Below are 72089 nucleotides of genomic sequence, written 5' to 3'. Positions count from 1 at the left end.
TAGCATCAAAAACAACTAAAGGAATAAAAAGGCTTAGAAATTAATTTCTAAGGCATCATTAATTATAATTAAAATAATAATAAAAGCTACAATTCTGTGATAACCCAGCATTTGCAATTAATTTGTATTTCGCCTTAAATGTATATTTTAAAACCAATTTTGAATTTGAGGCACTTAACAATGCACGTTTTTTTTGTACAACTCATCAAAGAATAGTATTGTACTAAACATTCCTCTGGTTAATTAACAACTGGAAGATTTGACTTGTGTGGGCTTTTAGTGCTCATAATAAGAAGCCTTTAGACTTCCGCACACGTCCAAGTTCAAGTTAAAACACTCATTATCCAGACGGGCGTTATTTAGGTCTCACCAGTTAGCCTCTGCACGCGGGCTAAATATTTTGAAATTAGATGTAAGCAGAACAACAAATAAAGGATAAAAAGTCTCGTTTTAATTGTGGAAAGTAAAAAATGTCACGAACCTCAGGATTAGTGTTTACTGACTACAACATTTTCACTATCATAAATACCCTCTTTGTAGTTGATAAAGGTACAAATATCTCTTAATTAAATCCTTGGAATAAATTATCGCATACGAGGGGAAAACGCTGCTATATAACGGAGACAAAACAAATAATATTCTAATTCCGTAACTTGCAGATTAAAAACATTTACTTTATTATTTTATTTTAAACATCCAGAGGTCAATTAGTTTAGTTCTAATTATTCAGTTAGTTAAAATAAAACATGAACATAAAGACGGGATTTATGGGTTCCAGATATTTCAAGCAACCGTGAGATTTTTGTATTTATTTATTGAGATCCACAATTTTACTAAAATAACACCTTAAGTATAGGCAAGAAGAAAAACAAGTATATTATAAAATCTTATAGTCTTTTTTAGATTGTAACTTTAGTTTCACGAAGCCTGACAGATAAAATTGCTATTGATTATTGGCCATTTGGTATCTATAAAGTATTGAACCAAAACAATAATAATATAATAGTGGTGTCGTTACAAAACACATCGTGAACTTAAACGCATTAAGCATTTCCTTTTGGGTTTTGTTTGGCTAAATGCTTCTGCAAGTTAATGATACAAGTTTTGTAAAAAAAAATATGTAAGTTACTTAAAATGTATTAAAATACATACAATGTTTGAAATGTGGAGTAGCAAAAACTTGTTGAACAATTAAATTAAGCTTATGTTTATTTCTTGAAAGAGGAAGCGATTTAAAGGTAACATCGATTTTGTAGATTGACTGTGTGGGAAAAAAGTTTGTGCCAAACAAACGCTTGCACTGTGTTAAGACTCGTGAATTGATTAAAAACAAAGAGAATGTCTACATATTAAAAACACAATTAATCGATTTCTTTTATTATTCTTTCTTGTTTTAGTAATACAACTAAATTATAATAAAATTGCAAACCTTTCTATCTATCTATCTATCTATCTATCTATCTATCTATCTATCTATCTATCTATCTATCTATCTATCTATCTATCTATCCATCCATCCATCCATCCATCCATCCATCTATCTATCTATCTATCTATCTATCTATCTATCTATCTATGATTTTTCCCCCTGAGAAGGGGAAAGATGTTTTTAGATATACAGTCAGCAAGTAATTTTTTGTGATTTACCTTGTTAATGAGTTCAGCTTTACTGATATTGTAGGAGATTCTAGTGCCTATTGCTCAGAACAATACAAAACATAATAAAAATACATTAAATGAAAAAAAAAAATTTAAATAATACATACTATAGAAACACACAATGACATATGTTTTCAAAGCTGTTTGAAAGATAGAGAAGAATTACCAACTTAACATTGTAAGTAAAATGAAATGTGTTATAGTGTAATATGTAAGCATTTTCACATGTATACCATTAATTAATATTTTTATAGACACAATTTAGTGATATACCATGAAATGTTTGTGTATTTACACTATTTAAAATAAGATTTTACAACAACATATTACTTGTGCATTCAAGTAACAAACCAAGAATTACATGAAAAGCTCTTAAAGCAGTCTTGTTTTAGCCCCGGTCTGGTTTAGCCCTTTTTGTCCCTCACAAGGAAGTGCAATGTTCTGTTATTCCATCTTTCCTTCCTCTTCCTTTGGGTCTTGAATGAGGGAGGAGTATGAGATTTTACAGCATTGCAGTACAGCATTGCACGGATACCTGTTCTCACTTAGGCTGTTCTTAGCTCTCCTACTGATTTGTGGAGGATTTAAACCTCATTTACCAAAATCTTGCTACTCTTTTCTGCTCAAACTTTTAGGGAGCTTATGGTGTAAGCAAATTGACCTGGAGAAAATTTACACTGTCAATCATTAACTGCACTGTGTTACAGTTAAAAATAATCCATAAAACAAGGAGTACTAAATGATACCATTTCAACATCAATCTAACACCAAGCCAATTGCATTGTGCATTTTATATTTTATAATTTTAAAGGTATCTTTCAGGTACGAAAGAGATAGGCCACCCCACCCAATAAGTAACAATGAAAGGTTTATTAAGGTCTAATAGCTTATTAGACCTATTCCACTTTGTCCCAGTAACAGTGAAACAATAACTGCACCTTCACTTTTGAGTACAGCATCTGTACTCATGCTGGAAGTTGGTTATTTAACTTGGGGAATTTTTGCATCAAGTGTCCCTACACTGTCATCAATAAAGAAATGTCACGTACCTTAGGATTAGTGTTTACTGACCACAACATTTTCACTATTATAAATACCCTTTTTGTAATTGATCCATGGAATAAAGTAGTAATTATTAAAAAAAAAAACACGGACAAATAAATAGATAGATAGATAGATAGATAGATAGATAGATAGATAGATAGATAGATAGAAGGGCATAGATATGCCTTTTTCATAAAGGTACAAATATCTGTTAATTAAACCGCTGGATTAAATTATTGCATACGGGGGGGAAACGCTGCTTTATAATGGAGACAAAACATATATTAATCTAATTGCATAACTTGCAGATTAAAAAACATTTACTTTAGCAATTTATTTTAATCAGTCAGAGGTCAATTAGTTTAATTATTCAGTTAGTTTAAATATAGCATGAACATATAGACGGGATTTATGGCTTCCAGATATTTTAAGCAAATGTGAGATATTTGTATTTATTTAGTGAGATCAGACACAACAAGCCAACAATATTAGCTACTCGCATTAATCAGATTATAAAAATAACACCTAAATTTACTAGGCAAAAAGGAAATTACAGGTACATTTGCTATCCATAAAGTATTGAACCAAATAAATTATACTTAATAGCGGTGTCGTTACAAAACACATCGTGAAATTAAACGCATTAAGCATTTCTTTTTGTAAATGTAAGTTACTTGAAATGTAGTAAAATACATAAAATGTTTGAAATGTGTAGTAGCAAAAACTTGTTAAACAATTAATGTAAGCTTACGTTTATTTCTGGAAAGATGAAAGTTAAACGTAAATTGCTCCATTCCTTGTTGATTGGCTGGTATCAAGTGTTCAAATCATTTAACTAGAAAGGGGTGCAAAGTGTAACTTTTAAAGCTTTTCTTGAAAAAATAATTACAGTTCAGTTTTGTAAATTTAATATCATTTAAAAGGATGCTATATCCACAATTATAATACAAGCACATAAAGGTTTCACCCCAGTGATAAATAAAAAGCGTTTTTCAGAAGTGGAGCCTGCAATACCTTCTCCCACGATTAATTTCCCCTATGACATAAATAGTGAATTATGATTGCAAAATACCTGCATCTTCATCTATAATTATTCTTTACTGGTGGATCCCAGAATCTCCAAATTTACAGATACGATTTTCCATCTAATGCATCTAAATACTGAAAAAAATAATTGTCATCTACTTTGTGAAAAGTTCCTGAAGACAGATAACTTAAAGCTAAAATATGTGCTGGTGGATGTAGAGCAACATTTCTGCGGGTATCTCCCGCCAAACACGTATGGCAATATTAAATTAGAGATATGATCCCAATCCCCGACGGGCAAATTTATCAGTTTAAATAAAACGATGTTGATCCGCAGAGAGACGTGTACCGTGAATTACGATATATAAGACGTGGCCAAACGTGTAAAGTGTATTTAAATATGCTATGATCTATTTAAAATGTGAAATTATATTCACTAGATCTACAATGGAAGGAAGAAGCACGACAATGCAAACACACACGTCACGTAAATATTTTTTTTTATTTTAACGCTAAAAATTAATAATTGAAAATATAATGTGAAAATAAAATTACGTGCCCCATGCATAAAATGTGTGAAGCATAAAAGTAGAGTCACAATTTTAAAAACATAAAAAAAAAAAAATAATAAAAATAATAATAATAATAATACCAATAAAATAAAGTAATACAAATGCAGTCTGATAAATCTAAAGGGATTGAGAATTATTCTAACCAACTTGTCAAAAAGTATGAAACTGTCGAAAGTTTGTGTACCAGGTCAAAGCCTAATTCTTTGATATGTTGATGGTGTTTCTAATGCTCGCATGTACACACACACACACACACACACACACACACACACACACACACACACACACACACAGACACACACACACACACACACAAACAATTTTTAATTTCTTTAAAAAAGTACAAAGATATAACGAGCGGCTGATGGAAAGTAAATCATATAGAAGGCTACATTGTGCTGCGTTTATTAGGCTATGGCCAAAATTTCATTGCATTTGGGTTGTAATTATTACAGTGCTCTTGCAAAACTTACTAAACCTTCACTGCTGTTCATATTCAAACCATGTTTGGGATCAAAGTTCAAGTTCAAGATTGCTTTTATGCACGTCAGTGCGCATGCGCGTACATTATTCACTGCTGAAAAAAGCAGGGGCGTTTGTTACACATTTAAATAAAATACATACATAATAACTATTGAAAAATAAATGTAAATGTTATTTTTAATGTAGTTTGAGTACAGACATTGTTTAGAATAAAATCCGATACGTCACTTTCACCACGTTTTAAAAAATTTTTTTATATAATATAATAATGATTTTAAAGTGCCCATATCTTAAATCTGAATTTAAAAATTCAACTGAGGTTTTGGTATGTTAGTAGTCCTTGTTATTTATTTTAGACATGCTTTTAATGCAATAATGGCGAATTTATTTAGGTTGATCCATTTAAAAGAAATTGTAATATTCCAGAAAAACAAACAAATAAAAAACTTTAGAAACTTTCTCTGAGTAAACACGCGGTGAGCAACTCATTGCCTTTATATAAAAGAAGACTGACAAATTTTTAAAAAGATTTGTTGAAATATTATAACTAACATTATAACCAATTGCTTAAATGAGTATATTGTAATAATAATAATAGTAATAACAACAGTAATAATAATAATAGTAATAACAACAGTAATAATAATAATAATAATAATAATAATAATAATAATAATATTCATTTTCCAAAAAGTATTTGGCGTGGATTCTCTCGCACTAGACATAACATTATCTGTGAAATATCAATAGAAATCTATTTTAGCACAAATCTGTGCAAGTAGGCCTATGTGAAAGTCACTTTTTCGTCACTGTTATTTTTCCAAAATATATTTGGTTCATTTAAATAAATAAATAAATAAATAATCGTTTTATCTTAAAAAACGTAATTTACTAATTAATACTACTACTACTAATTAATACATATGTAATATATTTAATATAACCAATACTATATATATATATATATATATATATATATATATATATATATATATATATATATATATATATATATATATGAATTAAAACTAAGCGCGTATTTGGGGAGCCTTTTACTACGGCACACACATACTTTTATAACTATATATTAACAAGGATTTTAGCATTCTCATTTTGTACTACTGAACTGACTAAAATACAAAAGCAAAATGACAGAAACCTGACAGGAAGGTATAAAAAAAAACCATATCTTAATCTTCTGAGTAAGTTTTAAATCGATTACAATTCAATGATACAACAGAGGTCAGCTGCTCTCATTTTTATTTAGTTTGCACTGTACTTCGTGTGAAACATTAACCAATACTTTACAGGAAAAACCTTCACAGTAAATATAACGATCCTAGGAGTGGCCAAGGAGTGGCCTGAGATCCTAAACCATGTCTTGAGAAATTCTTTACAATCCTGAAACAAAAGCGAGAAGCTGTCAGGAGTGAAAAGGCTGTGACTGTGTCATCTCTTTCTGCTTCATCCATTACTTTTCAATTTTGTAAGTAGGCTTGTGAAAATTCCTACACATTTTCATTTAACAGGCTGCAATGCTAGCTGCTGCAAACCATTCAATAAAGCTGACCTGGCTTAAGGAGAAAATGCTTTATCTCATTGCTATGCATAATTACATAATTATCGTGTTACGTAATTGAAAGTTCCACAGAAAGTGTTTAGCAAAAAAATCTACAATGACAATTTTAAAGTGGTCCTGATTCCTTCATTTTGAAAAACAAAACAATGTGATTTAAGTGGTTATTAGGCCCCCACACTTTTACTGATATTGATATCTAGTTAATATGCACTCTCTCGTCATCTATACCGCTTTATCCTGTATAGAGCATCATGAGGGGCCTGGAGCCTATCCAAGGAGACTTAGGATATGAGGCAGGCTACACCCTGAATGGGGTGCCAATCCATCTCAGGGCACACATACACATAAACACACTCACACGTTAAAGAAGACATTTGAGAAAGCCAGTTAGCCTAATCTGCATATCTTTGGACTGTGAGAGGAAACCAGAGTACCTGAAGGAAACCGACCAAACACAGGGAGAACATGCAAACTCCATGCGCACAGACCCGAGGCAAGAATCAAACATGGAACCTAGAGGTGCAAGGTGACAGTGCTAATCACTAAGCCACGATGCAGCCTTATATATGTTAATAATTATGCCCATTACAGCAATGAGAGTATGCATTAATTGCAAGAGCATGTCCTGTAATTGACTGGTGTCTTAAAGAGGGAGCATTCCTGCCCCAAGGCCATTATGCCCAGCATAGACTTCAGAGCAGGCGGGTGATTGTTTTATTCTTCTCTCTTGCATGCTGTGGGATTATGAGTAATCATCTCCCATGCTCAGTCTCAGTGTGCGTGCGCCACTCTTATAGGAAATCTCAGTGCGCGTGTACTGTTTATTATTACATTGTGACCACACGTGTGTGCACGTAAAGCAAAAGCAAATGTCACTAGAGAGGTTCCTTGTTAAAGATCTAGAGTCTCTCTCCCTATCAGAAAGCAGTAATTTCATTAGTGTGTGTGCGTGCGCGCGAGTGTCATTAAATAGGTTCCTTGTTAAAGAAGTTTTCCGACAGAGCAGTGTTTCCGTTTGTGAGTGTGTGTGTGTGTGTGCATGTATGAAAGTCATTCTATACTTTCTTATTTAAGAAGAGGGAGGGGCTACCTCCCGCTCCCTCCCCTCATCGTACTTCAGCTTCTCACACACACACACACACACACACACAAATCTTTTGCAGGTTAATTTGAAATGTGTGAAATGAATCAATGAATCACTGGAGTTTTCCTTATGGGGAAATTTACTTTGACGTATGATTTTTTTTTTTTTTTTTTTGATATTCAAGCATGCTTCTGGAATGAATTATGCTCGCAATCCAAGGTTTAACTGTACATTTTTCAGAGACATCTGACATTTATCTGTAAGAATAATAAACATAAGAATCATAAACTTGTTCATAATAGACGTTTTCATATAGTAAACCAAGCTGTTAATAGTGTAATCATTGCAAGATATTTTCTCTGTAATTTGTCTGTGTTATGGTAAACTTTAAAGACTAATTTTTACTCATTTTATTTTTATTTAGGTGTTAAAAGAATTTAGTAAAATTTTCTCACAACAAACCCTTCATGATTTGGTCATGGAGCAATCATTTAAAAAATGTATATGTTATACAGTGCCTTGCAAAAGTTATTATATCACTTGAACTTTTCCACATTTTGTCACATTACAATCACAAATGTAAATGTATTTTCTTGGGATTTTATATGATAGACCACCACAAAGTGGAACATAACTGTGAAGTTGAAGGATAATGATAAATTCTTTAAAAAAAAATTTACAAATGAAAATAAAGTGTGGTGTGCCTTTGTATTATGCCCTCTATACACTAAACTAAAATTTACTTTCAGCAGACACTTAGTAATTATATAACAGTAATTAATTAGTAATTATAGTCCATCTCCGTGTAATTCAATCTCACTATAAATACAGCTGTTCTGTAAAGCCCTCAGATGTTCATTTAAGAACATTAGTCAATAAAAAGCAACATGAAATCCAGGGAACACACCAGACAGGTCAGGGATAAAGTTGGGGAGAAGTTTAAAGCAGTGTTATATTACACAGCAGGCCTAAATAGAAATGCATGCCAAATTTTTCAGATACTTCATCCATCATCCATCTATAATCTATAGTTCAACTGGACCACTAGAGGCCAATGGTGACCATTGTATTTATTCCCATTTTTACAACCGTGGTAGGACTTCTGGACAACATTCACATAGGAAAACCACCAAGCACAAGGAGAACATTAAAACTCCATGCACACAGACAGGAATTGAACCCAGGACCTCAAGTGCAAGGTGACTGTGCTAACCACTAAACCACTATGCTGGCTTTCAGATATTGAGAGACAAAAAATAAAGAGTAGGCAATTTATTGAAAACTGCATTTAAACTTCAACAGGCTGGTCATCAGCTGATCAAAAGTTGAAGACCATAGCCTTTAAAAGATAAAATCTGTGCAAAAATATGGCTTTAATGTCATTGTCCTTCAGACAGTCACACTATCCATACAAACTTAAATAATTCTTTTGATTGTGTAAAGCTGCTTTGTGACAATGACAATTGTTAAAAGCACTATACAAATAAAATTTAATTGAATTGAACCATGATCTCCTGATGACAAAAGCAAAAAGGCTTTCTGTTTTTGAATGTGGCAGGATTGCTGAGCTGCACAAGTAAGGGCTCTTGCAACGCGGCATTACTGCCAAGGTTGGATGCAGTAAGACAGTTATTTTAAATTTCTTAAAAGATCTTGAGAGTTATGGGACAAAAAATCAAGTTGTAAACCCAAATAAAGTTCTCCTGCACTGAGCCGGATGATCCAACGGGTCCAAAGACCCAAATCCTTCACCCAAATTAAGGGTCATGTTTTTAATGCTGACTGCAGCCCAATAACCATAAGACAGCATCTGCGAGAGAAGGGCTTAAAAAACAAAAAACGTCTTTGAAAGCCAAGCCTCCTCCCACACCACAAACTTGACCATTTGGAATTTGCAAGGGAGAACCAAACATGGGATATTGAAAGATGGAATAAATTCTTTTTCTCAGACAAGAAAAAATTTAATCTGAATAGTCCTGACGGCTTCCAACGATTCTGGCATGACAAGCAACTCGCACTGGAGATGTTCAACGACGCAACGTGGAGGAAGCTCCATTGTGATGGGTGCATTTTCCTTCAATGGGAAAATGGAGGTTCAAGTTGTGCAGGGGCATCAAACGGTGGCTGATTATGTGGACATGTTGCAGCAGGCATCCCTCTTGACTGAGGACCCTCATCTGTGTGGTAATGACTGTGCCTTTCAAAAGGACAAGGCTGCAGTTCACAATGACATTTTTCAGGAGAATAACATTGCAGTTCTGGACCATATTATTTAAAGCTAAAGAGACAGATTTGTTACATGATTTGTGTCACAATGTGAGGATTATTATTATTATTATTATTATTATTATTATTTTAATGGGAAATGTATTGGGTAAGTGTACTTGAGTAAGTTTTAATAATCTTTAAGTAAAGTGCTAATTTTTACCAATCTTTTTCCTTGCAATAATGATGCCCTAAAGTAATTCACTTTAAAAAATAAAACTGTGCTGCACTAATTTTTTTTGGCGAAACACTTTTTTACACTTAAAAATATTAAGTAAATATAAAAGTTGGGAAATATATTTACCCTTTACTCAAGGGGTATTTTAATTCAGGTCAATGAATCTAATGACACCGAATTATAAACAAAGAAACAATACACACATTAACATTTTAATTAAACATTTATTTAAATTTGACAAGACATGAAGTCTAAACTTAATCTAGTTTACTTTGCAAATGACATGTAACAAGATCATAAACAATGAGCTGAATTGATCTTATTAATAAACAGTTTCACAAACAACACTTCTGCCACAAGTATTATACAGTTAACATGTGGAAAGTAGACGTTTGTATTAGAATCTAATGAGTCACATTTTACATCTAACAGATTGCACACCTTCACACTACAGTTTCCTGTAAACTGTGGGATCCATACAAATGTATGTGCAGACCTTCTCAGGTCTTAAAGAAGCAATGACAGTCTAAATGAAGACAGGACACTGAATATCCTTTTAATGATGCGATAAATGTGCAGGGCATACACTGCCATCCTATAAGCTGGAACCTAAAAAAGGAATTATACAGTAGTATACAAGGAAGTACAAGTGTGACTGTTACTGTAAAGTTCAGACTGGTAAAATAATATTTCCGTTCAAATACATACTTTTTGGACTAATTTACATACCAATATACTACGAGTGGTGTTCAAGTCAAATGAAGAACAATGCACAACCTAACATATAGAGAAAAAAATAGAGAGAAATAAAGGGAGCTTTTACTCCAATAAGTGTATTGTGTTATTCTGCACAATCAAAGGCCCCGCTCTGACTTGAATGTCCCTTGTACATGTATTTGTTCCTTGTATAAAAATGATACCCAACTTTATTACACTTTATTACACTTTATTACACTATGGACACATTCACGCACACCTACACTTACATATTTATGTTTTCATTCTGGACCATTGCACACAGACACTTTAATAAGTCATTTACTAAGACACTTTTTATTCATATTTGCACTCCCTCAGTCTTTTTTACACCAAATTTCAAAAATTTTTACAATTCATATTTTTCTGTATATTTTCTATATTGTAAATGTTCTATGTAAAGTATGATTTAATTTTTATTTCTTTTTTATATACAGTATATTTTTATTCCAATTTTTATCCTAGTTAAATTAATTTTTTTTATCGTATTTCTTTTATTCATATTTATTTCCTATCTATAAGCTTTAATTCTCTTTTTTAAGGTCACCCGCAGTCATATAAGCATTTCACTGCATATCATACTGTGTATGACTGTGTATGTGAGAAATAAAATTGGAATTTAAATTTTACGCATTACTATCAACTTTATAAATTTTTTACTTTAGTTAATGGAAAAGATAGTATAGTCTAGTGGAAAACTTGTATATTCTGGATTCATTACAGGTAAAGTGAAATATTTTAAGCCTTGACTTAATTTCTATCTTGGATTCAATGGTTACACATTTAATACTTCTGTAACATTTAAAAAGTTGATATTTACCTCCTGTTTTATCTCCATTTAACTTTTCTTTAGTGGTGTTGGTGCTGTGAAAAAGATATTGAAAAGATATAACATCATAAGATCCGTTTTTAGTTTCTTTTACTTACATATCACAACATACATAACATACTTCACTTTAATATTTTAATTTCATATTACTTTCTCCCAAATATAATTCTGAGAGAAATGTTGTACTTTTACTAAATCTTTATTTCATAACTTTAGTTACTAGTGCATTGGCACATTCAATAAACAAAAAAGTACACTGTTTTGTTTGAGAAGTACTTTTAGTACTTTTGCACTTGACTGTTTAGTTTAGAACGTCATGTACTTGTGACTTTAACTTGAGTAAAAAGTTCGAAGTTCTCTCTCTCTCTCTCTATGATATTTTTTTGGTTAAACAAAGTTATGAAGCATTATACTGCTAATCAAATTACTTGCCTCTAGTGCTGTAAAACACGACTGGAGCTGTGTTGACTCAGCTGATGCATTTACGTTTTTTAAACAGTTTCCTACTGCTGGGTGCAGTGTTTAATCATGTTAAAAATACTTACGGATAAAACACTGCCAGAACTAGGTGCCAAACACTGCCAGAGCCCGGACACTTTACCTCATTTCTGCTGTTTAAACCCGCTTTGTTCTGCGTTTCCTCCTCAAAGTGTCGGAGAAACGAGCAGACTCGCGTGTGTGAGGTGGACCGTTACAAATGCGTTAATTATTTCAACATGCTAGTTTTATATCCTCGCCACAGTGGCGGGAGGCTGCGCAAAATCACAGCATTTGGCGGGAGAAATTCAAACATTGCAGCAGAACCGCGGCCGGTTACACCGAGAAACCCGAACATGCACGCGCACGCTGCTCGGTGTTAAATCTCTCATTTTACACCAGATTTTAAGTGTCTGTATTAACGCCGCTTTAGCAGGCAAAATCACTATGAATACCAGGACCGGCCTATTGCTAGCTATCGTTAGCTCTGGAGCTCGGCTGTGACAGGATTCAGGAAAGTAACTTACACCCTATAAAGTTGTGTGTGCAGGCAGACAGAGTCATTATTACAGTAACTTGTGTTAGCTGCCAGGATTTGTAAGGAGTGTTCCAGAATGTTCCAGGTGCTTTATGTCCATTCTCACATCCTCACAGCCTTCTTGTCTCTGATGTCACATCAGACTTCCCATGAGCACTTGCGCAGGGCAATTTACTCAATTATTTAAGTATTTGTTGTTAAACATAAAGAATATTGAGTTGGAATGAGTGATAATTGTACTTCTTGAAACTAATCGGTATAATTACTTCGTTAAATATTTTGATGGAAATGTATCAAACATATTAAGTGCATGTTAAAAATATAATTCAGTTAATCAAATGCTAATTTCTATTTGTGAAATAAATTAAATTATTCTGTAAATTTAAAACAAAATGAACAGTTTTAGGCATTTATTTAGATTTCTCTAACCCAAACACTCATGTATGTAATTTTTAGAGATTTTATTAAGGTAACGTACCCTTTTTATTATTGTGAAACGTACAAGGCCAAATAATCATTTTTAGAGTGTAAACCAGTCAGTTAGAAAACTAAGAATGTACCTAAATACACCCACAAGAGAGTAGTGAGTTAAATTTAACTCCTATGATTAATAGAAGATTATACAGTACATAAATAACAACATAGAGGTACCAGTGCTGTTATTACATTGTTTCTGTTAGACTGTTGGATTATTTTCACTTCTTAAATCCCAAAATAACCCATAACTGTAGTGTGAGACAACATAGTTTATGGGGAACACACTATTTTTGTCAACATTTCTGAATATTTCATTACATTAGGGTGAATAATGTGTGATATTAATCAGTGTTGAACTGATTTGAATTGAAGTTGAATTAGTTTAAGTGTAAAAAGCATGATTAAACGTTTGCAGGAGTTATCATGGCAAATATGTGTTTAATGCTACCAGGTTGAAGCCCTCTGCTGGCAGAACCCACTTATGAAGGTGATAATCTATTATTGTAAGTGAGAAAAGATGTTTTCTGTTATCTCATGGGATTTTTGACAGACCTCCTCTTTAGTCCTGTTTTCAGATCTGAAATCTGTATCGGCAAATGGTATGCTGTTCAAGAAAAATCCACGGGCATGTTTAGGCAGTTTAAATAGTGTGATTCTGCCTGACACATTCCACTACTTTTTTTTGTGCTGGCAAAGGCCTACAAAAATTCTTATGGTTTTATTTAGATCAATATTTTGAGCACAACTTTGCATCTAAAAAGATGTTAAGTGCAGAGACATCCAGAGTTCAAAGTAAAAAAAAAAAAAAAGAGAGAATGCTTTCAAAATAATAAAATAACTTACTCTAACAGAACAAAGAAGACATGTGTTAATCTTTAGAATATTCTGTTCTGCTTAAAGATTTCCAATATTACACTCTCCAATTCTACAAAACAATTTTGAACTAATTTTGAATTTCAGGCAAAAGATAGAGACATCCTTTCTGCTGGGTCCTTATACATTAGCATCTTTAAATGATTCCATGGTGTAAATCTCACCAGTTATGTCTTTCCAGCAGACTGGAATTTTAAGCTTCCTTTGGAACCAACTTGCCAGACATGAATTTAGCTTTTTGGATTTTCTTGTGATTCACTCTTGTATCACTAACTCTTTAATGACAACAGTGAGTTGGTATAACTGTCCAAAACTGTTTTTCAAGGTCTAAAAAGTAACCAAAAATGAATCCTGGTCATAGACATGGCAAAACTAGAACTCATCCCGGGACCACTGGATGTAAGGTGAGATACATCCAAAATTAAATGCCTTAATAGGAAGAAACTTAAGAATCTGCACAAATTAAAGTTTTTTAACATTGTTACAATGCTTTACTACAAAATCTTTACTGAAATAAAATTAAAATATCCTGCTGAGCCACAATGCCACCATACCAGGTTTTTTAATAGACATAAAATACTTTGTCATAAAGCAGCTTTACATACAGTAAATCTACCAAGGGCAAAAATGGTAAGGGAAAATCCCCCTAAGACATCATGAGATCATTTGCATAGAAATGAGCTGTAAATATGTAAAGACAAACAGTGCTGTATTCGTTTTGAGGCTGGTTTGTATAAACAAAAAGGTCTCTGCTATTATTGCCGTAGCTCATGGAATTTAACCTCAGCACCACCAAGCTGCTACTGTTGACCCTTGAGCAAGGCTAACTTTATATAAAAACATACACACTGTTGATTATGTTAGGCTTGTGAGGTGTGATAAAATGAAAAGACAATTGGCAGACATTGAAACCTATATTCAGACAGCATACACTAACCTGTGAGCAAGATAAACTTATGTTTTATTTTGCTAGTTATGTTTTCATTTAGTGTACATGTGTCACATCCAACTTGCTTTGGCTGCCTTGCTTAGCTTATCTGGCTTCTGTTTACAATATTACATTTGACACAAAGCTAATTTCTGCTTTTATGAGCAAGTACATGCCTGGTCAAGAACTGGTCTTCTCTCTGACAGTTATTTCCTTGTTTCTAATGATCTCAATTAGTTTGCAATGTTGCTTGTCCAAGGAAGGCAGGAATCTTGCTTGAAGCTTGTTTCACATTTGCAATTCTCAGAAACTCAATATTGATATATATATAAAAAAAAAAAAGTAAAAACAATAATACAAATATAGTTGCAAGCAATGGTGACGGGCCCAAGCATGCTGCACCATTGCCACCCCGGGGGCACCCCACAACCTCTGTGCTATTTGAGTGCGTTAAGACCTCGAAAAAGCCATCGCCACCGGGTTGCACTGCAGAACTTGCACACATCACACACTATATAGGGCTAATGCCAGTTTGGGCTGACATTGAATATAATATGTAATATACTAAATATTTGTTGCGTGTGTGTATGTGTGTGTGACGTGTGGATGTGTCAGTCTGTGTATGACGTAAATGTGTTTGTGCATGTTTGTGTGTGTGGTGTGTAAGTCTGTGTTAATGTTTGTGATGTGTGTGTTAGTATGTGTGTGTGAGACATGTAACTTGTTAGTGTGTGTGTGTGTGTGTATGTATGCGTGTGCACGCGTGTGTGCGCGCGAATGTGTGTGTGTTTGTGATGTGTACGTGCATAAAATAGGCCACAGATGCTGGAAGAAAAGCAGCACACTATGATGTTACTCAATGTGATGTCACTAAATATATATTGTCACACAACATAATGTCACACAGAAAGTTATTAATAATTTTCCTCAATATCTTTAGATCACATCGGCCTGGTTTGGCGACGATCATATTAATGTCCTAGGAGGAGTATATCTAAATCTATTGGTGCGTTTTTGAGAACGACACAAAATACCGGCCTCCTGTTGAGTTGAGCCCATGACATGCAGTAAGAAAGTTGTTCAGCTCAATGAGCTCTAAACGTGTGCTGAGTTTCGTGTGCCTACGTGAAAGTGTGTATGAGCTATCCAGCAAAATCTCGTGTGAGGGCCACGCGACTCTCAGAGATCCTAATGGCAGCAGATTCCAACCTCTCGGCCAATTTTCATGAGTTTTTGAGCATGTTAAGACCCCCAAAAAGTCCAAAAGGGTGGAAAAAAAAGAATCCTTAGGTAATCAAGAGAGTCCTGCGCACCCTATAGTGCTTGGGCCCTAATAAAACCATGAATGTTATTCAGTTTGCCAGGATAACGGCAATTATTTTCCAATGTTATCAAATAATTCAACTACTAATTTTCAGTGCTTTCAGTTTTTTTTTGGGATATTTAGATCACACTGACATTTCACACAATATTCAAACACAAATATAATCAAAGTTCTCTAAAATGCGGTAATCTATTGTATCATTTCCATTTCAAAATTTATCATCATAATGTTTTTCTTGTAGTGGACTTCTGCAGTATGGGTAAAATAATACCCTTTCAAAAAAGCTAACAGATCTGTAAACACAAAAGTAAATAAAGATTTGTTTACTTTTGAGCTCCATTCATGACGTAGTAATGGCTAACCTCTGCTTCTTGTTGGTCTGTGTAAATGCTAGCTGAAAGTTATGGAATAAGATCACTGTCAAAAATATTTGTGCGAAAAAAAAAAAAGATTTGTGTGTAATTCTGTCTTTTGTCATAGTTGGATTCCAAAATGTACGGCCACGAGAGCTTACAAATATGTTATTTTGGGTGTTTGTTACAATACAACTCTGAAATATACGACTCTGACCGTTTACAGACACAAAACTCGTTTATACAACTCCTCTCTTACATGGACGAATTGCGAAATTGCCCACGAATGCTTTGTGTTAAACCACTGTCAAAAATATGTCATCAAGGCCACATGCAGAGGCATTACTATCCGCGGGAAGAGGAATCGATTTGGCACATGCTCCCCGCCACTGTTTTAAACCACTGGCGCCAAAATGCCAGAACAGCAGCCGAGCGCTCTCTCATCGTCTCAGGTAAGTTTTATTTCACAGATTCTGACATGTTAAAGAGAAGTAAAATCACAGAGATGTTTTAACAATAGTAGGTAAGATTTTAGGAGTTAAAACCAGTGGCGGGTCGCATGTGCCAAATCGATTCCTCTTCCCTCGGATAGTAATGCCTGTGCATGTGGCCTTGATGACGTATTTTTGACAGTGGTTTAACACACAGCATTCGTGGGTGTAATTTCGCAATTCGTCGGTGAAACAGAGGAGTTGTAAAAATGAGTTTTGTGTCTGTATATTTCAGATTTGTATTGTAACAAACACAAAATCTTGTACCTGTAAGCTGTCGTGGCCGTAGATTTTGAAATCCAACTCAGACAAAAGACAGAATTACACACAAATCTTTTTTTACGCATGAATATTTTTGACAGTGATCTTTTTCCATAAAAGTGGGACAGTGCTTTGCCCATTAATCCACGCTACTACTATCAAGCAAATTGGGTTTATGTTTAATAATGATTTTTAAAATAGTTTTTGTGTTTTATTTCACATTTTATTTAAATTACATGGTTAATTTAACAGTTAACTTGTGGACTGTTGTACTTTTACTTTTGTATTAAAGTTAAATCAACATGCCAAAAATTGCTGCCAGTGTAAGGTATTATATCCTGGTAACATTAAAAACGCGTTATAAAGTGTTACCAGTATGTCAGGAAAATTTGGTAATGCCCTGTTTTATATGAGGAAGTATAGTTTTAGCCATATTAACACTATATTGCTTACAAATTAGCAAGTCAAGAAGGTTTTAAGCATAACTATAAGTTCACTACAAACAGCACACACTCCAAATTGCCTTGTTTTATATTTAGGCCTTTTTTCAAATTTATTTTTTGTCGTTAACAAACGGTACTTAAATATAATTAATTTTATGTAATTTGGCACAGCCGTTTTAACTTACAAACTCTGGCGTATTTGAAAAAAATCACGTTAGTTAGCTGATGCTATACTGTAGGTCTAGTTAGCTAGCAAACACGGATGCAAAACTCAATCTACCACAAAAGTAGTTCGTCCTGACATAAATTAAATATTTGCACATGTAACATGCACATTTAACATATTAGTTTTAATTTCGTCAACAAAAATATATTTTTTTTCCTGTAACTAAGATGAACTTAGTCATGAACTTATCATGAACTTATTGATGCTTGTTTGATTCACAGGCTTTGAAAATGCCATTAATGAAAGGTAAAAGTGAGAATTAATATCTCCAGTGACAAAGTATGTGCACCATTTAATATTTAATAATATTGGTTACTACAGTCACAGTTTCAAAGTAAAATCCCAAAATTCAAAAAGTAAACATTTTGCTGGTCTGAAAGTCAGCAAAGTTGACACAGAAACTAGTCAACTAGTTAAAACAGCAGTAAAAATGCTGCATTTATTTTTCATTTGTCTTACATTTTTTACATAACCTGCATTTGTTCAGTATACTTTTAATCATACTTCTGGCTGCGGTTGTAGTATATACAATATTAGATGTGCCTGTGACTTCATCCATCCATCCATCCATCCATCCATCCATCCATCCATCTTCAACCGCTTATCCAAAGTCAGGTCGCGGGGATAGCAGTTCCAGGGAACCCCAAACTTCCCAGGCCAGTGTGGAGATATAATCTCTCCATCTAGTCCTTGGTCTGCCCCGTAGTCTTCTACCAGCTTGTTGTACCAAGAACACCTCCCTAGGGAGGCGTCCTGGTGACATCCTTACTAGATGCTCGAACCATCACAACTGAGTCTTTTTCACATAAAGAAGCAGCGACTCTATTCTGAGTTTTTGACGAATGACTGAGCTTCCCTACCCTTCCGAGAAAACCCATTTTGGCCGCTTGCATTCACAATCTTCTCCTTTTAGTCATGACCCAATGCTTATGACCATAGGTGAGGGTTGGAACGAAGATCGACCGGTGAATTAAGAGCTTTGCCTTTTGGCTCAACTCTCTTTTCGTCACAACAGTGCGGTAAGGCGACTGCAATAGTGCCCCTGCTGCCCATATTCTATCACTTGTAAACAAGACCCCAAGATACTTCAGCTCCTTCACTTGGAGTAACAACTCGCTCCGTACCTGGAGTAGACAATTCAATTCAATTCAATTTTATTTGTATAGCGCTTTTAGCAATTTTCATTGCCGCAAAGCAGCTTTACACAATCAAAATAATTATTTAGGTTTGTATGAAATGTGAATTTGTATGAATCAAAATGGTCAGTTTGTTCCCTGGTGAGCAAGCCGAGGGCGACAGTGGCAAGGAAAAACTCCCTGAGATGGTAATAGGAAGAAACCTTGAGAGGCACCAGACTCAACAGGGAACCCATCCTCATTTGGGTGAACAGAAAGCAGTAAATGATCTGCATTTATACAGTGTGTGGGGTGGGAGACAGTTTAGCTATAATAGCTGATGTTGATTGATGTTAATATGGAGTCCAGGTAGTTATTGAAGACCCAGGTAACTTGTAAGAAGTTCCAGTCCTGAACTATCGAACTGTCAAGTCCCCAGAGAAACAGTTGCCAACACCAGTCAAGGCCAGAACCATTTTCTAGGTAGAGAGAATCATCCCCAGACACCAGACGCATCCCAGAGAGACACACGGGGCATCCATGTGACGAGATCTTCAGCCAGAAGTGGGGCACCAGGCTCCTGAATCTGGATCACTGGCAGCTCGGGAACGACATGTGTAGCTCGACAGAGAGAGAGAAAGAGTGAAAGGGGGAGACAGGAGGAGAGAGAAAGAGGCGGGGAAAGAGAAGAAGAGGAGAGATGGCGGTTAGGTATGGTCACAGTCACACATTGTATAATGTGAATGTATAGTAACTGTAGAGTGCAAGCAGAGACTCCGGCAGGACTAACTATGACAGCATAACTAAAAGGGAGAGCCAGAAGGAAACACAAACATGAGGGCTTCCTGAGATGTAAAGCAAACAATCACCTCACCGTCAGCAAACCTGAGTGATCAATGAGAGTGAGGAAGACAGCATCCAAACATACCAGTTCACCATAATACTCTATGTCCATGAGTCCCCCAGATCTGCTCCTTTACCTAAGGCAAGTCTATTTATAAAAATGCTTGGCTAAATAAATAAGTTTTTAGCCTGGACTTAAACACTGAGACTGTGTCTGAGTCCCGAACACTATTTGGAAGACTATTCCATAATTTTGGAGCTTTGTAAGAAAAAGCTCTGCCTCCAGCTGTATTTTTCATAATACGCGGTACTGACAAGCAGCCTGCATCCTTTGATCGAAGTAGGCATGGCGGATCGTAAGACACTAGCAGTTCGCTCAGGTACTGAGGCACGAGACCATTTAATGCTTTATATGTCAAGAGTAGTATTTTAAAATCAATGCGAAATTTCACAGGGAGCCAATGCAGTGAAGATAAGATAGGGGTGATGTGCTCATATCTTCTGGTTCTAGTGAGGACTCTCGCTGCTGCATTCTGGACTAGCTGAAGCTTATTTATGCATCTAGCTGAACAACCAGACAGTAAGGCATTACAATAGTCCAACCTAGAGGTGATAAAAGCATGAACTAGTTTTTCTGCATCGTTTAGCGACAATAAATTTCTTATCCTGGCAATATTTCTGAGGTCAAAGAATGCTATCCTGGTAATATCATCTACATGAGCTTCAAATTAAAGGCTGGAATCAATAATCACACCAAGGTCTTTCACTGTTGCATTTGATGGAACCGAAAGGCCATCTAAAGTTACGGTGTGATCTAAAATTTTACTCCTAGCTGTATGCGGTCCTATGACTAGAACTTCTGTCTTATCCGGATTTAGCAGAAGAAGAAGTATCGTCAGCATAACAATAAATACTAATACCACGCTTACGGATTATGTTGCCCAGAGGAAGCATGTAAAGGGAAAAAAGCAGTGGACCTAAAACTGAACCCTGCAGAACGCCAAACTCCACTAGAGAACATGCAGAATAAGTCTACATACTGATAACGATGGGTCAGGTAGGATCTGAGCCAGGAGAGGGCTGTACCCTTAATTCCTACTACATTTTCTAATCTGAACAATCCATCGTTTTCCTACTGAGAACCATGGCCACAGATTTTGAGGTGCTGATCATCATCCCTGCCGTTTCACACTCAGGTGCAAAATGATCCAGCAAGTGCTGCAGGTTACAGGCTGATGATGACATCAGGACCACATCATCTGCAAAAAGCAGCGATGCAATCTTTCGCCCACCAAACTGGAAACCCTCTCCTCCATGGCTGCGCCTTAAAGGTCCTACACATCCCATTTTTCATTAAATGTTAATATGATCTTTAGGGTCCTAATGAAAAGTTTGTATTATACGTTAATTAAAAATTCAAAAGAATTGTGTAAAAAAAACACTACTTTTACCTGGTAAAAAATAGCTCTGTTCTCAGCAACCTGTTTCAGTACATGCTAATTTAAATGCTCATGACCTCTGCTGAGCCCGCCCCCCCCCAGTTCTGTGTGTCGTGTCTTCACAACACACGTGGGGTATAGCCACGGAAGTGTAGTCCAATGCGGGCAATGCTTTGGACTGCATTACCCACAAAGCATTGCCCACAATGCAGTGCTTTGTGGGTAATGCAGTCCAAACTGGAAAACGCTGAAATATAGAGCCTGAGCCTGTTTTCTTCAGTCGTTTTTGGTTTGATTTAAGTACGGAACCTATGCGGAAGTTTGTAATATCGCCTGGCAACGCAGAAATTAAAAGAATGGACATGCATCGACTCGATTTGTCTTTCTCATCACTGCATGGGCAGGAATTAACGGGCTGTTGCGCTGCTGCGAGCAACAACAACAAAAGCGGAGAAGCTTACTGAGAGGGATACGGACGCGATGTGTTTACTGATGTGTTTACATGACTTCTTAATCTTCGACAGACATCTTTATAAACCATCTAACGTAATAAAGGTAAGCATAATATAGTTTTCTGACTACCCACACAGTTTGCAACGAGACAATCACCTTAATGCATGGTTTATTATAAATGGGCGATTAGGGATTATATAGAGACGGATGTACATAGAGAAGAAGCCATAACCATGTTCTATGAGCGTATAAGTTAACTTACACTCCGCATTCATCGTGATTATTAGAAAAGGCGATCTGCAAAGAGTCATAGTAAAAGGAATTACACTCACCGAGCCTGGTGAAGATGAAGCAGAAACACGAAGTGTTAGTACAGATCCATTTTTAGGAGCAGCTTCCTAGTAAAACCTGCTTTATATTGACCCGCGTTTATAAAGCAGTCTGGTGAAAAATGATTATCGCAAACATGAACGCATTTAGGTAAATCGGCGGGGACGTTATCTTTAAAAACTAAATTCAGCCACTGCGTCCTCAGTGGCTCAGATACCTAACCCTAGGTAGGTACCCTAGGTCACTAACCCTAGGTAGTGAATGACGACTGCTGTGTTCGCTATTACACCCACTGTAAAACACAACACTCGCTTAGGCGCCATTTTGCTCCAGAGGCGAAAAACAATGGCCGACAGCTTCTTCTCACTCGGGGCGGGTCTTTGCTAAAACACCAGTGTCAATCAACTAGTGTAGGAGCGGCCTCTTGTGGTGTGGCGTCACATCGACAGGCATTTGCGATTGGCCTGATTTCAGAAGGGGCATGTTATTGTAATAAACGAAAAAAGAAAACCACTGGGCGGCTCTTTATCATCGTAGAGTGGTTGTGTACGCACTCTCCTAACACAAAGTTCAGTCCAAACAGCTTAAAAAAGTGCATGTAGGCCTGTATGACCCCTTTAATATTCTTTCCATGGAAATCACAAACAGGATTGGTGACAGGGCACAGCCCTTACATGGGCCAATACCCACTGGAAACAAGCCTGACTTCCTGCCGAGAATCCGAACCCAGCTCTCACTTTGGGCGTGAAGGGATTGGATGGCCCTTAGAAGTGACCCCCTCACCCCATACTCCTGCAGTACCTCCTACAGAAAATCTAGAGGAACTCGATCATATGCCTTCTCCAAATCTACAAAACACATGTAGACTGAATGGGTATATTCCCCTCCCCCTCCTCACCCAGGGAGGTCACTAAGGTAGTCAGTTAAAAAAAATCCCATAACAAAAAGAGGAGGGAGTAAAGTAACCCTGCCCGGAGGAAGTCTGGAGCCAGGCCTGGACAAAGGGCCCGTCAGCGAGCGCCTGGTGGCTGGGTCTGCCACGGGGCCCAGCCGGGCACTCTCACTGCGGTCTGTGAACAGAAGTTCAGAGTATTCTTCCTACTTGGAGACTCTGAATGGAGTACTGCAACGGGCTCCAGTGGGGGATTCCATCGTCTTGCTGGGGGACTTTAACGCACATGTGGGTAATGATGAAGATACTTGGAGGGGCATGATTGGGAGGAACAGCCTCCCTGGTCTAAACCCGAGTGGTGCTTTGTAATTGGATTTCTGTGCTAGTTATTTATTGTCCATAACAAATACCATGTTCGAACATAGGGATGCTCATAAGCGTTCTTGGTACCAGATCACCTTAGACCGAAAGGTCATTGACCGACTTCATGATCGTATCATCTGACCTGAGGCCATATGTCTTAAAGAGAGGGGTGGAGCTGGGTCAGGTGGCAGGGGAGGCCACTGGACAGACCTGGTAAGCCCAAACGTTTAGTGCGGGTGAATTGGCCTTCAACTCCCACCTCCAGCTGAACTTTTCCAGCATCCCTGTAGGAGCTGGGGATATTAATCATCAATGTTCAAAGCTTCTATTGCTGAAGCTGCAGCTGTGAGCTGTGGTCTTAAGGTTCTGGGTGCCTCTAGGGGCGGTAACCTTCAGCGTAGTGGACACCTGTGGTTTAGGAAGTTGTCCGACTGAAAAAGTGATCCTTCAGGGATATGTTATCCTGAAGGACTCTAAAAGCAGTTGCAAGGTACCGGTGGGCTCGAAGAACAGCAGCTGCAGCAATAGCAGCTCGGAGAATCCATGGTGAAGGACCTTCGACCGGCACCTCAGAAGGGGGAAATGGGGAACCACCCAAGCTGTGTACAGCAAGGATGGGACACTGCTGATCTCGACTGAGGAGGTAATTTGGCGGTGGAAAGAATGCTTTGAGGAACTCCTGAACCTGACTAATTCACCCTCTGTTGCAGAGACAAAGCTGGAGGATGATGGTTTTAAAAAATGTACAGCGCAATCTGTCGAAATTGGAGATGAACTTTTTTTTTTTTTTAAGGTAATTTTTAATAATATGAGGGTATTTTCATAGTAGAACAACTTCTCTTCCAGCCACCGATTGCAATAAATCAAAATCTATATGTTATCGACCAAATATAACTGTGAAAACCCCAGTAAACTTTGTTCAGTAGATTTTTTTACATGATGCATGAACAGAGAAACAGACAGAAAAAAATTCCAAATCTAACATCCTCCCAAACTATTTTTTTTACAAATACATCAATTTACGGACACACTGACTTTACAGTTTTAATACACACTTCTACAAAGACCCCATGTTGTGCTTTCAAAAACAAATGTCTGCTAAAACATATTTGCTTTTATTGCATGCTATTAAATACCTTTCCCAAGTCAACAAAAAAATGGTTACAGGTAATAAAATTGGACAACTGAATTAAGCATTGTTTTTGCAGTGTCTACTTCACCTCATTTAACAAGCTAATTATCAGTAAACTAAAAATTTAAATAAACATAGCTTGTTGGTTGCCCAACAGGCCTATTTTAATTGAACAAAGCCTGCATATCTCACCTCAATTTTAAATTGAGAAATTAGAAAGTTCTCATAATGAGGAGTTAAAATGTGTTTAAACATGGAGGGGAGGGGGTTCTTTCCTGTGTGTGGGCCCCAAGAAACGAGTGTGCCATAAACATGCATGGTTTGACATGTAGGTGTCCTTTTTACACAGCTGTTCAAAAATGGACATTTTTACAATCATGCACAAGAGGAGAGTGAGCAAGATTATATATACAGAGAGAGAGAAAGAAAGAGACAGAGTATGTGTCCAGACCAGACCGAGAGGTAAAGAAGGGATGAATAACAGTCTGACATCAGAAATGCCTGCTGCAGTCATTCTCGCTGCTCATCTCTGACACAAGGTTTGAACAGAAACAACACAAACCTTCAGATTATTTCTGTACACTGTTTAAATAATTTTCTAAGGAATATTTAAAAAGTCATAGTGCTAAAAACGCAGGACTAAAGATGCCAAGATCTTTTGTTCCTCCTCCCTGTAGTGATAGTATCCAGGGTTTGTGTTTTTCGGTTCCATTACTTACTGCATTAAAAAAAATACTATTTGGTACCTTTATCTTTGAGAATATATCTTAAATAGAAGCTTTTTGGTGAGGTAGAGCTAAAAATGAGCTATCTGTTTAATTGTTTGTTTATTAGTCTGTCTGTCTGTCTGTCTGTCTGTCTATCCACAGTTATACATTTTCTGGTGTATTTTCCACGATTGACCCTTTTTCTTTCTTTAACTAAATTTCTGTCTGCCTTTCTGTTGTCTGTTTAACTTTATTGTCTGTTTTTTGTATTTTTTATTTCTGTTTTGTTTCTTGTTGGTTTGTTTATCCATCTATATTTTTGTCTGTCTGTCTCTCTGTTTTGTTTGAATTTTTAATTCTCTCTCTCTCTCGCTCGCTGTGTGTGTGTGTGTGCCCCCTAGCTGTGACAAGATAAACTACAAGTATGTATTCCCCCCCTTATCAAATCTGCCTTCACCCCTGCCCCACTTTTTTAAAACTAGCTATTCATTCATAAAAGCGCAGCCCCTCAAACTTCCCCCAGACCCCTACACCTCCCTCTACAACGCCTTTTTTTATTTTTTTTTACATTTTCTGTGGGTGGAAACAGGATGAGAAGTAGGGGTGTGCCCCCTGGCAAGAGACGGGAAAATGTATATAACAAAAAAAGGAAAGTAATTTTATTAAGAGAGAGAGGAATCTTGAAAGAATCTTGAGAGAGGCCTATTACACACAGGTGATCGATTAGCTTGTGCAGAAAAACAGACGGAACTACTGAAGCTTGTTTTATCTCTAACTCATAAAATCTCTCTCACTCTCTCTTTCTCTCTCTCTCTCTCTCTTTCACACACACACACACACACACACACTTGATGATGACCTTCTATTGCTGCAGTCAGTCAGTCAATATTAATAATTAGCTCTGCTACAGAGGTTATTCTTGATTTTTTAAAAAGGAATGTACACATTAATAAACAAACAAATAAATTCCTTTGATCTTCCATTACCATTAAAACCATTACCATAAAAACCAAAAGCAACTTACGCATCATCGGTTTGTTTTGCATTTAGCCAGACCTTAAACATTGTACATTAGTTAGTTTGTCAGTTGGTCCTATGCTAGTAAAGATGTTTGGTTCCTATCAAGAAAACATTACACACCTCCCATGGCTCTCACTCTCTTTTTCTTACACACACACTAGAAAACCTAAGAAATGCGACTCAGTAAAACGCCTGAGCAACTGCCTCAGACACCAAATCACATAGTTTATGGTCCGGCTGTCGATGTGCACACTCCCTGTGTTTTTCCTTTTCCTTTTTTCAGCTGGCTTTACTGCTATTGCTGCACAGAATGCAGATAGAGCACACCGGTGCGGATGAGAGAAGCTGCACGACTCATCCACTTTTATTATTTTTTTATTAAGAACACCAGGTCTTCAGTTAACACCCAGTGTGATACTTTTACTTAGATCAGGCTGTACAGTCTGTGTGTGCACATGTTTACAGATGTTACATGTAGTACAAGACCAATGAAGTATTGCATATCCTTTTATATATCACTTATGTAATCCACTAACATCTATAACTGGAGTTACATTCATTTTATTATTTTATTAATAGTATTATGTTTTACAAAGTAACTCTTATATCAATTATTTTTTATATATTTGTAAATCTTTATATATATATTTCTATTTATATGGATCTGTCCATTCATCTTTGAAGATTCGGTTTTCAAAAGTAACATACCTTTTTTTGGAGTAAGCCATGCTATGACGGCATGGTGGCTTAGTGGTTAGCACTGTCAGCTTGAACCTCCAGGTCCTGGCTTCAATTCCCCCTCAGGTTGAGTTTGTGTGTTCTCCCTGTGCTTGGTGTGTTTCCTCTGGGTTCTCCAGTTTCCTCCCACAGTCCTAGAATATGTAGGTTAGGGTAACTGGTGTTTCCAAATGCCTCTAGTGTGTAAATGTTGACCAGAGGCCCATGGTTGTACAAATGGGAATAAATACAATGGGCACCACTGTATTTATTACACTATCATATTTATTGGCCTTCAGTGGTCACCATTCTCCTCCACTGTCCCTAGTAAGAAACCATGTTATGTTGCACATTTGTTTGTGTTTTGTAAGGGGCTCTTTGTAGGAGCATCAGGGTTCTGTGCCCTCGGCATACTCTGTGTATTTATGGTAAACTATTACGTTGATTGGCTCTGTTAAGTACCGTATACACCTAAAGGGGCAAAAGCTTTTGTGCTTGTTATTTACTTTCCACTCTTATAGGTGCTCAATTTAAATATAAAGGGTTAATTTCCATCTTCGTGTGCATGTAGTTTGCATGTTCTCCCCGTGCTTGGGGGTTTCCTCCGGGTACTCCGGTTTCCCCCCAGAGTCCAAAGACCTGCAGATTAGGCTAATTGGTATTCCCAAATTGCCCGTAGTGTGTGAATGAGTGTGAGTATGTGTTGTGCCCTGTGATAGATTGGCACCCTTTCCAGGATGTACCCCCGCCTTGTGCCCTTCTAGGATACGCTCCAGGTCCTCCGCGACTTTGAATACAGGATAAATCAGTAGATCATGAGTGAAAGTGAGTGATTGACATAATAACAGATTGCCTACTAAACACATCTTAAGTTTTTTTTTTTTCATTATTGTGTAAAGGTGAGTATCTTCCACATATGCTACATTTATCCTGACAACAAACAGGAGAACAAACTTAAAAAGTGATAACTGAAATTTTATTATGTCATGTCTAGCATTAAACATGGCTCAAATTAAAGACAGGGCTGGATACAAATACAGTTTCTTTTATCATTCCCAGAACAAACAAGACAGGAGGGCAAACACCAAATCAGCATTAAATAGCAAACCAAAAAGGTAATGCAATCACCAGCAGAGGAATGTCGACAAAACAGGAATCAAAGTACTGTAAGCAAACAAACAATGTATTGCTCCACCCTTCATTGGCACCTCAGTAGAGTTATTGGGCGTAACCTAATGCCTCTGCTGCTAACTGTTGCCTTTGGCAAGTGCATTAGGGAACTTAAATCTACATCTGGATTTCTGTAAAGCTGCTCTGTTATCTCTACAACAACTGGGAAATTTTTTTTTTTTTAAATGATTCTTCATCTTTTCATTATGGTTCTATCAACATGCAAAATTTACACCCAGGAGCAATGCCACGCTTCTGGTGACTCCTTACTAACACCTCCTTTATTTAGACAAACAATTATTAAAAGTACACTAACGTTTAAAATTTTGGGGTCACTTGCAAATTTTTTTGTTTAGTGATTTATTTTTTACATTCTACAACAATACTGGGGATTTCAAAACTATAAAATAACACATATGGAATTAGTTAATTACGTAACAACAACAAAGACACAGAGGTCAGCCTTTCTGTAACAGTTCTTGCAAGAACAGTATTGTCAAGTGCATTGTCATCATCCATAATGAAACTGGCTCTCATGAAGGCCGTCCCAGGAGGGCGAGACCAAAACCTACCTCTGCCGCAGATGAGAAGTTCATTTAGAGTTATCAGCCTGAAAAATGACCAATTAACAGCACCTCAGATTAGAGGCGTTATAAAGTCTTTACAGAGCAGAAGTAGCAGAAACATCTCAATATCAACTTTTCAAAGGAGATTAATGCATTTTTTGAACGCCTTCAGCATTCCTTTACAATGTAGAAAGAAAAAAAAAGGAATGATCATGGAGTTAGAAAGTGACCCCAAACTTTTGAACGTTAGTGTACGTCACTCTTTTTTTTCTTCTCTATTCTACTTTCCTTGAAAATGTAATTTAAAAAGAGTAGAAAAAAAACAGTAGAAAGCGAGGATTTTAGAATTCCTAGCTAATTGTCTCTTAGCAGGTTCACCCTCAGACTGACCAACGAGACAGGCTTAAAGATGTGTCTATTCCAGAACAAAAAAGAAAGCAAATATAGTCATATAGTTTTTGCATACATTTTATTATAAACCTAAGTGTAATTTTCTCCTTGTGTAGAATTATGATTGCAGAGATTCCATCATTCATCAAAGTCTTTTAGTTTAAAGATTTAGTTGTGTGCAAATGCAAGCTCAACTTTTAAAAACCTCGTCCTGAATAAGTGTTTAATAACTATACTGCAGGGGGCAGTACAGACCCTCCAAACTAATCAACTGATCAAAATGCTTAAAAGATCAGCTGATGAAGCTTTTAGAAAAAATACACTTGTAAAAAATCTGTTAATGTTTTTTTTTGCCTCTAACATTCTGGAATTTCTTGTTTAATAATAAAAATATAATAATAATAATAATTATAATAATAATGATAATAATAATTACGTTTGCACTAAGAGGCCAGATATATGGTATTTAATAATACATTTAAAGGTCTTTATTATGGTCTTGTAAAAATCTTTAATCAAATAAATATTTTAATATAAAAATATAAATACACACCCACACACACAGTAGATAAAATGGACAAAAACTCTGCATGACATCATTGTCCATGCGGTGTAATTTACACCAAATGGAGATGTGATTGAAATTAATTAAGAGACACAGCCTAGTTAAAAAGGAGGATTACTGATCAGACAATGTTACCTGACATCCACCCACCATACATTTTATCTATTCCTTCCTGATCGCGTTAACCATATCACATTCATACAAACTCAAAAAGAAAAGGAAACACGTACACATGGATGCACAGTGATGCTTTAAGATGATGTAATGTTTCACTTTCTTCCCTACACTTCTCCCGCTCTCTCTTTCTCTCGCTCACACACACACACACACCCATCCTGCACCAGTTCATCATTAATATTCAGTCTCCATTCCTCTGCAGCACTTTGCAAATGGAAGGCTGGGCATAATTTCCCTAAAATGCTGCTTTTTTATCGCCTATTTCTCCTTCATCAGAGCGGCAGAGGGCGATTGATGGCTGACAGCATGGCGTTTTTATGGTCAGATTTATGGCTTCACCTTCTTTACAGCTCACACTCACCAAAACTGCTTATTTCTGTGAGAAGATTTAGTCGCAATGGTGTGTGTGTGTGTGTACAGAGAGACATAATTCCATCGAGTCCAAACCCAATTTGACTGCCTGGCGCTATGCTTTCAGGGGTAAATGCAACAAACACCTTGATATGTTACATCCAAACAAACCTCGGAGTCATAACTTCACCTAATTATGAGACAGAGAGAGAAAGAGACAATAAACAGTGATAATACACAATTACTGATACTGTTCTTTGTTCTACTTTCATTGTAGATGGTACAGTTATCACTGCTTTAACTTACAAAGACTAGAAATGTATTAGTGAGAAGTTTGGATTGCCACTAAAAGGGTGTTGAAATGTTGGCTTAGTTATAGTTAATGTTGATGGTATTTGTTTGTTACGTTCTGCTCCATGGTCCAGGAAAATAAATGTCCTGAAATAAATGTAAGAAATAAACATTCACAAACAGGATGTAATGAGTGGTTGACTTAGAATGGACTTAAAATCACACTGTGCTATTTGTGTCAGATTTATAGTAGGAATTCAAATTCAAGTACAAGTAAAATTAAAAAAAAATGCAGAATGAACATTCATGTAGAATTTATCTTTCTGTCTGTCCACAATTTAAAAGCAAAATACAAACCAAACCAAATGTTATTTTAGTTACCTGAAGTACATTTCAATGCTATTGATAATATTAAACAAATAGTGAGCTTGTCACTTATATACACATACATGTGCTACTGTATTTAAGTTAGGCTATGTTAGCATTGGTGATTGTTTAGAATTGTTATTTTTGTTTTAAATGAGTGTAACTTAGAGATTGAGAACTGCCCTGTAGCACTTTATGTGCAGTAGAGTAAAAAAAACACTGAAACACACTGGTTTGAGTAAAACGTACTACTACTGTACTATTCAATCACATTTGGAAAACAACACTAGTTATAAAATAAGAGTAAAATAGTTATCAGACAAAAAACTGCCTAAGTAACAGTTTATGTACTGTATGTACTGTATATATTATTGTTTTAGAAGTTTTGAATTAGTGCCAACATTGTTTTGGTGCATTGATAATAATATTTACAAAAGAAAATTAAGCAGAGACATAACATTACAACACTCAATAGACATGCAATTGCTTTACAAGAGTCATGGAATACACACATTGTGTGCAGGAATCCATTGCGTTTGAAACGCTTGGTATGTTTCGCTACACCACATTCTGCAATCTTATTTAATGAACTCTTATAATTTTGTGCGTCCATGTTGTATACGCACTTGGTTGATGCCCAAACAGACCTTTTATGGTGCTGCCCTGTACTGTGATCAGGTGCTATCCTTAACTCTTATTGTGAAACTGAAACTAGCAGAGGAGGAGACTAATGATGCCGTAAACTGAAGCTGTTGTATAGTTTTTATTGTTTTTCATTATTAAGATAAGTGTAACAGGTTCGACCCCATGTGCACGGGTGGCACCATACAGCACAGACATGAGGCGAGGTCTTACGGCGGAAAAGGGAAAAGTCATTTATTTAGGAAGAAATGGGGTAGGAAAGGGTTAAAGGAGGAAGGATGAAAAGAAAAGGGGAAAAAAGAAAGTGCAGGTGCAGATCTGATTGGCAGTGCTCCGCTGGCATGCGGGCACAAGCTGGTGAGCGGTGGTGGTGGGCAGAGTGGCAGCGTAAGCCTGTGTCGACAGCATTTCCTGCACTGGGAACAGGGGCCGTGACGTGACTTGTGCCCCTAGCGGCCTTTCCTTCATCAGCGGCAGGGCTACGAAATCCGGCTGCATGTGAGAGTGATGGCTGCGAAAGCTCCACCAGTGAGCTCACGGCTGTCCTGCTTGCGGCTCCCTCTTTGAAGTCCATGGACGCGTTACATAGCCCTGCTTGCGTGCTACTCCTGAGCCTGTGACAGGCGACTCCTACGTCCCTCCCGTGCAGCTCGCACGGACTTGCATCTCCAGGCGGATCCTACGTCCCTACTGTGAGAACCAAGCGCACTACTAAGGGCCACCGCACCACATAGGCATCCCACCTAACAGACCTCGAGCTACACTCCCCACTGTGTTTTATAGCGCAGGGAGAAGCCCGGCATCATTGGCGGCAATAGCTCACCAGCCGTGCCTAATTCCGCGGCGCCGCTCCTTCGCATACCTGAGGAAAGGCCACCTAACTAGTGAGTGAGGAGCAATATTGATTTGGGCGCACGCCGTGACAATAAGATATACCTTTATTTCAGTGGCGGCTGCTAGCTTTTGAAACAGGGGAAGCTCATATTAGCCTTTCATCATAAAATTCATTATGTTATTTGTACGTAAATTCTGCCCTCCATTCCTTTTGCAGAAAATGGTCTGTGACCCTGTCGTACCAATTGGCCGTCTTTTCCAGGGACTTAACCAGTTTCCTCTCAATGGCCAGGAGAGCAATATTGCTCAAACGATCTTGGCCCATTGTGTTGCAGGTGTATGACTTGACCAGTTTTAAACAGGAGAAGCTTCTCTCTACACCTGCTGATGTAGCGCCGTTGCCACTAACGACAAAAGCTTGTATACTGTAGCTGAGACATTGCACTATCCAACTCCATGTCAAAAAAAAACACGAAATCACACAGCCTACCCCTGCTCCCCTGTAAGTCATGATCGGAATATAGTATATGAAGTTCAGATCTCAGTCTCCCTGAGTCGAAGAAATGGCCATAACTTTTCAGCACACTTTCAAATGCCTACTCTGGAAACACTTGTCTCATTTCATCAAATTTCCCTGGATTGACTGATTCTAAGAAGCTCGTGCTTACCAAATTTGAAAACGCTGAGAAATCTGCTCCATGAGATTGTCCAGGATGGCCATGTACAAATTTCTGTAGCGGTCCTGGGGATCCTGTAATTGATTGACAGACGGCGCTTTCTAATAGGCTCATCTCGAGGGTCTGATGTGAGATTTGCTGCTTTTGAATAAACAGCTTGATAAGCCTCCTCTGACCTCTTCTCCAAACTTCTCTTCTCTTCTGACAAAAGCAATGACAGACCCAATACTTTTTTTTGCAGTAAAGAACATCCATAGCCCTTTGCTGGACAATATCAAAGACACTATCTGTCTCAGAGAATATTTGTTCATATGTGGACACAAACTTAAAATCTTCCAGTTTCATTTTGAAGCCTTTCAGCATCTAATGTGTCATCATCCATTCCCTCATCCTGGGTTATCTTGTCAAAAGTCTGCAGGAGGCCATCATAATTGTTTGCCACAGTGCTCACTATCCGTGATGTGAAATTCCGTCGAGTAGGAGCGTTTCTGGGCTATCTTGAAGACCCTGCAGACTCAAGAAAAGACATCCTTTTTGTGGACTTTAAAAAAAATGTGGTGAACCCAGAGAGAGATGCAAAAAATATTCTTGACTCAGGCAAGCATTTAGCACCAGGTTCAGTCTGTGTGCATAGCAATGCACAAACACTGCACTTGGGGCTATAACTTTAACTATGGCCTGTAGGCCATTGAGAGATGAAGCAAAGACAGCAGCCCCATCGTAGGTTTGTGCCACAAGTTTTTCTCTAAAACTGTAGCCCTGCATGTCCTCGTTTAAAACTTCAAACACAGACTGAGCATCTCGACCCCCCTGACACATCCAATAATCCAAAGAAGCACTCTTGAATTTTACCTGCACTATCCACATGTCTAACAATGACAGACAGTTGGGCATGGCAAGATATGTCAGTTACTTCATCCACCTGCCATGCAAAAGAAGGAGGAGTCTGAATTTTACCTTTTATATGATCAGAAACAGTGGCTGCGAGAGCAGAGATCAAGTCATTTTAGATTAAGTGGGACATCCCAGAAAACACAGCTGATGACTGAAATTGTGTGGCCAAGACAGCGTCATATTAAGCTAATGTTTCTGTAAATTTTCAGTAATTCCCCTTATTATTATTATGGCCCCTGAATGCCAGCTCCTGACGGCCAAGCAAGGAAGTCACATCAATTAGACGGTTTAGAAAGGCCCAGTTTTTTTTTTTTTTACTGATTCATTATGTTTTGCCATCTGAATGCGAAGACCTTCATTGATTGCATGTTCAAACCTGACCCTGCCCAGACAACTTAACCTTGCACATGAACTCACATGTTCTTTGCACTTTTCATGCCATTGGTATGCCCTGTCAAAGTTACCCACATCCCCAAAACCCACGTTTGACCAAACACATCCCATTCCCTCAGAAGGTTTTGTCAAGAGGCATGGCCAACAGTACATTGTCTTTGTCACAGCACTTCCAGTCAGCCAGTTCACCTTCTCATACCATGAGAGCTGAAAAGACCTGTTATTTTTTTTCTGATTTTTGCACCAGATCAATCTTGGGCATTGGTCTGCCCTGCATTTAATTCTCCTCGTAAGGAAGACTACTAAATGGTTTTGCCAAAAGCAGATCAACAATATTAGCACCGTCTGCGTCTGCCATTATGCATAGCTTGCTAACTGGCTAGTTTCCCCTTCCACGAGCTACTTTAATTATATGAACGAACTAACTTTACAATGCTGAAACAAGGAGCAAAGTCAAGAACGCTATAATATGTTTTTTTTTTTTATTTAAAGAATGATTTGTACACAAACAAAAACAAAACTGGTTTATATCACCAGCAAACAATACAGAGTGCAGCGCTTCCGCATGGGACTGAACTCGAATCTCTGTAGCGCTGATGTATATTTAAAAGAAGCTGAGCTTCCCTGGAAGTGATGATTTTGGTGCATTTATCTAATTACTGTCCAGCTTTTCTGCAGTGAATAAGCTCCTCTGTGCTGCCCATAGAGCTCCAGTGAAGTTGGGCTTCAGGAGGGTTTAACGCGCTGTGCTGCACGGAAATGTATGACAAGAAAATCGCGTCAAACAATCTACAATAAATACCTGATTCTGAATGAGCTAGTCATGAAGTTGAACACGTTCTAGCGCACTTTTATTAGGACCAATATAAATACGACAGTGCATATATGAGCATTTATTTTCTGACATAGTAGAGGAAGCGGAGCTTCCCTTGTAGTCTTAGAGCAGCTGGGCCTGCTTTATTTGTCCCACGATGGGACATGCAATGTTACAGCAAGTAGGGACAGAACAGTGTATAAATACAAAAGAAAAAGAAAAAGAATACAATACAATAGTTACAGCTCCAAACAAATTGCACTATGTAATATTGCACAGTTTAAATGGGTGTTACACAGTTGCTATTGCACAAAATTCTAAGATATTGTATCTATATTGTAAGATATTGTAAGACCTGTATATAACAGTGTGCATTATGGAGACTGGTTCACTGGGAGCAGCTCTAGTTGTATAAGCTAATAGCAGCAGGGAGAAAGGACCTTCGATATTTCTCTTTCAAACACTGAAGGAGTTCCTCAGAGATAAAACTAGGGGTGAGAGTTATTCTCCAGCAATGATCATAGCTTAGCTACCATCCTCCTTTCTCCCACCTCATGTACAGGTTAAGGGGAATCCCCAGGACTGTCAACTTGTCCAGTCTCTTCCTGTCTGCAGTAGAGATGCTGCTGCATTAGTAGATCACTTCATAGCAGCTGGCTGAGGCCACCGCAGAGTCAAAAAAGGTCTTCAGCAGTGCTCCCTGCACTCCAAAAGACTGCAGGAGTCTGGTGTGTCCTTTCCTATAAACTGTGTCTGTGTCCAGTCCAAGTCGATTTTGCTGTTCATATGAACACCCAGGTATTTATTAGAGTCCACTTTTTCAATATCCCTGAATGTTCATTGGTGATAGAGAAGGGTGTTTGTGATAGAGACCAGTTCATTGGTCTTTCCTGCATTTATCTGGAGGCAGTTCTATTGGCAACAGTTCATAAAGTTCTGAATCAGTCTAATTGCAATAATCGTTGTAATTAGAACATTTTTCTGTGTTACAACATTCAAAATTCTTGTTCTAATTTGCTGCCATTGACTCACTAAAAACTGATTTATCCATTGGGACAAAACTGCAAGAGGGGGAATCATATACGTTTAGTAAAATCACCAAATTCACACTGAAATAACTAAAAGTTTAAAAGTGACAATTAAAAAACATTTTAATTATATTTGTCGTACTGTTCAGTTACTTTACACACAAATATACAAAAAAGCCTTTTCTACATGTCTACAATTAACATCACCTAATCTGAAAAAAAAAATGTCCAGTAATGCATTTTAAAAATGATCTCATCTAAGAAAGTACAGTAAGCTTTGCAGAAGTGAACATCAAGTAAATATCAAGCAGTCATAAAGACAGGCAATGTTAACTTGGCTAGTTCTATTTTATAAAACCCTGTTGGAGCTCTTTAGTTTGCTAATTACATTAGCTAGGTATTTTTTAGTTCAGGTTTTAGTTGGTAAATTCATACTGTACATTTCTATGTGCATAGTCATCAACCTAGCCTTTGAACACTGAACATTGCCTATAAGTTATTGTAGCACTGAGATGTGTTTATAACAACAGGCAATTCATTCCAAACTTTCACATGATATGTTGAGTTTAATACGGAGCCTTCATTCTGTAAAATATCAAAAGATCCTTCTCCAAGTTGATGGATTGATTCCCTAATATGGTGGATGGATTTAGTTTTTTTTTCCTTGTTGGGGAAAGTAAAGGAGATAGATCATAAATTATAAACCATACTTAAAAAAAAACAAAAGTAATCAGCACAGAAAGGTCATCTGGCTTTTTCACCATGGAAAGAAAAAAGATGAATGTGTCTACTTTAAACATGAAAAGAAAAGAAATGCCTCTCCGGAAAAAAGTTTTGCCACATCTTCAGTAAACTACAAACAATTCCAAGTAAATTTCCATTAAATCTTTAAATATATTTCAATGAAATGGTCACTGAAAACAAAAGAACATTTTAATCTTAAGCCTGAGTCACTTTAATGTCTAAAATGTAGCAGCACATAAATGCAAAAATACTCTCTATAATTAAGATATTTAAAGTGAAGGCTCACAGAGTTGGGAAATGTCAAACATTTATAACTGCAACCTCAAAAACCATCAATCAATCTGACATTGCCAAAGCCGTCTCAAAATCACAGGACGACTCCGTAAAACCGCCAATTACGGGCTCCTATCACGCTTTACAGCTCGTCTGTTGTGATTCTCGACTTGGACAACATCGATGTGGTTGCAGATTAAAACTCTAAAATCCTCTTTTTGTATCTAATGAGCAACAGATGCTGGTTTTAGTGGCCAATACATCATACAGTACATTTTCACTGCAATCCATGATATATATCATATAGAATGTGTCTACTGTGTGTTCTACTTCCTTATTTAGTATTAATTTAATTGCTGCTTTTGCATATGGACTTTATTTTCATTTCTTTTCATCCTTTTTATTCCACTTCAGTCAAGTATCTCCTGGAATATGGGCACAAATAATGATATATAAATTTTTAAAAGGTGTAAGAGGTATTAGGATATAAATGTCTCCCTGGTTTGATCCTCGAATGGAATGTTTCTGGCATGGAAACGTTGAGCCCTTCACCTTGAATTTACCCAAATAGATCTTTGCAAATCCAGTCTGTTTTGAGAGATCAGAGGAAACCCAAAAAACCCAGAGGAAACACACAATCAAAATGGGAACATCAGGGAGACAGAATAGATGTCAGGGAGATGGAATGAATGTCAAATCCATTTCCACCCTGACCAGAATAAAGTGGTTGCTGACAATAAATAAATCAAATCATTCGATTTTAGACATTTGTTAAGTACAAGGGGTGCAGTTTTAATACGTGGTTCCGTTTTGCTGCTCGTAATTTATTAAAGCATACTTTGTATTGTCAAGGCACAGCCACACCTTTTAAAATGGGGTAGCCTGATTAGACTGAGCAAATTAAACTGCCCTAATATACTTTAAACAGGAAGGAAAAACCATTACAAGCAAATTGTTTTGCTGTGATCTTAACCCCGTTTAGATGAATTCCAAAATCAGTTCATCTGCTAGGAACAAACACATTTTCATAAAAATCCTACAAAAATTCCACCACTTGGTCCTGAGATAACATGCTAGCTAAGGAGGATGTTGGACACATGCACGGGTGTTAGAACAACATCAAAACACAATGTGTCCCCCATATAGTGAACCCCTAATCTGTATACTACCTGAGAACAATTTTCATCCGAAAGAAACACTCACAGCTAAGGAACAGTTATTTGATGTCTAGCAAGCCACAAAAAACAAAATCCATAGCTTACAAACAAAAATTGGGTAATGTCTGCTCTTCTGATTGTTGGTTGTGGGCTATGATAATATTGTATTAATGGGGTGACCATGATTCACACTACAGTGCTGCTGGCCACCCATGGTCACCCCTTTGTTCCAACCATATGTAGAAAATTCAAATCAGACGTAATCAGTATTAAAATTAAATAATTAATCATTCATTAATCTCTTAAAAATACCCTAAAAAAAATTATAACAATGTTACCCAAAGCATCAGTGGGCATTAAAATAAACAAATATATAAAAGATAAATAGGAAGAACTTACCATTCAACCTGAAATATGGACACAAATACCCATGAACGTTAAAGGATCTGTTCATAATGGATTTGTTTTGTGTAGGATGATGAGATGTGTTCATCGATCATAATAATTCATGTTTCAACATTAAAACTCCAAACCAACAAATACCACCCAAACAGAAAGAATGAAACACACAAAAAAAGGGGTAAGGAAGTGAAAGATCTCTGTGCGCTGCAGATCTTGGACAGAGGCGTGTATCAGATGGGCGATCAAACACTAATCGTTCCCTTTTGGCCCTCAGAGTATAAATCTGTCATTAATTGTGTGGAATTACATCAAATCCAGAACATTCTTTATGCGGCGTGCGAGTCGGCGACAGTTATACGACGAGCAATGCAGTACTAAACAGATGGGGCAGTTCGGCTTTGCATGCTAACTATCCTTTTCACTGCCTCCCTCCATTTTTATCCCTCCACCCTGCTGCTGAGCGTGTGGGTGTGTGTGCGTGTGCTTTGTGTACAGCCTCTTGTGTATTCTCATTCCTCAAAAATCACCCTTTCAATGTTTTTCTTCTGTTTATTTCCTCTGCTGTCCATTTTCTTGTTTTTTTTTTCAATAAATCTCACTGCTTTTGTGTTAATCACATGCAATTCTTTTTCTTTTTTCTGCTCACTTACTTGATCTTACATTTGACATATATGCTTTATTTACTTTTCTTCTCATATAAATAAAGAAATAATTATATAAAAATCACACTGAATTTTAGAATAACATCTAACGTTCAACTTCCACCTGCTTTTCCTGTCAATTTCATCCCCCCTGTAATGACCTTGACCCTGAATCTTGCCTTCGATTATGATTTGCACTGACATCCTGGCACATAATCAGGCAGGAATACGCTAGCTGAGAGACCCATAAAGACCAAAGCAATCGCTCTAGGTTTTCCCCCAAAGGTTCATCATGCAAGTTATCTGAAGGATAAAAAGAAATAAAATCCAGGGATCATCAAGACTTATACAGTAAGCTTGGGAATGTTAGACCTTTTAGACTGCAGTGGAAAGTAAAATAAAACAGTAGCAGTCAAAAATACTCCCTAACACTAAAGGTGAAATGAGATGAAATGCTTTGAGTTGTGATTTTTAACCCACAGCAGTAATCATAACAGAGGGAAATGGGTTCAACAACTTAGATATCAAAACTAGGGTATATGTTTTAAACTTAAAGTTTTCTGGCATTGTCAGGACAGAGGTTTTTGTGCTACTTTGCGGTTTACTTGTAATTAGGAAGAAAAATAGGAGCTGGTGAGGGATCATATGTTTATAAGTGCTATAATGTAAGAGACAACAAGAAGGGAAAAATTGACAAAGCTAGAAATGGTTACCTTTTTAAATTTTTATAGTTATTGCTAGATTTTTATCTTTGAATTTTTATTTCTTTAAAAGCTGCTTTGTGACAATGTTCACTGAATTAAAAGTTCCACAATGTAACTATAAACTGATAAATAGTGTGACATGTCGTTCTTTAATAAAGAAAATAATGACAGTGGTTGATAAATAGCTGTAGTTTAAGAGCTATAGTGGCTTTAACAATAAAAATACATTTTATTGTTTAACATTAACATGTTACGCATACAGTACCTCATTTCTCGTGTGCCCATCTCACTCTGTTTCTCTTTCTCACACACACTTGTCTTGATTGATTTTTTCTAGTCATCTACTGGTAACATTTTTGAACTGCTATGAAACACCATCATCACCCGTCTATACAGTTAAGTTGACAGAACAGTCCATTAAGGGATGGGTAGCGATTATAAAAACTAATTAAACCAACCAGGAAGTGTATAAGTTCCTCACATGTATGTTGTTTGATTAATTTGTGACTTATAATATTTTGCTGTATTACTGGGGTAAAGACAGTGGGTGGCAACTCTAAAACACCCTGGGTGTGAACAAGTGTGTAAATGTGTGCCAAGGCTTGATACCTACCATATAGGGTTATTTAAATCCATTAGAACCCAGAAGAGGATAAAGCACTTATATATAAAGATAAGATAAACAATTTTATAAGATAAATATAACAAAATGAAATATTTTTTTATTTACCTTTGAATCTTAAAATGTGTTTGTAAAATTTGTTTCTGTGTCACTTCAGCCATTACTCTTTGAGAAGAATGGAATATTTTCTGCAAATCAGGTTTTTGTCGTTTATTATTAAATAGTCCCTATTTCTGCTTTCACAAGATTGACAAACATCATCCTAAACAAATCATTCATCACTAATTAACCACTAACTTACACTAATTGAGTGCACTGATTGCAGTGAAAGCCATTCTCTAATAAACATGGCACATTTTGTTGCAAAGGAGGATGAGCTCCCCCTGCTGCTGGTTTTTGTATCAGCAAATGATTTCTTCTTCTTTAGCTACATCTCAGTGATGATTAAAGCAATGATGACGTCTGTAGAATTGCTTGGAGATGATATGGTGTAAAGAATTATGTCATTTTGTGATCTACTCCACAAAGCCATGCATTAAGTCACTTTTTGTGGTTTTAGTTTGATGTCTTGACCCACATCTGTGACACTTACACAAATCTATTCCACATGGCCACATGCTGTCTGTTTCTATATTTATTATACAATAACTTCCCCCCCCCCCAAACACACACACAACTGTTCATTCTCAATGATGCAATTTTAATACACATTTTCTTCTTGTCTTCATTGCTTAAGGGGGAACACTGTTTTTTATTCTCTCTGTTTTCTATCTTTGTTATCATGTGCTGTGAAGTGTCTGTGTTTTGATGTAAAACTTAGTAACCCAGCGTAGGGATCTATCTAGTGTCAGAAACTTAAGCACTTTTGTAAGTCTCTCTGGATAAGATCCATGCCAAATGCTTAAATGTAAATGTAAACCCAAACCTATGATTTACCTCCCTCTTCAGCCACAGAGCAGTGTCTTGAAGCTCATCATCTCCCTGTGCATATAACATTATGGACAACAGAGGGTCAGAAGAGATCTTCTCAACCCTGTCTTGCACATTTTTTATTGTTTTCCCTGCTCAATCACATCTAATAAACCTCATCAGCTTAATGTTGTAAAAATCCAAATAACTTTACAGATCTTCATTGTAAAGGGTTTAAACAATGTTTTCCATGCATGTTCAATTAACCATAATCAATTAATTAACATGCACCTGTGGAATGGTCGTTAAGACCTTAACAGCTTACAGAAAGTAGGCATTTAAGGTCACAGTTCTAAAAACGCAGGACACTAAAGAGACTTGTCTACCGACTGTGAAAGACACCCAAAGAAAGATGCCCAGGGTCCCTGCTCATCTGCGTGAACGTGCATTAGGCATGCTGCAGGGAGGCATGAGGACCGCTGATGTGGCTAGGGCGATAAATCGCCATGTCCGCACCGTGAGACGCCTAAGGGGGCGCTACAGGAAAACGGGAAGGACAGCTGATCATCCTCGCAGTGGAAGACCACGTGTAACAACACCTGCACAGGATCGGTACATCCGAATATCACACCTGCGTGACAGGTACAGGATGGCCACAACAACTGCCCGAGTCACACCAGGAACACACAATCCCTCCATCAGTGCTCAGACTGTCCGCAATAGGCAGTCCATGAGGAGGAGATGCACTGCAGTACTTCAAGCAGCTGGTGGCCACACCAGATACTGACTGGTACTTTTGATTTTGAGCCTCCCTTCATTCAGGGACACATTGGGAAACATTTTTAGTTTATGTCTTATGGTGTTGACTCTTTTAGTGTTCATACAAATATTTACACATTAAGTTTACTGAAAGTAAAAACAGTTAGTCAGAGGACGTTTCTTTTTTTGCTGAGTATGTGTATGTATATATATATATATATTAGTACTTTCCACTTGCTGGGTTGTATACAATAAGAGTTATACAATACCTCTGAACATGTGTATTTCTTTAAAAAAATTTAAGTGATTTTATCTGTAAATATTTTTATGCATTAAAAAAACTGCCTGATTAAAAAAAACATATACGCATGGAATTATTCTAAATTACACTGCCATCTAGTGGCGATTTCTGTTGGAAATCAGTTAAGCAAACGATCATTCAGGTTTCAGTCTTATCTAAGAATAAAACAGTAACGGAACAGAATGCATCTAATTTCATCGTACAAATGCAGTGAAATGTAGTTTGTAACTCAGCGCAAAGTCCTAGACTACAGTCCACGTTAGTATGTAGAGACAAATAGCTATAGGTTACATCTAAATGAAAAGGTAAAGATTCATATATTTGTCATATACTTGTTTATACATACATATACTTATATAATCAGATACTTTATAAAAAGCAGGAGAATAAGCAATATGAAGACAGAAGCATTGTAGATGTCACGTGGTCCCCCGTGTCCGAACTTCATTTCCCATCATGCACCAGTCAGGAAAAAAAAAACGGTCAAATCACGCACGTGCGTTTTGTTATTGGTTTTGAAAGTAAACGAGAAGCCAGAGCTTATCAGCCGGTCGCGATAACAGACTGAGCAGCGGCTCGTGACTCCCAGCTTCAACCCCGAGCAGTGGGACTAATTCAACATCGTCAAGGAAGGAGGGTAATTATATAATCAAATTATTTCTAACAAATTTATTAACCTTTTAATTTTTATTTTTAAAGAACAAACCCCGTGATGGTCATTTAGTATTTATTTATTTGTTCATTTATTTATTTGAACATGTTTTGATTCAGATTATTTTTCAGCCCTACTTCTACATATTGTAATGTTTGATTTTCTGTAATTATATTAATTACAAGAGATTTTTAAAGAAAAAAAGTGTTAGGTATGTCATATTATTGAAAATAATAATAATAATAAAAAATATTATTATTATTATTATTATTATTACTTTTTTTATTATAAATATTATACCACATTGATACGTTATGAAATCATAATGCCAAAAGTGCATCAAATAATGTGGTTAAAAAATGTGGCAAATTAAAATATTTTTTAGAATGACGCATTGTGAAGTCAAATGTTTATTTGAGCTACTCTTGGCTCAGTTGGCTTAAGTCATGTCACTGCATTGATACACACTCCATTAGCACTTGCTGTGAATTCCTAGAATCAGCATTATTAGCACATCATGTCATGTCATTTCACAACACTCCGAAATCTAATAGCTGTTTGGAAATCAGCTAAATATAGTGGAGTGTAAACACCATCTCCTCCATGTGACTGCATGTTTGTGTGTGTGTGTGTGTGTGTGTGTGTGTGTGTGTGTGTGTGTGTTTATGCAGCAGTTATGAATAATCAAAATAAATGTACTCCAGAAGTAACTGTCAAATATATCAGAGAATGTATGTGAGCAAGTAGTACTGAAGGTGCCCAGATGACCTCTTTTATGTTTAGGACACTGCAAATTTACCATCATGTTCTTGTCCTTTAAAATATCTTATGCTAGCTAAAATGTCATGTTTTAAGTCTAGGTGAAGTGTTTATGTGTACATATCTACATTTATGTTAGAATATAAATGACACTGCCACAATTTGGCCCTTTTAATAAATAAATAAATAAATAAAACCCTCAAAAACATGTCATATATTTAAAACATTTGTATGACATGGTATACTTCTTTGTAGTTTTGATAGATGTGTGTCATTAAAATTGTAGCTTAGCTAATCTGGTTGCATAAAAGTTGGATTCAATACTAAATGTCAAAATACTACACCTGTTTGTGTTTATTATCTATATATCCTGTGTATTAAAGCAGTAAGAAGGGTAAATGTTGCTCTTTCAGCCTTCTGAATTTCATTTTATTAAAAAAAAAAAAACAGACTGCCAGACTGCTGGTGTGACGAGTTATTTCTTTTAAATACATGGTTATATTTACATTCATGACTTTTCAGATGCCCTTCTCCAGAGTGTTTTACCTTTTTAAGCAGTTGATTGTCAAGGGTTTTTCTCAAGGGCCATCAGTAGCAGCTTAACTGTGATTTGAGCTAGTGACTTTCTCATCAGTAGTTCAGCATCCTAACTCAGATATCACTTTTTAGTGGACTAATGTGTGCACATTCGGCCAAATCCTTGATTAGAACTTATGAAGCTCATTAGATTAGTGGATAAACCTATTAATGCTACTGTCTTGAAGGCTTCATGACCTTTTTTTTTTTTTTTTTTTTTGCTCCAGCACAGATCTATCATCTTTATTTCTAAAACTGCTATGGATAAGAAAGAGTGCTGGAAGGTGAAGTTCTGGAATGTGGCTCAAACATATTTCCCTCAAACCAGAGTCGAATGTTGCTATACACTGAGCTGTGAACATACCTGGAGCTGTCGTGACTGGATCGGTCTCTTTAAGGTAAAATAACATGAAATTACACTGCTCAGGCTCCAAAAGTTACAATGTTAAACTCATCCTGGCTTTTCTAAAATCATCCATTTTTATAGTACCTGTAAATTAGAAAACCTTTCTTGGCAGTTCTCCTAAACTAAATCTGTAATTAACTCTTCTTATCTTAGACTGGCTGGACTTCAGTGAGAGATTATCACACTTATGTTTGGGCTCTTGTTCCTGAAGATTACACACCAGGCAAAGACGTAAATGGCAGCATCTCCTTCCACTGTATGTCAGGATGAAGTTGTTACTTGTCAGCTTTACTGTAAACATCTTAATTAAGCTTAAAATTTTTTACCAATTACATCCCTCTAGAAATTACAAGGAAATTATAAAATATGAGGAAATAGAATTAATTTTACAGTTCGTATTTTTAAATTATTTAAATTTGTTTTATTTTTTTTAAAGAATTACTTTTAGTAAAAAAATAATAAATAATGAAAGCAAGTATGATAAGTTTTCATGTTGCATGTGTTTTTTAGGAAATGTTAGAATTTCACAAGAACTTGTACATGTCATGGGTGGGGCTGAAAGGGAGTTAATCCAATAGCAGACTAAGAGCATGCTAAGAGCTTTATTAAAATACAGAAAGATTAAGCATGCAGGCGCAGAAGGAGCAGGGCAGAGATACACTGCTTAAGTGAGTGTGTGGCTGGAATGAATGGGGGAATCCCTGTGACGAGAGACGGGGCAGGGCGATGACGTAGGGGAAATGTCCACAACCCCGGGAGTGGCGCTTGGATAAATTCACTTGGTTACTGGTGTACACAGATACAGGTTAGTCGTAAGCGTTTAGACGGAAACCCCAGGGTGGAGTTTCACCTGGAAGTGCAGGGCTTAGGAGTACTCCCTCTCCTACGGATGCCACCTGGTGTTTTGACCAATGCATTTGGGTATTGCTGATGAAATTCATTGATGAGGGATGGATCCAAAATAAATCTGAATAAAAATCATCTTCTTTCCTCAGGGCCATAACCCCTTCCAATCCACCAGGTATTAAAGGCCTCTGCCTTGTTATCAGACCTTCAAAAACTTGTGCATGGTGAAAGCTTCACCACCATCAGTAATTCAGGGAGGAGGAGCTTTCAGTGGGCATGAGACCAAGAGTTTGATCTGGGACACATGGTAGGAAAAGTTTGTCTGGAGCATTGTTTATGATAGATGGTTGCATAGGTTGATGACTTTGTGATAATGAATGGACTGATGAATCTGGGAGAATGTTGGGAGATGATGACCCTTTTGTCCACTGGGTATGATGGTGCCCTGGAGTGGCACCAGTCGGCCTGTTGTTCGAATTCAGAGACGGCTAGGCAGATCTTCGATTCAGCATTCAGCCATGTTCTTTGGCAACTGCATGTGAAAGCTCGGGCATAGGGAACTGAGACCTCCTCCTCTTGAATGGGGAACAGGAGAGGTTGATACCCGAGGCAACATTGAAAAGGGGCTTGTTGCTGGTCTTATTTCTGGCACAAGAGTGTACTTGTACAAAGCAATGGGTTTCCTTCCTCATAGTGGGTCACCAGAAACATTGTTAACCAAGAGTGTCTTTGCCACCCCCACAAGGCATTGAGGAGGTAATGTGATGGCCTCGAAAGTTTGATCCTGGACTGGGGAGAACTGATGAGAGAGAGCATCCGGGTTTGTTTTTAGAGCCAGGGCAATAGGACAGGAAGAAATTTTAATTATAGAAAATCAGAGACCACCTTGCTTGATGAGAGTTTAGGCATTTGGCTGTCCTGAGGTAGTCCATGTTCTTGTGATCCATCCAGACAAGAAACATTGTGTCTTGGTCCCCTCAAGCCAATGTCTCCACCGCTCCAGCGCAAGTTTTACTGCAATTAGCTTCTGATCTCTTATATTGTAATTCTTCTCTGCAGGGAAGAGTTTGTGATAGAAGAAACAGCATGTGTGCAACTTGTTGTCTTTTGGTGACCTTTGTGATGACACTGCCCCAACTCTAGGATCCAAGGCATCCACCTCAACCACAATCTGAAGGAAAGGATCTGGCTGTAGGAGAATAGGAGTTGAGCTGAATCACACCTTTAGCTCTCGAAATGCCCTGGCTGCTTTTTCAGACTAGAAGAATGGGATCTTGACTGAGGTCATGAAGATGAGAGGAATGGCAAAAGAACTATAGTTACGAATTAACCGCCTGTAGAAAGTAGCAAAGCCAAGGAAGCGCTGGAGGCCTTCATGGGTAATCAGGGCTGGCCAGTCAATAAATGCCTTCAGCTTGGCAGGGTTCTTCGGTTCTCAAGAAGTCTTTGAATCTTGTGTTCCTCTAAGGATCGTGAAAAGATAAAAATATCGTCCAGAGGTAAGGACATTGATGTAGTCTATGACAACATTGTTCACCAGGGCTTGGAGTAACCAGGGCCAGGAGTAGCTTAGTGGTTAAGGCATTGGACTACGGTTCGGAAGATCCCAGGTTCAAACCCCACAACCACCAAGTTGCCACTGTTGGGCCCTTGAGCAAGGCCCTTAACCCTCAACTGCTCGGATGTGTAATGAGATAAAAATGTAAGTCGCTCTGGATAAGAGCGTCTGCCAAATGCCTAAATGTAAATGAATAACGTCGCAGCATTGGATGACACCCCTGTGCCAGGCAGAAGGTTAATCGAACAGTCAAAGGGCTAATAAGAAGCAAGGGAGACAGCCCCGTCCCTTGCTGAATACTGTCTTAAGGTCAGCATAATTGTGCGAAACCACAGCGAGGTCAGGGAACTTCTCTAGCTTGAGTGGGGCAGTGAGCGGACTTCAAGCAAGAGGCTAGGCAAAGGTGGCTCCATCCAAGAATTGCATTGTTTTTTCAATCTATTTGTGGGTTGTGGCAGATAAACCAGGGTCATCCAAGAACTAATCGGGATTGAGTGTTGTCCATGATGAGGAAAGAAATTTCTTCAGAGTGGTTCCCTGATGTCTTTAGGATAAAAGGGAGGGTTCAAGGACTGGCTATTTAAGAAGAACACAGTGGGGTGGAGTGGAAAGCCTCTAGGTGACTGCTCTTGTACCCCTTTTCCACCGCTCTGGTTCCCGTGCCGGTTCCGTGCCGTTCCCAATTTTGGAACCAGTGTCGCGCTTTTTCACAGAAAAAAAATGGTGGAAAGCTTAAAATGAGCACCGAACCGGCCCCTAAAATCTGCTGGTCTAATCGCAAGAACCCATGACGTCACGAGCGTTGGGCGGAGTTATAGGGAGCGTAAAAAAAATGGCAGAGACCCAAAGTCCGTTAATGTGGAGCGCGGACGAAACAAAAGCGCTTTTAGCAATTTGGACATTCGACGAGATTCAGCAGAAATTTAAAAGTGCTTTAAAAAAAAGTGTATGAGGAAATAAAAGAAGAACTAATAGTCCGACCAAATAGTGAATAAGCTAGTTGTCTATGTCGCTCTCTTTCAGCGGTTATAACAACCCTCCAGTGTGCCTAGATTCACTTGTGGGGCTTGGCTTTTAGTGGGCACTCGTGGTCAAACCTATCTATGTTAAACCTGCCCATGTAGAGGCATGCCCCTGCCTGAACCCGATGTTGCCACTCTTTCAGTAAAATTCAGGTTTGATCAATCTGCATGTCATCAGTTGGAAAGCAGTTGTCTGAGTCAGAAAAGGTGCTGTATTTAAATTGGGTTGGTTAGTGGTGCGGCGTCTTTGTCTGAGGTGTTCTCAGAATCCACCAGCCCTGCTAGATCCATTAGGCTGTTTAAGTCTCCAAGGAGTTGCTGAAGAATTAGTTCTCCCTGTGAAGAGGCTGATAATATAAGCCACCTTGGAGTGTTCAGTGGGAAAGGTTGAGGGTTGGAGCTCAAGTAACAGAGAACAATGTAACAGGAAGGGGTGACAGGTTCCAGGTTCACTGTTGTGTGGTTGAGGGTTGGGCAGATGGGGTTAGTGCAAGCTGGGTGTATGTCAGAGTTGGCAGAGGTTTTGATGGTGAGAATTTATGAGGGCTTCTTGTTAGGCAACAATTTGACAGAATTTGACGTCAGAATGGGTATTAGACCTGAGCTGGAGCTTAGTTTGGAGGCTTGGGCTGGGTGAAATGTGTCTGCTGGGTTTATCATTGCTGCAGTATGCTGTCACGGTTGGGGCTGAATGGGAGTAAACCCAATAGCAGACAAACAGTTGTTCTAAAAGCAAAAATCTTTCAGAGATCAATTGAGAATCTAAGGGAGCGGAGACGAACGGGAAATCCGATGAATAGTCAAGGTCGATAACGAATCAAGGGTAAACTGAATATTACTAGGAAAGAAACACAAGTCACACAAACAAGATACTGACTGATGAGACTGATCTTCTCAGCCTGCTTATAAAGTCCCGATATAATTACTAATTAGGTACAGGTGTGTGGAGAGCGCGCAGAAAGAAATGACAGGGAGTTATGACCTGGAAGTGCTTGGTTGATCTGGCTGGCTCGTGATAGTACAGTAATTCAACAATTAATTATTTAAAAAAGGCTTACAAATGTATTATTACATCTTACACATGTAATAAATAACTAAATTAATAAATTGATAAATGAATACGTAAATGAGTACATAAATTAAAATCAAGTAGGACCAATCAGCATTATGAAAAGGTTAGGCATTTGTGGCACAGGTCCAGGTGAGCATTAGCGCTAACAGTTAGCATGGTGAAATGCAAATAATATATTGCTAACTTGAAAAAGTTCTACGTTGTGTTATTTTTTAAACTCATGTTATTTTGCTCCAGTAGTTTCTTTTAAATATAATATGTAACCCATTTTTACATGTGATCATAATTTTCTATTACTTTATAACTTTGAATTTTTAAACATGAATTTTACAAACAAATTAAACAAAGACACATCTTTTTCTCACTTTCAGCCTCTTACCTACCGAGCCCTGGGCCAAGCACATACCAGTTTGTGTATGTGGATGAGCTGGGTAAAATTTGTTCAATGAGTCCTCAGTTCACCTTCAGTGCTCCAAAACCTCTGGATGAACTAGTGACTTTAGAGGAGGAGAAAAATGGAGAAGAAGAATATGAAGGAAGTGACTTACTGCTTGTTGTGCCAAGAGCTCAGATACTGCAGGTCAGAAACAAAGACAAAATAAAAAATGTAGATCAAGTTAGTATTCTTATTTAGTAGATACCTTTACTCTTAGCTAGTTAAATTACCACATACTAATAAAAAAAAACACTAGTGCATAATGCAGTCATATTATAAACATTTTAAGATGCTGTATATATGATAAAGGATAACTTAATGTCATCTTTAAAAAAAAAAAAAAAAAAAAAAAAAACTTTCTTGTTTAGACCACACCATTTATAGCTGACTGCAGATACAGATGTATTATGGGTACTAAACATATACTGATCATGTCATGTGTAAACCTGAAAACAATTGCTTTCTATCCATCTAAAAATTAAACGTCCTGTGCTTATTATATCATCTGTATTTCTTTATGAAGTGTTTATCCAGTTTGTAGTAAAAATATAACAGCTATATTGCTAAGCTAGTTTTTTTCCAGCCGCAGCCTAAAGAAAACTAATATATTCCAAATTTTTCCCAAACAGAGCCATCTGGAAGTGTGTCAGAAAGAACTTATGTTGTTACAGAATAAATTCAGAGCATCCAGCATGGAACTGGAAAAATACAAAGAGAAAAATGAGACAGAGAGGAAGGACTTTGAAGCAGAACGAGTCAATATGAGGAATGAGATAAAAGACTTAGGAGAGCGACTGAGATGCAGCATGGAGACGATTGAAAGAATGGAGGAGAAACAAAAGGTGATTGGTCAGAAGGTGTTGATTTATGTTCTATAACAGCAGCTTTGACAGAAGTGCAGATGCAATATATAATCTTGTCTGCTGCGTAATAGAAGCTTATTTATTTACCTCCTAAACAAAATGCAAATAGTAGTTGTAGATATTTTGTAAGGTGATGTTTAAGTAACAGGTACGAAGGAATCTTCAGTGTGGTCACTTGGTAACAGTCTGGGGTAGCTGTACGAGTACATTTTTGTACCTTTTTTTTTTTTTTTTTAGGTCTGAGAAGTGATTCTTTGCAGTTTTTTGGTAACATGACAAGCTGTTGGGTTTGTATGTCTTGTTAAGTTCAAGGGAGACAAAAATGGCTGGTAATGGAAGGACAGGTTAATAGCTGCTATAACTCAAGTGACAACAGCAACTACCTTGTTTCCTGCATGCTTTTCAACATAAAATGTAAATTTAAATGGGTAAAAAATCTGGAATCGTTTGTCAATTTCTGTGGTTTAAGAGGAATAAAGACTCGGTGTGCTGTTATAAGAAAGTAATCAATGTGGGCGCAGGAATTCTGCTTTATCACTCATCATTTTGTGGTATTTTGCTGCATTTCTTTTGTTCTTAGAATGTATTAAAGTCTCATGAAAACATTTTAGAGGAGGTTAGCAGCTTGTTAACAGAAAGAGCTGAAAATCACCAACAAATCAAAGGTCTGGAGGAGGATGTGAGCAGCTTAATGCAACAGAAACAAGACACTGAGGCTGAGTTGGAGAGGTAAGTTAAAGCACTTTTACATAAAGGATTCTTCAGAAGGTTATTTGTTCATTGTTATGTGGTGCATTATGGAGAGTTGTGTGTAAGAGCCCTAACGCAGGGCTTTAGAGGGGGTTAATGAAATAGGAGTATATGAGAGTGCTTATGATACGCTCGGGAAGACCTTTCAGTTTGGAGATGACGTAGGATTGTTAATTAGAAACTCAAAAGAAAATTAAAGGAAACTAAAAACACAAAATAAACAGAGCCCCCCTGTCTTCGCGAGAACAAACAGAGCTCTGGTAACTAAAAATAAAAACTATATCCTAAAAATAGAGCAACCAATGCAACTATGGATTTAAAATGTCAGGAAAAAAAATATTATAGCTGCTGTTGGAGCCTTTTTCCTTGTCGAAGAAGAGACCAGGAGGCGTTAGGATATCTTTCAAGCAGAAGTTACTCTTTATTGACAACTCGTTGTGCGTCGCTGAAGTCATCCAAGTCGGACTATAGCTCAGCACTGTAGAGTGTATACCTTTCAAGGGGGCTGGATACATAAAGACGGAGACATTTTAAGCAAAGCATGAAAATGCAGTATAGGAATCAGTATCTAAGAATGTCACCATCTTTACCTCAAAATGTAAAACCCAATGTACATACAGATCTGGCCATTAAGAACGCACGTTTCGAGAAAAGAGAACCCAGCGAGGGCTGCGCGCGGCAAGCTGTAAAAATGCCCTTCATTACCTGTAGGGGGCAGTTGTGTCTTAGTCTGAAGTATTGTGTGTCTACTGAAGCCGAAAATCTCTCTTAGGTGCCCATTGACAGCAAGCGACAGAGCTCATGAACGTGTCGAACTCAAACTGTAAATACTGATATGTATTTATTCTTCATTTTCTTCTCTTATATAATGATAATACTTCTTTAACTGCGCTTTCTTCATTCAGTATTATTATTGTTACTAGTAGTAGTAGTAGTAGTGCTCAGAATTTATTATTATTGTTATTATTTTTATTATTATTGTAACAACAAGAATACAAAAATGTATGATATGTTAGCCTAAAACATTATTGTTTTATTGTGTATATGTTGTGTCACAAACACACACACAAACTTTCCGTGCACACACACACAATCATTCCATGCAGAAACACATATTTCTCATTCACTGCAAAAGTAGTTAAATATGCTTATACTGTAGATACGTAGGTTACATTTTAAAAGTACAATTGCAAGTAAATTATAATATGAATAAAACAGTATTATACACAAATATATGATATGGTTGTATATATGCAATGAAAAGCTATTTACACACGAGTGCTCAAATGTAAAGAAAACGCAATTATTAATGTATTGTGTATATTTAACTTCATTCAGCTGTTTAAGTTATATGAAAAATAACGTGCCTACCACTATTATTTTCTGTTCAAATTTAAAGATGCCCGCGCGTGTGTGCAAAAAGACGAAGTACAACAAAGAATACAAAAGTGTATAATCTTTAATAAAATTAGCCTAATGCAAGATTGTTTCCAATGCTGAAGCAAACATGATTTTGTTTTAGTCTATTCGTTGAATACAAAGCGACAGCGTGCTTCGAGGTGACACCCACAGAACCCCGAGTTACTGTAATCCCTCTTCTCACCTTTCATTCACGATAGGTGTGAAGTTATTAAACCGGTTTCGCTGATGGGGGAATTCGCAGAATTAAGGGGTTTAAAACAATTTAACAAGACCGAGCAGACCTACATGAAAGGTGAGAAGAGGGATTACAGTATACTGTACAACATGCGTTTATCAGCCTTTTGATAAAAATGCTGCCTTTTGTAAAGTAAAAGTACTTTACAAAAGACGAACAGCTTTATTTCAGTCATAAATTCACAATCACATCACAATTTATCTATTATTTCCAGCCGTGGTAAAATAATAGATGCAATAAATAGCCCGAATCACTTTGTGTTCATAAAATAATATTTACTTATATATATATATATATATATATATATATAAGTAAATATTATTTTATGCAACTTGTTACTGCAACTTGTATTCAGTCTGATGATGTCGACACATTTTTATGTTTTAAATAAGATATGTTAGCATATTCATGAATCAGGACATTTGCATAGTTACCACTATCAGGTAGCTTACTATCAGGAAATTAATTTAATTTTAAGACCATTAAAACCAAGGCATTGCCATGTCCTTCATTGTTTTGTCCCTGTTAAGACATTACAAAAACTATATAAGAAACTTTTAAAGCACGATTTTGGGCATCTTAGTTCATCATTATGAAAATATGAAGCACATATACACACATTCATTATGAAAGATCTGTTGTAAAACAAAATAAAATTCATGTTTGCTTCAGCATTGGAAAAAATATTGTTTTAGGCTAACTAATTATCCCTAATTCTTTATTGTACGTGGTCCGGCTTTTAGATCTTTCCATGCGCCATTTGGCGGATATTCAGTGAAGCACAACGCATTTATTTAAATCCCCGAATGTTGCTTGTGGCAAGTCGCGGCACCCTGTGAGTCAAATTGCAGCATCTCGCACATTCTTAATGGCCACATCTGTACTGTAACATTTTCAGTTATTTTCAGTTACATCGGAACTTAAATTTTTACATTTTATAAATTTTTAAGTCACCACTGCTGAGAAAAAAAAAATCCTAATGAACTTGTCTTTCCTTTCCATATTTAACTAGCTGCTGTCAGCTGTGAATTTAGAACAGTGACTGGGCTGGAACTGTGCCAGGGATTTAGCAGACAGAAGGCCCAGTGTGACTTGGCTGTGACTGAGCCATGAACAGGACTTGTCCTGTGATCTATACTAAAACATAGCATATTAACTTGGCTGGAATTTGGGAGAGAAGTGGTACTGCAACTTGGCATAGCAGTTGGGCTAGGTCTTAGTGAGGGCTGTGACTTTGGACTGAAATGGCCTCATCGTGGGCTCCTGGCGGGACCCTGAGTTGAATTAAAAATTAAGCATAGAGAGAGAAAATGACTTTAGGGGAAGCTTGACAGATAAGCAAAATCCTCAAATCTGGGAGGAGGTCTGAGTACAACATTCAAAAGGCAGTCAGCTGGGTGGTAGAAGATTCTTAAAGTCTAGTAGTGATAAAGGCACAACAAATCAACAAATCCAAATTGCGAAAGCGAGAGAGGAAAAAACGAGAAATCGGACGAACTCGATAATGTGAAGGGAAGGGAAGGGTTAATCCGTCGCATTGAGGATGGAAGGAGAAGTCGAACGGCCCATGGGTTGATTATTTTGGTCACAGTGAAGGGGCCAATAAAGTGGGATGAGAGTTTGTGTGAGAGTGTTCTCAGAGGGATGTCCCTGCTAGGAACCATGACTCAATTCCCTACATGGTACCTGGAGGCTTCGGTGCGACGGTGGTCAGCATGCCTCTTATATGACCTGGTGGATTGTAGCAGGGCGGACAAAATCCTCTACCTCCTCTTCTTGGTTGGGAACAGTGGTGGCTGGTAGCCCAAACAGCACTAAAACGGAGACAGCCCTGTAAAGCGGATGGTAGGGAGTGGGCGTACTCCACCCACGGTAGGAACTTCCAAGTGGTAGCGTCACGAGTGGTCATGCACCAGAGGGCAACCTTCAGTGCCTGGTTACCAATTTTCAGGAAGGTATGAAGCTTTGTTGGTTTACTTGCATTACTTTGCTTGCCTCCAGCAAAGGGAATCACAGCATTGCTGATTGGTTGGTGTGCTATAGTTGGGATAATGTCTTTCGGGGTTGCACTTCGGTGACACATTTGTTGCTTGGTTAACGATGGTGGCGCACTGGAACTTCTGAGGGTTTCTTCGCTGCAAGACTTTGGAGTTCTGGAACAAAGTTTTGTTAAGAGTACACTTGGAGTGGGGTAAACTGTGGGCCTTGATCTAAAACAATGTCAGTGAGGAGGCCATGAAGACGGAAAACGTGGAGAATCAGTTGCTCTGCCTTCTCCTTGGTGGAGGGAAGCTTGCGGAGCAGAACTAGGCGGGAAAGTGTTCCATGCATGTTGCAGATGGAGTAGTGTGTGACCATATCAGAACCGATTTTAACAGGGACAAAACTAGGTTTGGACTGAGACCAAGTTTAGATTGAGACCGGGATTGGGAGGCCGCCTCATCAACTCTTGTAGTAGCAGAAGCTCTTAGACTAAGACCTGGTGTGAGAGGCCACCTTGTCTCGCTTCCCACACGGAAAAAACCTATATAAAACATATATGTTTTAATATAGGTTTGATATAGGTTTTTAATATATGTGACGTATATAAAATTGGCCGTTTTCCTATATTATATGTACATATATGTACATATATGCGTACATATATGCGTGCGTGCATATATGTACCTATAGACATATATGTGACATATATAAAATTGGCCGTTTTCCTATATTATATGTACATATATGTGTACATATATACGTGCATATATGTACCTATGTGCATATATATGCACCTATATTTTTACCTAGATATTAGTAAAATTATTAAAATCTATAGCTGTTAGACAACATAAATAAAAGCCCAAAATGTAGAAATTTTATTTTTTTATTTTTTTAAGAACAATCAAATAGTAAAAGAACAAAAATAAGACAAAAAACTCAACAGGAAGAAAACATATATATATTTTGAGGACCTTCTCAGCTTCGTGAGCTTTGAATTGATAGATGTGCCTGTCTGCCCTCGGGTGGCTGCCGGCCACTTCTTCAATGTAGCATCTAGAAAAGACAAAAATAATAAGACAGTATAATAATAATAAATGATTATTTATTAAAACGTTTATAAACATCTGTAAACTCCATAAGGCATTAGCTTAGCCACCGGGAAATATCATGTTTGTGCTACATGCAGAAAGGCAGCATGTTAGCATGATTTACCTAAACTATGTAAATGGCATTGAAAGCCAATGTGTCACACAAGCTGACAAGAGCTAGCTGAAGTGAGGAAAATATTTACTAATATTAGTTTAATATTATCAGAATAAGAGTTATATAAGACTTAATAACTTACCCAGTGTGTCCTCCTGGATTCTCTCTTCAAAATGCTCCCCGTTCGTCGTCAGGGCCACACAGTCTTCTTCTGAGGTAAATGTAAACTCCTCCCACTTTCCAGAACATTCTGAAGAGTTTCCTTGTCCGGGGGCGTGGCCTAGTATGTAAATTAGGCGGACTGATTTCCGTGTGATTGGCGTGTGGGCGTGTCCTCGGGTCATTAGCAGATAATGCGACAGAAATTCTAAAATGTGTTTTTTATTTAGTTAGTTCTTAGTTATTGCCTTGATAATAGAAAATATAAGCGCATCATGTATGACAATTGCCAAAGTGAGATATGAGCTAAAATGACCAGATCCTGCCATGAGCTATATAGGAGACATATCTTGTATGTACATATAGGGCTTATATGTGGATATAAAGAAGCAATACAGAAGACCTATATGGCCTGTATATGCACATATATGCACCTCAATTTTGCCTATATGCAGCATATATATTATCATATATATGTATATATACTGCATATAGGCTTCATGTATGCGCATATATCCCCATATAGGTGAGGATAAATGCGCATATATACTGCATATAGGCCTTCATATATGCGCATATATCCTCATATAGGTCAGGATATATGTGCATATATACTGCATATAGGTGAAGATATATGCGCATATATCCTCATATAGGTGAGGATATATGTGCATATATACTGCATATAGGTGAAGATATATGTGCATATATCCTCATATAGGTGAGGATATATGCGCATAAATACTGCATATAGGCCTTCATATATGCGCATATATCCTCATATAGGTCAGGATATATGTGCATATATACTTCATATAGAAGAAGATATATGCGCATATATCCTCATATAGGTGAAGATATATGTGCATATATCCTGCATATAGGTGAAGATATATGTGCATATATCCTCATATAGGTGAGGATATATGTGCATATATACTGCATATAGGTTTCATATATGCGCATATATCCTCATATAGGTTCTTTCCATGTGGGTTTGCAGAACATTTGTTCTGTGTTTGCCAGTTTGATCTCAACAGGCAGGGGGAACGCCATGCGCATTTTGAAGATTACCAGATTGGCCTCCACAGTGCACTGAGAAGGGAGTTTGTTCCAGAGCAAAGCGGTGTTATCAGCCTTTCACAATTTTGGGTGCTGCCCTGTAGACCCTACTCTAAACCCCCTAGCACTCTGAATCATCGGACATTTGTTGGAGTGCATTGAAGGAGCCGTCCTGTCAGTATCACCATGGACATCCTGGCACTCTGTCACACTATTAATTAATAACTGGATATAAGCAAATAAAGAGAATCCAAACACAAATTAGAACTCGACAAACTCCAGCTCCAAACTCCAAAAGCTTCTCTATTTCTTTTAACATACAATGTTTATATCAGACTTTATATTAAAACACTTTCATTCTTGTAAAATTGCGTATTCATCTTTACATAGTTTTAATATCTAGAGAGGAAACTGATTTTGCCAAAAGTGCTTGGATAAGAGTTTAGCCATGACACTGTATAAGATCTGTGTGCAGGTGGCAAGAGAGAGTAAAAAAGTTGAAGACACAAAGGAAGGATGAGGAAGACGAGAGGAGGAATTTACAGGTGACAGTGAAGCGTTTTTTAAACAACCATTTGTTTGTATTTTCTTTAAAAAAAATAATTTTCTTCCACATCAGATGGAGGGTAAACACTGTCGTGACGAACTTCGGGTTCTTCAGGAGCATCTGGAGAACAGTGAGCGCAATTCGGAGACATTACGGCGGGACCTAAGTGAACTTGGAGCCCTGCAGAGCCAGAACCAGGCAGAGCTTCACCAGATCCGATTGCAGGCTGCTCAAACCATGCTGCAGCTTTCACAGGTCAACTTCAATTTCCGAGAAGGACAGGCAGCATGGGCAAAAGAACGAGAGAACCTGAGGAAAAATGCTGACGTAAGAAAATGAGACAGTATTTCAGAAGAAAAGTTACTGTCATTTTTTGTCACTGTTTTTATGTAATCATTTAAAGTTTTTTTTATTATTATTTTTTTCTGTTTGCTGTATTTTAAGGTGTTTAATAAAATATTATTTACTAAATATGATTGACATTGTTGCACCTAATTTTAGCTTTGACTGTTAAATTAGAAAATGATTTCTTCTGTACCATTATATTTAGAATTATTATACATTTCTGTTCTTTTAACATAACAGCTTGATAAGGAACGAGTCCAAAAATTAAGTCATGAGCTCCAAAAGAAGGAAGAATGGCTCCAGGAAGAACGTACAGAGCGAGAGAAGCTGGAGCTGGAGCTTGGAAATGAGAAAGCATGCAACCGAGTAAACAAATCTATGTGTATGAGAGAAAGAGTGTGTTTGTGTGAGAGAGAGAGAGAGAGAGAGAGAGACTATAAACATTCATCCCTGTATTCAACACACAGCTGGGTCATGTTTCAGGTTTTGGAATGCGCATGATCTTCACTTTTGTGTAATAGAGATCTGCTACTGTTGACCTCAGGAACGTAGCTCTCTAGGAGGACCATGTCCTTCCTGCAGCAGCTATTAATAAAGAGAAGACAGAAAAAAAAAGAACTCATGTATGGAGGAGAAAGCAAAAGGAAGGAACATTGGGATAAAGTAAAAGAATAAGATAAAAGAAACAAAGAAAGATGAAAAACAGAATTAAAGGGAGGAAAAATGGATGAAATCAAAAAGAAAGAAACTAGAAAGAAAAAAAAATAACAAAAGTGAGAAATCAAGAAAGCAGAAAAAAGAAAGACATAAGAAGGGCATAAGTTGGGAGAAAGAATATGAAGAAAAAAGATTTAGAAAATAAAGAGAAAGTTAGAAAACTAAAAAAAAAAAAAAAAGTTTGATGATAGAAAAATTGTCACAATAAGGAATAAAGAGAAAAGGGAGCGAAGAGAAGTATTTGAAAATGTGTGGAGATAATAAGCGTGTGTGTGTGTGTGTGTGTGTGTGTGCATCCAAGCCATTGATTGCTCTGCTGAATTCAGACTGACTCATTACATGTAATATTTCTTTAAAACGTATTAAAAATATTGACAGATTTTCATAAAGAAAATATCCTTGGCCTTGATGTTGCTGTGTGTTGTGTTTTGCTCAGGAGCTTCGTGCGAGTCTCAGAGCCCTGCAGAAGGAACGAGAACAGCAGCACCTGGAGAAACAGGTATTGATTGCTAATGGTTTCATGTTTTTACTGAGCGCACATTCAGTCTGATGGTGTGTTTATTCACGGACAGGAGCTCCTGGATCATATCCGTGTTTTTCGGCTGCACATGGAGAGCGAACAGGATACTGCCTGGAATAAATCTGATTCTAGCAGCAAGATTGTGGGTCAGTGCAAAATCTCAATTTATACCACAGAAGAAATAAATGTAACTTTCCTATATTAGTAAAAAGATTTTTACTATTGAGAAAAAAATAAATCAGAAGGTGTTTAATATATTTACAAGCAGAACCTCAACATATGTCACAACATATAAAAATGTATATAATTATATATATAAAAAAAAACGCAATAGGATAAAAAGTGAGATAAATCATAAGTAATTGAGACCCAAGCACTATGGGCTTTTTAGGGGTCTTAACATGCTCAAAAACTCTTGAAAATTGGCATACAGGTTGGAATCTGTTGCCATTCGGATGCCTGAGAGTCTGCCACACCCGGGGCCCTCAGGGGCCCCTTACACGAGATTTTGCTGCGTAGCTCATACACACTTGCATGTATGCACGCAAACCCTGGTATACATTTAGTGCTCATTGAGCTGAATAACTTTTGCATTGCAAGTCAATTATTTTGGGTCATTCGCAAAACGCACCCAATGGATTTTAATATACTTCTCCTAGGTGATTTATGTTACCGCCAACAAACCGGGCCTATGAGATCTCACTACATTAAGAAAGCAAAACTGGTTGATTTCTTAAACTGGTCAGCTGTGACAATGCCTTAAACGTACGCTGAAAAGTTTTCAGTGACATCACGTTCATTGACATCACATTGAGTAACATCACAGTGTGATGTTTTTTTTTTCCAGCTTCCTCTGCTTTTTGGATGTCTTAGCATAAAATTCTCCTATTCTACACATTCACACATCACAAATGTTTACACTCACACACTCACATCTCTCTCTTACACACATACACACACACATGCACACACAAACACACTCATAGATCACACACATACACATACACAACATTCACATAGGCATACACACACACACATACACACACACACACACACATCACACACACATCATACATGTAAACACACAGACTCACACTAACACTCATATGTCACACTCACATGTCACACACACATCTGGGGCTTAAAGATTAAGATCAAACAATTTTTAACATTATACAAAGATAACCCAAGTAAACAGTGCGCAAGCTGTTTGCTCTACCCGGACGGCGATGGCTTTTGGGAGATCTTAACATGCTCAAAAACACACAGATTGTGTGGTGCACCCGAGGTGGCGATATTGAGTAACCTCACGTCAGTTACACATTACATGTGATGCTTTTTTTTTTCAGCATCTGGAGCTTTTTGGAAGTGTAAACTTAAATTATGTTTGATATAGTGCAACTATATTTTAAATTATTTTTTAATTTCAACTTCTTTACAATTTATCCTTTTAACCAATAAAATGTCAATGATGTTCTTTACAAATTCCTCACATTGCCACATTATAAACAGTGTTGGGGGATGTTACTTTTTAAAGTAACTAATTACATTACAAAATTACTGTCATTAAAATGTAATCAGTTACATTACAGCCTTACTTTCTGAAAAGTAACTAGTTAGAGTACTTTTCCATTGCAGAAAATTAAAAACTCCTTTGTGATTTCTCATGCATGTTGTTTTAGTCAAGTCCATTATAATTATTCTACCTTTATCACTCAGTGAAGTATGGCCCATAATCTGTTAACTACCAATACCCCTATCTTATTTACGGGGTTTCGCACGGTGGCCATAAGTACGGTTTATCATGATTCACCGCGAGTTTTGTCGCTGTGATTAGATACCCATCCTCCCGCATGCATCGGCCCTCGCATAGTTAAACTGCATAGGTGAGATAGGGGTATAACAGCAGGAATAACAGAGGGGTGCGGGTTATTGGGGACCGGGCTTGTAGGACGGCTTTCACACACACACACACACACACACACACACACACACACACACTAACAGATTGGGAATGACTGCTGTCTGGCTCACTGATAACATCAATTGTCTGAGTAACAGATTAAATTTTTGAAAAAAATAACTAAATAACTGTATACTTAAATGGCGGACCTAACGCGTTAGATTACTCGTTACATCAAAAAAGTAGTCCAAGTTACTTTGTAACACGTTACACCCAACACTGGTTATAAAACATTATGTTTAATAGAGTAGCATGAATCAAGGATTAAAATTGTAGGAAAACAATAAAGTAGTAAAGTAAAGAAATTAAGAAAGGTTAAGTAAAGAAATCAAAAAACAAAAAAAGGAAATAAAAAAGAAAGAAATGTTAAATAAAGGAAACTTAAAGTGAAAAGGGGAAAAACAAAAAAGCATGAATATCAAATAAAAAAAGGAATTAAGTAAGAAAAAAAGAAAAGAAAAGAAGGTTATTTTAAAGAAAAGATCTTAGTACACTTTTTAAATAGATAAAATATTTAGTTTAGTTTAGTTTATTTATATAGCACATTTAAAGAACAACCATAGTTGACCAAAGTGCTTCACAATGCCAAAAAACATAATCACACACTATCAATCAATACATTAAAAGTTGTCAAAATGTCTCAAAAACTCAACTCAATAAAAAGCCAAAAAATATAAGTGTGTCTTAAGTAATGACTTAAAACTTTCAACACTCTGAGCAGACTTTATGTGAGCGGGTAAATCGTTCCACAACTTCAGTCCCACCACTGAAAAAGCTCGCTCACCTTTATATTTTAATCTGTCTCTCGGAACATCCAGGAGCAACTGATTAGACGACCTCAGTGCTCTAACAGTAGTGCCGATATGTAAAAGCTCTGATAAATATACAGGCGGCAACTCATTTAAAATCTTAAAAACAAACAATAAAATCTTAAACTCAATCCTGAAACGGACAGGAAGCCAGTGTAGTGAAGCTAAGACCGGGGTAATGTGCTCACGCTTTCTAGTCCCAGTTAAGAGCCGACCTGCTGCATTCTGAACCAACTGCAAACGCTGAAGAGATGACTGATCCAAGCCAACATATAAAGAGTTACAATAGTCCAGTCTTGACGTTATAAAAGCATGAATTACACTTTCAAACTCCTTACATGGAAGGTAGGCCTTGACTGTTTTGTCAACAGTCTCAGTTAAAAAAAAACTGTCTTTTTTAACAGGACTAATTTGTTTATGAAATTTAAAGGCACCATCAAAAATCACACCGGGATTCCATGGTAAATGGACGAATATACATTACTAAATCATCAAGTGCATCTACACAAGCACCCAGATCACCAGGACGACCAAACATAACAATCTCAGTCTTATCTCGTTAAGACAAAGAAAGTTCTGATCCAACCATATTTTTAAATCTCTCAGGCAATTATGTAGTGACAAAAATAAAGCTTTGTCATTTGTTTTGACAAGCAAATAAATTTTTACATAATCTGCATAAAAATGAAAGGAGATGTTGTGCTTTTTAAAAAATATCCCCCAAAGGGAGCATATACAAAGAAAACAAAATAGTGCCCAAAATGGACCCTTGGGGAACGCCACAAGAAAGAGGGGCAGTAGATGAATAGAATTCACGTAAATGAACAGAAAAACTTCTGCCTGTTAAATATGACTGAAACCATTTAAGGGCTATGGCCTTAATACCGTATCAAAGGCCGCAGTCGAATCCAAAAGGACCAAAACAGCAGAATTACCAGAGTCAACAGCTCAAAGAAGATCATTAGTGACTTTTAGAAGAGCAGTTTCTGTGCTATGTTGAGGCTTAAAACCAGACTAAAATACTTCAAAAATACAATGTACATCTAAAAATGATTGAAGTTGATTAAAAACAACTCTCTCCAAAATTTTCGATGAAAAGGGGAGTTTAGATATAGGTCTAAAATTTGACAAAATTGAGAAATCTAAATTTTTCTTTTTTAAAAGTGGTTGCACAGTGGCATGCTTAAAAACAGCTGGAACACATCCTGAATTGAGAGATGTGTTAAACAAAGATACAACGCTTGGCCCAACAGTATCAAAAACATCCTTAAGTAAGCTTGCAGGAATACTAACAGGGGCAATTTGTAGGACGTAGTTGTTTCACTATGTCAGAAAGATAAGAAAAAAAGTGACAGGTTCAAACTGCTGGAAGACAGCTTGACAAAAAGACAAAATAGGAGGATCAGTAATAACCATGATGGGTGGAAAACTAAAACCAGCAATCTTATCCACAAAAAATTTCAGAAAGTTTTCACACAGCGTTACAGATGGGGCAATACAATCTGACTCACATGAATTAACAAGAGAATTAAAAACATTAAAAAGAACTTGTGGCCGCTATTTATTACAGGCTACTACGTTGGGGAAATAAAATTTTGTTTTAGCAGATTTCACAGCTCTCTGATATTTACATAGCGCATCCTGCAACATTTCAAACGAAATTTTCAGTTTATCCTATTTAGTAAGGAATTGACAATGTTATTAGACAGACTTTATTATCAGGTGTTCTCTATCCAGGCATAAAGACCAAACACCAGTGTTTTTCACTTTGACTTTTTCTTTTTCTTTCTTTCTTTCTTTCTTTCTTTCTTTCTTCATTACTTGCTTGTTTAGTAAACAGTAACAGCGCCTTGTCAGCTCTGCAGACCTCTGACTGTAACGAAGTTGAAACAATAAGTCTTCTTCAGATGGAGGCGTCTGAGGAGGACAATACACCAGAGCAGGGAACAGACGAAAGAGACACGGTAATCCAGAATTTTTTTTTGAAAGCAGCGCTTACAAAATGAATTATAATTATTAACATGCAACCAAGATTTATTTAAAATTTCTTTGTTTTTTCAAAGAGTTTTGGAAAGGATTTGGAGAGTGAATCACAGACTCGAGCTGAGATCAGAGAAAATGTAATGAGGTAAAAATCCTTTTCTTTTCTTTTTGTTATAGATTTATAGCAGATTTTATATTTCGAATGAAAGTTGGTATACTGAAAGAATGGTTTTCATTTTAACCATTATTTTATTTATTTAAAAATGTATAAAATTAAGCTACTTAATTTTGCGCATACAGTATAGTGTACCTGTCCGAAATTCAATTTTAAACCATGATCTAATAATAAACATTTTAATATAAGCATATTTACATGTCATGCAGTTATTTAGGCTGATTTATGTTGCAGTTACAGTATATACATACATATCAGAGTTATGTTTAATAAACAGACTACACAAAAACTGGTCACATTTCACATTTTAGAAGGGTGTCAAACAAATAAATCATTAAAGTGACTGTAATAGGGTTAAGAATTGTTAAATGTTATTACAGTTTTTGCCTATTGCTTTCACACTTGTTGCAGAATTTGGCCCACCATGTCAAAACCCTACACACAAGCCAATCAGACATGGACACTTGGAGAACTAACAATTTGTCAAAATGAAACACTGCAATCAAAACTTAACACTCCTTTCTAAAAATGAAATACAAAACCATACACACAAGTGCCATTTAAATTACACTTTCATATCACCAGCAACCCACTGATGGGCTTTATATAAAACACTCCAGTCTTTGTGTTTCTATTTTTTTATTGTATTTTGCTCTTCTGTAAAAGCCAAAAGAAATTTCTGCAGTAATTAAACAATAATTTTTTACCATAAAGAGACATTCGTACAGAAATTTAGCAGCAAAAGGTACCCAAAACAAAACAATGACGTGTGGTGGGGGTGGGGGGTTATGGATCCTATCTTCTATTTGGGTCTGGCCACAAGACCTCATCAGCATCACAGGCGATGAAAATATCGCCTTGTGTGCCGAATCCACCCTTGAATCGATCCCACCTCAATGTCTCCGCATGCCTCTTTCATTGCTTGCAGAAGAGTCATGCGGACGTATAGTTGCCAATCATATACTTTCCACCGCCATGCTGAAAAGAATTCCTCAGTTGCATTTAGAAAGGGGCTGCAAATATTAAAGTGTGAACTGGTTATGGTTATTGAACCAATCTTGGACCAAAGCTGCCCGGTGGAAACTGACATTATCCCAACAAACTTGGACTGTTCTGATCTGTCCTGCACAACTGCATGTAGTGCATCTAGAAATGCAATTATCTGTTCAGTATTGTAAGAACCCAGTGTGGCATGGTGATGCAGGACGCCTTGGACACTAATTGCAGCACACAAGGTGATATTTCCCCCACGCTGGCCAGGGACATTTACAACAGCCATTTGTGCCATTTGATTGAAGCCTGCCAGAACTGTCTGTAAATATTTATGTCACAAACTAACCGGGATGATCAGAAGACTTAGCACTTAGCGGTTAGCCCTTTGTAGCGTGGATGGTAAACCCAAACGCGGAAGCAAGTGAGTAGGCAGGATAACCATGCAATTTAGTCTAAGCGCTCTCACGAAAGGGGAGCAAGGGAAAAACACAAATTTAACCCGCGTCCTATAAACACACACTCGAATCAGAAAGTAGACCCAAGAAAGTGAGTACTCACAAAATGGCAGACAGACGATCTGAACCGACATGGGGCGAACTCAATGACTGAGTGATGTGAAGTGCCATCTTGTCTCCTTTTATGCTTCCTGTTTTGCGACTGTACTACCTCCGGGTCCTAATGCCGGTCGCAAAGCGGGTGTGTGTGACAGTACCCCCCTGTCCAGGACCGACTCACGGCGGTCCTGGGGTGGAGGATACGGCGACGGTAGTCCCTGATAAGTTCTGGGTCGAGAATAAACCGGGCCGAAATCCAAGATCGCTCCTCGGGACCGTAGCCTTCCCAGTCCATCAGGTATTGGGTGTCTCGGCCCCTAGGGCATAAATCGAGGATCCGACGGACGGTGTAAGCAGGACCACCGTCAATGATTCGGGGAGGAGGAGCAGGGGGAGAATGGTGGAACTATAGGAGAAGTTGTGAAGGGTTTCAGCTGAGACGTGTGGAAAACCGGATGGATTTGGAGCGCCGCAGGCAGCTTGAGCCGGTAGGTGACAGGGTTGATGCGGAGTCTGATGCGGTATGGACCGATGAATCTGAGTGATAATTTCTTTGATTCTGGTGGTCGGTCCAGACAATGAAAGGCTCGCTGGCGCCCTGGAGCCAGTGTCGCCATTCCTCCAATGCCCACTTTATGGACAACAGGTCGCGGCCCCCTACCCCGTATCGCTGTTAAGTGGGATCAAGTTTTTGGAGAAGAAGCTACAAGGGTGTAGCTTCTGATCTGGACCTCGCTGGGAGAGAACAGCTCCGGCGCCCACATCTGAAGCGTCCACCTCCACAACGAGTTGTTTGTTGATGTCTGGATGGAGAAGAATTGGAGCGGTGGTGAAACGTTGACATAATTCGTGGAAGGCGGAGATGGCGGTGGAGTTGAGGTGGAAGTGATGAGATGATGTGTGTGTCAGGGCAGTTAGGGGTGCTGCAACTGTACTGTAGTCCCTGATGAAGCGACGATAGAAAATTCGCAAACCCGAGGAACCGTTAAAGCTGCTTAAGGGTCTTGGGTAGGGGCCAATGACGCACAGCTTCTAGTTTCTGCGGGTCCATGGCCACACCCTGGGGCGAGATGACAAAGCCCAGAGACGTGGTGGAGCGCTCGTGAAAAGCGCATTTCTCCAACTTACAATACAGTTGATGGGCGAGCAATCTCTTAAGGACCGCCCTGACGCGTATGTTCTTCAACTGTTCGTGAGTAAATTAGGATGTCGTCGGTAGGCAAATGCCCAAAAAAAAGTTTATGAAACTTTGAAAGGCGGCGGGGGCATTGCAGAGTCCGAAGGGGATGACAAGACTTTCATAATGTCTATGGGAGTGACGAAGGCCGTCTTCCATTCATCGCCCTCTCTGATACGCACCAAGTTGTAGGCGCTCCGAAGGTCCAACTTCGTAAAAATGGTGACACCAGAGAGGGCGTCCAGGGCAGAGTTGGTAAGAGGCAGAGGGTGTCGGTTTTTGATGGTAATGTTGTTTAGCCCACGATAATCGACACATGGGTGAAGTTCACCCCCCTTTTTCTTTACAAAGAAGAACCCTGTGGCGGCGGGCGAGGAGGAGGGCCTAATGGTACCTTGGCGAAGGGCGTTCGACACGTACTCCTCCATCGCTCGTGTCTCGGTGGGTGTAAGAGAGTATAGATGGCTGCGGGGGGGGGGAGTGGAACCTGGCTAAAGGTCGATCGGCAGGTCGTAGGGGCGATGAGGCGAAAGGTGGGTGACGCGCTTCTTGCAGAACACCTCAGCCAGGTCTCGATACGGATGGATGGGATGGCGTTGGTGTCGACGTCGGGGGCCTCGGACCCCCTAGAGCACGTCCCATCCGATGCCGGTAGGCAAAGTTCGCTTCAGGCCGGTCCCCATTGTAGAATCCGGTTTTGGGTCCAGGATATGAGAGGGTCATGTTGTAACAGCCGCTGATGTCCAAGGATGATGGGTGGTGATGAAACGGAGGTCAGATGAAATTGAATCTGTTCATGATGTTGCTGGATGATCAGGGTAATGGGTTCTGTTTGGGTGGTGATAGGGCTAGATGATAGGGGCCGGCCATCTATGGAAGTGATGCAAACGGGCTGGGATAACGCCTCAGTCTTTACCCCCAGTTCTTTGGCGTAAGAAGAGTCAATGAAGTTACCTGCGGCACCGGAATCGATGAACGCAGTACTCCAGACTTGTTTGTGGCCAAACTGGAGGCTTACTTGGACCGTGAGACGGGAGACGTTGGTCGTGGTGGCGACCCGGTGAGCTCTTCCCCTTGCTCACCAGGTCTGGGCGTTTCCCGGCCAGAGAGGGCAGATGGCTCTGTGGTGGGCTGCTGACCCGCAATAGGCACAGAGTCCCTCCCTGAACCGCCGTTCCCATTCTGCAGCGGTCAAGGAGGCGCGTCCTAATTACATGGGTTCCCCGGCTCCGGTGTCGACCACGGCAGGAGGTGGAGAACCGACAGGTCTATGAGTGGTGGAAGTGACGGTGGTTGGCGTTCGTGGAGTGGTAAACGCGAAAGTGGGTGCTGGCGGCAGGGTTCTCGGGGCTGGCTTCGGGCGAGATAGGAGGTGTTGGTCAATCCGGAGGGCAAGCTGAATTAAACCCTCCAGGGTGGCAGGAAGCTCTCGCACTTAGCTCTCGGCTAGCTCGTCTTTTATTCTAGAAGCCAACCCCTCGTAGTAGATGGCGGCGTCTCCCCAGGTGGTCTGTACGGTGAGAGTACGGAAATCAGCTGTGTAGCGGCTCACGGACAAACTTCCCTGCCGCGGGTGGTACAGCTTGGTGTCGGTCTCCTCCTCGCCCGCAGGGTGTTCAAACGTTAACTTTAACTGACGGGTGAATTCGTAGTAGGAATGGGCGGTATCAGAGTCAGCACGAAGAACTGCTGTGGCCCACTTAGCTGCCTGCCCCGACAGCAACGAGACAAGGAGAGCAATGCGCAATCGATCGGTGGAGTATTTGATGGCATTGAACTCAAACACCAGGTCGAGAGCAGTTAGAAAAACACTGCATCTCCCGTCCGTACCATCCCATTTATCTGGCCGAAGCTCCGCCACCTGGCTGCGCAAGGCTGCGACGTCTTGGACGTTCTGGCGAAAAGTAGCGAGCTCTCCGTTTAGCTGGTTGATTAGCTCGGCGTGCCGATCAACCACATTGCAAAGGTGCGCATAATCGGCTGGGTTTACCGCGGAAGACTCAGTCATTCTGTCACAAACTAACCGGGATGATCAGGAGACTTAGCACTTAGCGGTTAGCCCTAGGTGTGTGTGACAATTTTATAGTGTTACTGAAAACACAGACAGTAACTACAATGTCTATATTTTTACACACATGTACTGGCTGGGTTGGGTCAGTATAGGTACAGTAAAAACTACAAGTTACAGGCAGCATAAACCCCTCATTCCCACATCACAATATCTAGTACATGTATGTAAAGTAAAGTGACACATACCTGCACATAATCATGACGCACATCCTTGATTCTGACACTGACACATTCTGTCGAAAATGCCAACACAAGATGTCATTGTTCATGTTCTTTTTTACATACTGTAACTTCAAACTGTACACAGTACTGTAACATCATAATGGTATTCCTTTATATATACTACACAGCACTACCCATTTTGTTTGGTACAGTTATATGCTCTAATGCTGTATGATACAGAATCATGCGACACATACAGTAATTAGAGTATAAACTTGAAGATATACCTGTTCTTCAGTCGGAATGTCCTTATTATCGATGCTACTGTGTACCGACTGAGGTTAGGTTGGACTCTTTGCCCAGCCTTCCTTATGAAAGGGCACAATTTATCACATGGTCGACCAGAGTAGCCCTGATGTCATCTGATACACGTCTCTGCTCTGGTCCTCGTCCTCTTCCACGTCCGACTCCCCTCTCTCTTTGTACTCCTCTCACTCTGACCTCCATGTTTGCATAGTTCTCAAAATGTCTTACCTGGGGCCTATTTGTAGTCCTAAGGCTCAGACTGGATTGGTTTTCTGTGCAAGTGCTTTCAGGTGTGTATGTGAGTGACCACAATTGCCAGGTGAGCATTGCTTTGTGTGCAGCAGTGTTTTTCCAATGATAATAGGTGATTTTGGTATTGGACAAAGTGTCTAATATAAGAAAACGTGTGTAGTACGTTTAGAGAGTGTTTCGCAATAAGTTTCTAACAAATTTGTGAACAAAGTGCAAACTTGAAAATGTGTTTAAGCTATGGTTACACTGTGTTTAACGCTGTGCTACAAGAAGTTTAAGCATTGAGCCTTTGGTCTAAGCATTCGCTTTTAGTGTGTAAGTGATTGGCAAAAACTGTAAAACCTGAACTGTCAACAATATAGTTAGAAAATATCCTGAATGAGCATGACGGTAGACCACTTAAATGTTATGATAACAGTTGGTCCAGGCTCACCAATATTATCTGGCAATTAAAAGAAGTCAGACCAGGATATCGTGCCTAGGGAATGTTTCTTCCCTGATGGCCATACTCCAGGACTGGTTCTGGGAGCATGAGAAATCATTTTAACACATGAACTGGACACCAGATTGCACACTATCATCAAAGCTAAAGATACTCAGACAAAATATTATTGTGTGACAAGTCTCTTAAATAATTAGTGATGTTACTTCCATCATAAAATGGTAATTTTCTTTTATTGTAAATGTGACTGATATGAAAGCTTGACTGTCCTATTTCTGGTTTGTATGTTTTTCCTGCAGTGAATTTGCAGATGCCCCCTTGTGGTGAATTGTGACAATAAAACCAGAGAACCTGAGGCTGCTACTTAATATCTGCAACAACACATCATGTGTTTATTAGAGAAGTAGAGGAATGTGCTATTTTTTTATGTGTGTGTTATTTATTTTCGGAATGTGTGTGTTTTGTCACAAAAGAGAGCTTTTTACTTGTTAAAAATGAAAGGTTCCTACATTTATTCTGACATTATAAATCTAGGCAAACCCAGATTTCACTGCACATTAAAATGTAATCAGTAATGAGACTACTGTAGTGCAGAATAATCTTCTAACTAGCTCATTAGCATAGAGTCAGCATATAATTAGTGGGGGTGTAACGATCAGGTGATTTTGATTGATTTAGAAGTCAATGGATTAAATGACTTATGCCAACAATTAAAAACTGAACAAAGATGGTCACATTTTGATTGGAGGATAATATTCAGAGGAATCATCAGATATTGCATGTTTGCTGTATGAACTAGAATCATATGGTTATCATGCAGAAGCCTTAGGTTTATACTACTAATACTTACTGCCTTTTTTTTGCGTGTGCCAATAAAATGGTTTATTTATCTATTTAAGGGTTATGGTGTCATTTCTACAGTAATGATGGTGTGATTTTTTTATTCATCAGATTTTCTGTCTGTTTTTCTTTTTCATTTCTCCATATCTTTGCTTAAGTTTTTTTCCTTCCTTTTTTGTGTTGCTCATATCTATCATACTGTACCTATCTATATACAGTACATAGCCAAAAGTATGTGCACCCCTGACCATGACATTCATCTGACAAACTGATACAATTATGAATGTATGCATGTAATTTTTTTAATTGAGACAATGACCATTGTTAAAAGCACTATATAAATAAAATTGAATTGAATTGAATTGAATTAAAGCCCAATCCCAGTTCTATTTTCTACCCCTTCCCCTACCCCTCGCCCCTTCCCCTTGTCCCTTGAAACGAAGTGGAAAGGGGAAGGGTTCAAATATTTCCCGTAAGAAATGGGACACCACTACAACACTGTTATACGTCATCATACGTATCTGTTCATTTACATGTACCATGTGCACATACAGTATGGCCGTAAGCAAAACAAACAATGCGTTATCAAAAGCTCGGCAAACTGCCGTGCTACTGAACTTTCATATTTGTTTGTAGCATGCAGTAAAGTGTATATGACATAAAAATATATTTTTGTAATA

At 38.0% G+C, this 72089-nt stretch overlaps 1 protein-coding gene across 3 annotated transcripts; it reads left to right on the top strand.

Annotated features, from left to right (window-relative positions):
• The first annotated feature begins 43094 nt into the window (after positions 1 to 43094).
• calcoco1b (calcium binding and coiled-coil domain 1b) lies at positions 43095 to 71771 on the top strand. 3 transcript variants are annotated; one of them, XM_053484342.1, is made up of 14 exons: positions 43095 to 43184; positions 44767 to 44932; positions 45094 to 45196; positions 49810 to 50018; positions 50504 to 50716; positions 51318 to 51466; positions 58018 to 58099; positions 58174 to 58428; positions 58687 to 58812; positions 59600 to 59662; positions 59736 to 59829; positions 64289 to 64419; positions 64519 to 64583; positions 70869 to 71771. In XM_053484342.1, exons 2-14 carry the CDS (start codon positions 44795 to 44797, stop codon positions 70894 to 70896), a joined length of 1656 nt encoding a protein of 551 aa, XP_053340317.1. In that variant the 5' UTR covers positions 43095 to 43184; positions 44767 to 44794; the 3' UTR covers positions 70897 to 71771. The 3 variants fall into 3 exon arrangements, with proteins under 3 accessions (XP_053340317.1, XP_053340318.1, XP_053340316.1); XM_053484343.1 differs by having other exon boundaries at positions 43100 to 43184; positions 44762 to 44932; positions 58030 to 58099; XM_053484341.1 differs by having other exon boundaries at positions 43100 to 43184; positions 44762 to 44932.
• The last annotated feature ends 318 nt before the right edge of the window (positions 71772 to 72089 follow it).

Source organism: Clarias gariepinus, chromosome 23 (assembly GCF_024256425.1).
Source record: "Clarias gariepinus isolate MV-2021 ecotype Netherlands chromosome 23, CGAR_prim_01v2, whole genome shotgun sequence".
Classification (NCBI taxonomy): domain Eukaryota; kingdom Metazoa; phylum Chordata; class Actinopteri; order Siluriformes; family Clariidae; genus Clarias; species Clarias gariepinus.
The sequence above is the reverse complement of the archived record's forward strand: the minus strand, read 5'-3'. Positions and strand labels throughout refer to the sequence as shown.

Bases quoted from the DNA above. Each gene is read 5' to 3' on its own strand.
- calcoco1b (XM_053484342.1), top strand. From the start codon at position 44,795: ATGGATAAGAAAGAGTGCTGGAAGGTGAAGTTCTGGAATGTGGCTCAA. The intron at 59,663-59,735 runs GTATTGATTGCT...ATTCACGGACAG, and splicing joins AGCAGCACCTGGAGAAACAG to GAGCTCCTGGATCATATCCG. The intron at 64,420-64,518 runs GTAATCCAGAAT...GTTTTTTCAAAG, and splicing joins GAACAGACGAAAGAGACACG to AGTTTTGGAAAGGATTTGGA.